Source organism: Ailuropoda melanoleuca, chromosome 2 (genome assembly GCF_002007445.2).
Source record: "Ailuropoda melanoleuca isolate Jingjing chromosome 2, ASM200744v2, whole genome shotgun sequence".
Classification (NCBI taxonomy): Eukaryota; Metazoa; Chordata; class Mammalia; order Carnivora; family Ursidae; genus Ailuropoda; species Ailuropoda melanoleuca.
The window spans coordinates 156,324,105-156,396,193 of NC_048219.1; the positions used below are offsets into that span (position 1 = coordinate 156,324,105).

The 72,089-nt window shown below is 40.5% G+C and overlaps 2 protein-coding genes and 2 pseudogenes across 14 annotated transcripts in view; 2 read left to right on the plus strand and 2 right to left on the minus strand.

Annotated features, from left to right (window-relative positions):
* HIBCH (3-hydroxyisobutyryl-CoA hydrolase) overlaps window positions 1–9,943 on the minus strand; it is a 114,255-nt gene extending 104,312 nt beyond the window's left edge. For 9 of the 11 annotated variants that reach the window (XR_004623528.1, XR_004623526.1, XR_004623527.1 and 6 more), the window contains exons 1-2: window positions 9,731–9,943; window positions 2,350–2,392 (exon numbers count right to left, since the gene is read on the minus strand). Coding sequence is in view for 4 of the 11 variants with exons in the window: in XM_034654858.1 (XP_034510749.1) it covers window positions 2,350–2,392; window positions 9,731–9,765 (78 nt within the window). In the remaining 7 variants the exon portion in view is untranslated. Of the gene's footprint in view, window positions 1–2,349; window positions 2,393–8,630; window positions 8,933–9,304; window positions 9,697–9,730 lie in introns of those variants that run through there. The other 2 variants (XM_034654854.1, XM_034654855.1) reach the window with 2 other exon arrangements.
* LOC105234929 lies at window positions 2,457–3,483 on the minus strand (annotated as a pseudogene).
* Window positions 9,944–27,008: 17,065 nt separating the features above from the next.
* On the plus strand, window positions 27,009–52,627 carry INPP1 (inositol polyphosphate-1-phosphatase). 3 transcript variants are annotated; one of them, XM_034654866.1, is made up of 6 exons: window positions 27,009–27,571; window positions 42,767–43,034; window positions 45,358–45,418; window positions 47,759–47,959; window positions 49,893–50,067; window positions 51,857–52,627. In XM_034654866.1, the coding sequence occupies exons 2-6, from the start codon at window positions 42,831–42,833 to the stop codon at window positions 52,422–52,424; spliced, it is 1,209 nt and encodes a 402-aa protein (XP_034510757.1). In that variant the 5' UTR covers window positions 27,009–27,571; window positions 42,767–42,830; the 3' UTR covers window positions 52,425–52,627. The 3 variants fall into 3 exon arrangements, with proteins under 3 accessions (XP_034510757.1, XP_034510756.1, XP_034510758.1); XM_034654865.1 differs by having other exon boundaries at window positions 27,009–27,567; XM_034654867.1 differs by having other exon boundaries at window positions 27,009–27,455.
* A 6,144-nt stretch (window positions 52,628–58,771) lies between these two features.
* On the plus strand, window positions 58,772–66,143 carry LOC100473261 (annotated as a pseudogene).
* The last annotated feature ends 5,946 nt before the right edge of the window (window positions 66,144–72,089 follow it).

Here is a 72,089-nt window from a genome sequence, read left to right on the forward strand (position 1 = left end):
TCTACAAGTTCTCCCTTCATCCCTCTCTTTTCCTTCCAATTTGCTGAAAACAGGCCATTTATCCTTTAAAATTTCCCAGGATTTTGCTGAGTGCACATGCATGTAACCTACTTATTTTTAACAGCTGTGCATTCTTACATATCAGTCAGTCCCCTACCAATAAACATTGAGTATATTTTCAATTTTTGCTATTACAGTGATGCAGGAATATTTTTAAGCATGGATCTCCAAGAACTTAAGCCAAGCGTTTTTGCAGGACATTTACAGAGGGTCAGACTTTGAGCAAAGAATATTCCAGAATATCCTGCTAATGCCACTGGAATGATGTAAATGAATAGATAAAAGGATTTTTTTTCCTACCTGAAGAAATTAATGGCCTTTTCAAAACCTAAAAAGAACTATTAGTGCATTAATCAAAATTATTCAAACAAAAGGGTAGAAGAAAAAAAAAAGATGAACTTTCCAGTATTAGCATGATTTGTATGTTAATTCTGCAGAAAAAATTAAATCCCTTTTCCAAAAATATCAAATTTTTAACTAAAACTTAGAAAAGGTTTCTATGAAGAAAAATTTATATTAGGAAAGATTAGAGAGACTAGAGTCAGAAATGAAATTCTCATACAACCCAAAGCTGGGGGGCAGGGAGAAGGGGGAGACAGAAGGGATACAGGGGAACAGAGAAGGGAAAGAAGAAATGCTTCTGGTCAGAGCTATTTTTAAAATAGGAGGAAAAGCAATTTAAGGTGAGACTTAGAACTTTCTTAAATCTTTATTGTTCATCCAGAAAAGACAACAGGTTCACATTAACTTTTATTTTCAAATATTTTCTTAGGCAATCAGCAAAAGCTGTTTCTTATTTTTAACTTGCTATTTGAAAGTTTTCTATGGACACTATGCTAAACACTTGACTAAACTCTTCACTTATTCGTCAAAACCCCCCTAATGAATTATATACCAGGAACTCCTTTTCACAGATAAGGAAACTGAGGCCCAGAGAAGTTAGATCACTTGCTTGGAATCACACAGCTTTGCGGAAGGACCAAGATTCAAATCTAGGTTTTTCTCATTCTAGAACTAATGCTCTGACCATTACAGCCCCTAAGCTGACTCTCCCAATTATCTTCTTCAAGTGATATGATCTCACCCACTTGAGCCCACTCTACAGAACTCTTTCCCCTCCTGTAAGGCCTGAGTGACCCATTATTTACATCTATTCAAAAAAGAAATGAAGGAAACTTGCTAAAGTGTATGAACACCATCAACACACAGCTGTGCTGAACTGAATGCATGAAGCCTGCCAAAATAAAATCTCTAAGACATGCACATCTTTAGAATACCTTCTCTGCTAGAATGTGGAACTATTCTGGCAAAATCCATAGTAGCAACATTTCACAAAGCATCAAAAGGATGATTACCACTGCTATGTAGAAAGATAAAATGACCCATGGTCAAATCAGTTTGGGGAAAAAACAAACCAATGTAAATAAGTTTCATCCCTGTAAGACATTTTTGGATTTAATATGCAAATATTAAATGTAAACTTTTAAAATACAATGAGCGGTTTTCTTACTTGTAAACTTTTTTTTTTTTTTCCCCATGGATTATTTACCTCTTGGGACTTGTATTTTGCAGGCTACATTTTGGAAAACACTTTAGAGCCTTCATAAACATTGTGAGAAATGAATCTTTCCTTTGAGGAAAATCCAGTACCTCGTACATAGCAGGTAACCCAAAAATGTTTAATAAGCTGAATGAACAATCCAACATTCTAGTGATGCATTCCTGCTGTAACACAAGCCTAAAGCAAGCTGCGCATTGTCGATACCCAAATCCCAATCTTAAGCATACACCTTTCATTATATGTAACATCCGCTACCATCAAACAAGGTTGCAGCCCAAAGACACATCCAAGAAAATATCCTACCTTAAGCAGAACATAATTTCTTTTGACATCTGACTTTCTTCTTTATTCAATCACATATCCTTCCGACTCCTACGATTTTCATCAATTTCCAGCTAATGTTGAATGTCATTAAATTTAAATTTTAAATTACTGTAACCCAATAGGACACCAAAGCACAATTCAAGCAAGATTCTTAGTGTAATCTACCAAAATTAAGTAGTGGACCCATTATTTAAACCCAAGCATTCTGACTTGAAGATCCATGCTCTTATTCATAACCTTATACCATCTCCTAGTTACGTGTCAAGTCTTGACACTATAAAATTGGGAACCGTGGCACATGAAGGGCAACAAACTCTGCCAGTATTCCTCTACTTCCCTAACAATGACATTTTACATTACACATCATAATCTAACAATGCCAACAAAACAAAATCCAAACTTACCAAATGTTGCAGTATGATATTAGTCCTTTTGAATGAATTAAACCTGAAACAAATGCAGAATACAATGAACACAGTAATGTGGGTAGTCATGTCTCAATGTATAAATATATCTCCTTTTGTTTTACCCTTTTCTAAAAGGTATTAGAAAAAAATGAATTTGGAACAAAAAAAAGGGTAGAGATTCTTTTCCCACTGTATTCTGTTCAAGGTATCTCCCCCAAAAAATAAATCGAAAACCAAGGAATAAAGGAGAAGGGACCTCAAAAAAACAGAGCAACTGAATACAAGAGGGTGGGGGAGGTGGTAAGACTGCAACTTGCTCCCAGGGCATGGAGAAAATTTAAAAAGGTTAGAATCCATTAAAGTTCCATTAGTCATTCGTCTTTCATCCTCCTCTCCTTCCTCCCACTCATCATCATCATCTCCTTCATCATCATGCCAAGAACCAAGTAGCACTATAGTGGATTTGGCCAAATAGCATCTTTGATGACCTCTCCTGAACTCATCTGCACCTCCAACAGAATCATCAGTAAACCAGAAAAAGAGCTCTCTGGGTCTCTCATGCTCTCTCTTCCTGCTGACTTTATTCTGCATTTAACTTGAACATTTTGTCAAATCCTTTCTAGATTTCCATTTGATTTCAGTGGACTTTGAAAATGGATCACCACTCTCATTTGGATGAAATTCTTTGGAAAGAACTTTATTTTCAAAGTAAGGTTTTCCATCCAAATAAAGATCTATTCTGTAACCTTATTTAATATCTTTGAATTCTGTCACTTCAACCTTTGCCGAACAATGCAGTGTAGACATTGGTGGATGAGTGATAAATGTTAACCCAAAAATGTAGGATCTGGGCAATCACTTCCAACCTCTTCTGAAAAAAGTGGTTAGCAGTGTCATATGTCTGTTCCACTTTCAAAATCTCATTGGCTTGTTCAAGTCTACTGCATTCTGTACTTCATTAATATATTCACCTGCTCCTTGCTGTTCTTTTTCTGAGGTCTCATGGGCTCCATTGTGGTTGAAGTTGAGTTCCTTTTTTACTGACCTTGGTGGGGTTGGGAATAGGGGAGGCAAAGGGTGCAGGCAGCAACTTGGTCCAGCTGCCTCTAGTAATATTTTATAAATGGTCATACAAAGCCAATAAAAATATTTACTTAAAATATTTAAATAATACTTAACATATGGAAAATAGTCATGATAGAAATTACAAAAAGAAAGCAAGCTATAAAATAAACATAACACACTTCCAAGTTTGTTTTAAAAGTGTTAGGCTAGGCATACAAAGCTTAAGACACAGCCTGGCAAAAGTTATCAATCAGTAATAACAGAAGTCAAAATGGTAGACAGTGGGGAAGCTGGGAGAGGGCAGGAGGAAATCTGGAGTGGTAGAAATTCTCTCTATCCAGATGATGGTTAGAGGACTGTATATAAACGCAAAAGTTAACTGAGCTACAGACTTCAGAACAGTACATTTCAGTACTTCATGTGAATCACAATTAAGTAAAAGCACCATGCGGGTGGAGAGTGACTAAAAGGGGCATGAGGAGGGCCTCTGACATGCTGGTACTATCATTTTTTCTTGATCCAGGCGCCAGTGAAATGGATATGTTCAGTTTGTGAAAATTCGTCATATTTTTATGCTTCGGGCCTTTTTTTTTAATATATTTATTTGACAGAGAGAGCACGAGCACAAGCAGGGAGAGCAGGAGAGGGAGAAGCAGGCTCCGCAGTGAGCAGGAAGCCCGATGTGGGGCTTGATGGGATCACAACCTGAGTGAGCCAAAGGCTGACGCTTAACCGATTGAGCCACCCAGGCACCCCTATGCCTCGGGCCTTTTTAAAAAGTTCTCCGGGGCGCCTGGGTGGCACAGCGGTTAAGCGCCTGCCTTCGGCTCAGGGCGTGATCCCGGCATTATGGGATCGAGCCCCGCATCAGGCTCCTCCGCTATGAGCCTGCTTCTTCCTCTCCCACTCCCCCTGCTTGTGTTCCCTCTCTCACTGGCTGTCTCTATCTCTGTCAAATAAATAAGTAAAATCTTTAAAAAATAAAATAAAATAAAAAATAAAAATAAAAAAAATAAAAATAAATAAAAAGTTCCCCAAAAGATATTGCTCTTGCCTTCATGCAACTCAAAGTATGAGAGATGCATATAAAAATGTTATTGGGGCGCCTGGGCGGCGCAGCGGTTAAGCGTCTGCCTTCAGCTCAGGGCGTGATCCCGGCGTTATGGGATCAAGCCCCACATCAGGCTCTTCCGCTATGAGCCTGCTTCTTCCTCTCCCACTCCCCCTGCTTGTGTTCCCTCTCTCGCTGGCTGTCTCTCTGTGGAATAAATAAATAAAATCTTTAAAAAAAAATGTTATTAAGATATACTGGGATGCAGGCTAAACAAGTGAAATTTGAGACGTATGAAGTAAGGTCAAAGGTGGAATCCACAGCAGCAGCAGCCTGATTAAGGACTGTGAACATGTACAGATACATATACTATCTGAGGGAGCTCATAAATCACCAACTTACTAATTTTTCCAGGATATTTCGAAATTTTGAGGGGCAACTGTTTAGCTGAGGCATTAAAAAAAAAGGTAATATGCCCGTTGTCACCACTGTAGCCACATTTTAGGTGACTGAATTTATAAAAATATTTGTAATACATCCTTCCAGAGTTCTTACTTTCCTCTTAGATTACATTTAAATTGAATATTACTATCCCCCAAAAAAGGGAAACCACTAATTTGTTTAAATCAGTCACACTTCACATTCCTAGACTAGCATATTTTGAATTTGTCTTACCACAAGTAAAATATTCTTATTCCAGCCCAGTAATTCCATAACTTGTCCGCACATTAGAATCACCTGGAAACTCTAGTAAACATTCCAAAGCCCAGTTCACATCCAAGACCAATTAAATCAAACTCTGGAGGTGGGACACAGGCATAAGTATTTTTGTTTGAAGCTCCCCCAAATGATTCCAAAGCACCAACAGGTTGTCATTAAAATCAATATTTTATAAAAATTAAACTGAAGTGACAGATACTAGCTTATTTAGGGGTATTTCTAAACGGGGAATTTCATATAGACTTTTAAAATCTGAACTATATTTATCCTGAAACACCATTTAAAAAATTTTTTTGAACTTAAAAACTTCCAAAAAGATAAAATTGAATTAAGAAAGAAAAAGTTAAGGGGCGCCTGGGTGGCAAAGCGGTTAAGCGTCTGCCTTCGGCTCAGGGCGTGATCCCGGCGTTATGGGATCGAGCCCCACATCAGGCTCCTCTGCTATGAGCCTGCTTCTTCCTCTCCCACTCTCCCTGCTTGTGTTCCCTCTCTCTCTGGCTGTCTCTATCTCTGTCAAGTAAATAAATAAAATATTAAAAAAAAAAAAAAAAAAAAAAAAAAAAAAAAAAAAAAAAAAAAAAAAAAAAGAAAGAAAAAGTTAAGCACTAAGTCCTTTAGATCCAGAATAACCCTGAATTCCTTAATGAGGCCAGTACCAAAATGCCACTTCAAGGTTAAAGATGGTGCTGCCAGACTGGCAAGTCTTATCCAACAGTTTAAGCACCACCTGTGGCACAGAGACACACAGACCTAGCTTCAAGTCCTAGTTTCATTCCTGAGATAGAGTCTTAGCTCATTCAAATAAAGGTAATGTAAACCTACAAATGGAAGTACACAGCACTGTGCACAGCATTTTAAAGATCCCAAAAGCTCTGGACCAACTGCTACAAAACAGAAAAACCTAAGTACAACTAAGTTCCTTACCAGACTCTATAAAATCATATTAATTTTATTTGTTCCAATTTCTACTCAACCGTTATTTAAAATCTGCTATTAACTTTAACATCTCAAAAATATATTTAGATATTCAGAGTCCCCAAATAATTCTGAATTGAAGGTCTTCTCTTTCCTTCCTGTTGGCTCCAGAACTGCCATCTGGTGGAGGGGAAGAGGACATGCACCTTCCAGCTACAGCCAATTTACTAAATTATTTTAACAGACTTCCTTCAGGTGATGGTCAACTTATCTGCTTGGGGCAGTTGTTCTCAAAGTGTGGTTCCTGGACCAGCACCATCAGCATCTCAGGGGCACATGTCAGAAATGCAAATTGTTGGCCCCATCCCAGACCTACTGAATTCGAAACTGTGGGGTGAGCCCAAAAATCTGTGTTTAACAAACCCTGCAGGCGATCCTGATACACACTGAAGTTAAAAAACAACTGTCCTAGAAGGATGAGAACATCATTTAGGAGATTTCTGCAATTATCCAATAAATCACACATGAGTTTACAAAATTAAACAACTTTACGTGGAACTGTTTAAGATGAGATAATGAAAACAGTGCTTGATGAAGATTACAGCAGAAGTAGGCAAGTTAGAAGGTGAATAGAACAGAAAATCAAGCCCTAGGCCAAGTAATTCAGGCATGAACTGATGAACAGCAGCTGTAGAAACAAAGGAATGATTAGGAGACATTATGTAGTTAAAACCTAATGGAAAAGAAAAGAACTTTGTCAATAACAATTCCAAGAATTCAAGCTAGGATAGCTAAGAGAATATAGGTACTGAAAAGGCTGGCAAGGAAACTAACTGGTTTGTAGAATGAAATATGAAGTCCATTTTCAGTTTCTTGAGGCTGTATTGACATAAGTGGAAACGTTCAACAGCAAGTAAAGAGACTGGAGTTTGAAAGAAAAGTTAGAACTGAAGCTATGTCACAAAGTCACATGCATAGATAATCACTTAGGCATAAGAACGCCTCAGCTGTCCTTGAGGAATGAAAAAGCTGCAGCGGAAAATTAGTGGCCTGAATGCTGACTGGGTCTACTAATGTACTTTGGTCAGCTATGTTTTAAAACTAGACATTTAAAATCAAGAGACTGCACCAAAAAATTCAGTTTCCCAGAAAAATTAGTAGTTATAGAAACCTTGGGTCTACATTCTACAATGGCAACATCTGCCTGGGGCTGAGAAGCCAGCTCCTTTAGAGCACTTTCTCTAGCTCACTAGTTCCCTACTAGTCCCCAGTGCTGTTGTCTAGCCAGCATTACTGAATGCTTCCTTCTTAGCCTCTGCACTGGGGTCTGTGACTCTTAACACAGACAAAATATAACAGAGAATCAAATATTGAGCCTTCGGAAACAACCATGTAGAAGAAAAAAAGGCAGCTCAAGAAGCAAGCACGGAAGCAATGTAGTTCAACAGAGTATAGAGCAGATGGAGAAAGGAGTACTACTAACAACTTACAAGATTGACCTCTTTGAAGAGCCTCCCCTGACCCTTCTCTTTCATTTCTAAATCTGACTCTGTCATACTTGTATTTTTCCTTTAAGACACTTATCAGAGTTTGTAACTAAGTATTAGTTTTGTTTAAATATTTGTTTCTTGTCTGCTTTCTTTTGGGACTTCGAGGGCCTTAAGAAACAATAGCAAGTAGTCCAGGTTGGCTACAGGGTAAAAAAAAGTGCCTAGAACTTCCAGAAGCTAGAATATAACACTGAGTATTGTAGAATTCATGAAGTAAATTAGGGCCAAATCTTTGAAATCGGGCTGGGAAATTTTTATTGAATTCCGTAAGTAGGAGGACACCTCTAAGAACTTCTTAGCAGAACGGCAGGCCCTGAATTGAACTGTAGCAAGATTAACCCAGCAATCACACACAGAAGCTATTCAAATTGGGAAGAAGTACACCAATCAAGTTTCTGAAAAATGAACTAAAAAATTTGAGAGGATTTAAATTTGAATCAGCAGGAAGAGATAAGGATTGGGAGTGTGGGAGAACTTAAATAACTTTTAAATAATAAAATAATAGCTTCAAGAAGAAAGTGCAGATGAGTACGGGTTACACTTACATGTAAATTAACACCTGAGGTGCAAATGAGACATTCAGGTGGTTGTGACTTGCACTAGCATTTAGAATACATCAAGACCGGACATACAAATTTGAGTTATCTTCAGAGAGGTAATTTGGGAACTCCCCCCAAAATGCCCAGGGTCTGTACTGGCACCACCACAAGATAAGAATTAGTGGAGAGGTAAGTGGGAAAGACAGTGCCAGAGAGCCAAGGGAGACCAGAGTTCAAGAGGGATTGCCCAACAACGTCAACGTTTATTTCCTCTCAAAAACACTCTGTGGCACCCTATTCCTTAATACAATTGTGGGTTAGGCTGTTATAGACTAGGTAACACTGGCCTCAGGTCTCTCCCTTGCTAAGGCGATACCCACTCCAAAGCCCTGGAAAAGGCATACCTGATCAAAGGCCCCAAACTGCTCCAGGACTCACCTGATCAGTCTGCACCTTGAGGTGAGGGGTGGAATAAAGCCAGCCTGAACTCTGGGGATGACAGACTCTTTTCCAAGTCAGTTAATTTTGTTAACAGTTCTTCCCAATCTGTTTCTCAAATAATTTGGTATTTGCTCACAACTTCAAAAAGCAGCAGCAATAATGACATGTGATTTTCTTAATATTTGCCATGTCTGTCCCTGAGCTGTTCAGAGACACACGGACAGCTAATTTCGAGGTATTAAAAAAAATGAAGAAGGAAAGCAACTCTTCCATTTTTCTTCACTGGCTGAGAACCAGGTCTGTGGATACAATGTTAAACAAGCAGACGCTTATCTCTAGAGACGTAACTATTCTTCTTAAACCAAAGAAACATTCCCATCCTTTTCCCCCAAGGCAAACTCAAAGGCTAAAGAACCCAGCAACTGAAGTTATGGAGTAAATAGGATGGTTCTTCCTTCAAGTAGTCACACCTGCTACCTGAATGCACATGGGCAGGCAATAGGCCTCAAGACTAACTCATCCCAGCTTCCTAAACTCAGGACTACCAGATTTCCTTAGCAGAACTCAAGCAGCAGTCAGTAGCACTTTCAAGAGTTAAACACAATGTTTGCACACACACTCCACCAAGCCACGTTATGTGCCCACAGCACTAGCCTGAAAGGTCCACACACCTGGATTAAGGCTGGAGCCATCCGGCAGAACTGAACAACAAAGTCACACCACGAGCGCCGGTGCAACAACTGCCAAAGCAGGAGCGGTTGCTAGCTGCACCAAGCATACCACAAAATTCCTCCACGCTGAAACCCTGCGCGTCCCCCAAGCTATACTCAGCTCTGAAGAAAGGAAATGGGGGTCAAGGTGAATAAGAGCCTGAATAAGAGCCAGCGAGGCAGAAAACGAAGGGGATGCTGCAAAGGCGCTAAACGCAGTAAGAGCGAAACACAGACAGGGGCCGGGCTCGGGTCTAAGAGCTGCGCCTCCAAGCGTCACCAGAAACTTCGAGGCCAGGCCGTCCCCACCGGCGCGAGAGCCTCTGTCACCTTGGCGAGCGTAGCCCAGGAGCCTGCGCTAGACAGCTCTCTCCCTCGCTCACTCACCTCGACATAAGCCTCCACACCTGCTGCAGCCCCATGGCAAAGACACCCGCCCACCTAAAGTAGTAGGAGGCGGTGCACCCGAGAATCTCGTGGCACCTCACGTCAGACCCACCCACCGCCGCCCCGCTCCTCCCCGCGCCGCCGGACACAGATGACAAGTCCTCCAGGCGGCCAGAGAGGCCCACGACGGGATTGTCAGCGGCGCGGCGCTGAGGGGCGGGGCGAGAACCGCTGCGGGAGGAAATGGGTTGAGGACTGGGGGTAGAGGGTGGGGTGGGGCTTGGTTAGGGGGCGGAGCGGAGGCGGAGGCGGAGGCTGAGGCTGAGGGCGGGGTGGGGCAGGACTGATGGAGTGACGGTGAGCAGAGCCCGGCTGACTGGGAGAAAAGAAATTGTTCCCTAGAGGGGTTCCTGGGTGGTTCAGTAGATTACGCATCAGACTCGGTTTTGGCTGGGATCAGGATCTCAGGATCGTCAGATCGAGCCCCATGTTGGGCTCCCCTCTCAGTGGGGAGTTTGCTTGAGATTCTCCCTCTGTCCCTGCCCCCTCTCAAATAAATAAATAAATCTGGAAAGAAAGAAAGAAAAGAAGAAAGAAATTGTTCCCTAGAGGCTTTCTTGGGGCTAGGCTTGACCAGCAAGGATTGCAATGAAACACTTTGCTTGAATTTAAAGATTTTTTAAATAAAAATTTAGTATTCTCTTCTTGGAGAATCAGATGAAATACACTTGATAATAGGACGCTGATGTAGTTTAATACTAGACTTACCACAGCAGTTCTTTAACATTAGGATTGGTATATTTCAAGTTTTTTGGAAAAATGATAGATCCCCCACTCTTCCTCAATGGCAGACAAAATTTGTCTCATTAGGAGGTGATAGATGCATCTTTACCAACAAAACTGAAAGTTACTGTTATCGGTGAAAACATAATTATATTCAGAAAGTAGCTTACTCTCAAATGAAATCAAGATTCACCTTATCCATTAGGATCCACTGTTAAGTTGATTCAGAAGAATGTTTCTCTGTATCCAGATACACCCAGATGTCCAGCAGCAAACATTTCATCACCACTAAAGTATTGACACATTTGTCAGAAAAAAGGAATTCAGTGAAGAATTCAGAGGGAGGGAAGTTAAAGGAATTAGTCTTAGCAAGTTAACATTTAAGAAGATACTATCAAGACTTTGATGAAAAATTACTTTTCTAACTTAGGTCAAATGTGATTACCAAATGCCCACTGAACAGAAGACAAACAGGCATCACAGAAGGAACTACTGACCCGTAATTCAGTTTTTAACCAGCTCTAGAACATCAGTATCTGATCAGCACCTGACATTGCCATCATGTCTCACAGCATGCCCAAAAAATGAACGGATCATTCAATCCAGTATGGTTTACTGGAAAGAGTGAGCTTTCCTGTTAAACAGCCCAAGATTTAAATCTTCCCTGTTCCCACAGCTTCATGCGCATGCAACCTCCATCTCATAAGGCCCCATGCTTAGAAGGGCCCTGTGTTTGGTTTAATGTTCTACTTTTAACAATTGTTTAACAAGGTGCCCCACATTTTCTTTTTGCTGTAGGCAGGTCTACAAATTATGTAGTCAGTCCTGTCCTGTCCCTAGCATGCTAATAGTTTAGTTACCTTGGGCAAACTACGTAACCCAAGATGTTTTTCAAAAGTATTTAAACCTTGTTGTTGTTGTTGTTGTTTTGTTTTTTTAAAGATTTTATTTATTTATTTGACAGAGATAGAGACAGCCAGCGAGAGAGGGAACACAAGCAGGGGGAGTGGGAGAGGAAGAAGCAGGCTCCCAGCGGAGGAGCCTGATGTGGGGCTCGACCCCAGGACCCCGGGATCACTCCCTGAGCCAAAGGCAGACGCTTAACGACTGAGCCACCCAGGAGCCCCTATATCATTTTGGACTAAGAGTTCTAGTTGCAGACAACCCACAGAATAGGGAAAAAAAATTGCAAATGATATATTTAATAAGGATTTTGTACCTAGAATATGTAAAGAACTATTCAAACTTAATAATAATTTAAAAAGCATTCCATTTCAAGGTGAGCAATGTATCTGAATAGACAGAACTGAACAATAAAGTCTTCCAAAGAAGATGTACAAGTGATCAATAATCATATGCAAAGATCCTCAACATGATTAGGCATCAAGGAAGTGCCAATCAAAACCATAATAAGATATGACTTCATACCAACTAAGATGGTTATAATCAAAAAGACAGAAAATAACAAGTATTGGTGAAGATGTAGAGAAATAGGAATCTTCATACACTGTTGGTGGGAATGTAAAATTTAACGGCCATCCCTCAATTGGTTAAATATAGAGTTACCATATGACCTAGTAATTCCATCCTATATATGTACCCAAAAGAAAAGAAAGTGCAATCCACACAAATGTTTATAGCTACTCATAATAACCAAAAACTGGAAACAACTCAAATGTATATCAACGGATGGATTTTTAAAAAGTGATATATCTGGGGTGCCTGGGTGGCTCAGTCGGTTAATGTCTGCCTTCAGCCCTGGAGTCCTGGGATCCAGCCCCACATCGGGCTCCCTGCTCAGTGGAGAGCCTGCTTCTCCCTCTGCCCCTCACCCTGCTCCTGCGCATGCTCTCTCACTCTCTCAAATAAATAAATACGATCTTTTTTTTAAAAAAGTGATATATCCATATAATGAAATATTATTTGGCAATGAAAAAAATGAAGTACTGATACATGCTACAACATAGATGAACCTTGAAAACGCTATACTAAGTGAAAGAAACCAAGCACAAAAGACCCCATGTGTACAACTTCATTCAAATGAGTGTCCAGAGTAAGCAAATGTATACAGACAGAAAGTAGGCTAGGGTTCAGAAGGGGTGGTAGAATAATTGGAGGGTGCCAGCTAAGAGGTACTGGGTTTCTTTCTGGAGTCATAAAAATATTTTTAAATGTATTGTGGTGATGGTTGCACTATACTAAAAGCCATTGAATTTTTTTTTTTAAGATTTTATTTATTTATTTGACCAAGAGAGAGACAGCCAGCAAGAAAGGGAACACAAGCAGGGAGAGTGGGGGAGGAAGAAGCAGGTTCCCAGCAGAGGAGCCCAATGTGGGGCTCGATCCCAGGACTCTGAGATCACGCCCTGAGCCAAAGGCAGACACTTAATGACTGAGCCACCCAGGCGCCCCATAAAAGCCATTGAATTGTATACTTTAAATGGGTGAACTGTATGGTATGTGAACTATATCTCAATTCTAAAATAAAAGAATTCTGGCTCCTCCACATCCTCATTACATTTTCGTGCTGTCCATCTTCAATTTTAGCCTGCTGATGTGTGTGTCACCTCATTGTGGTTTTAATTTGCATTTCCCTGGTGTCTAATGATATTGAGCACTTTTTTGTATGCTTACAATCTTCTTTGGCAAAGTGGCTATTCAATTCTTTTGCCCATTTTAAATTAGGTTATCTTTTTATTATTGTTTGATGTAGTCACTATCTAGTGCTGTTACAAGCTGCCCCAAGATTCAGCAGCTTAAAATAACAAACATTTATTATCTCTCTCAGATTCTGAGACTCAGGAATCAGAGAGAAGCTGAGAAATGGTTCTGGCTCAGAGTCTCTCCTGAGGTTGCAGTCATGGTGTTTGCTGGGACTGCAGTCATCTGAATGCTCAACCAGGGCAGGAGGACCCCCTTCCAACCTCGCTCATGGCCCCATTGGCAAGCTTCAGTTCCTCGCCACATGGTCCTCTCCACGGGGCTGCTCACAGTGGAGCAGCTCCATTTCTACAGAGTGCGTGATCCAAAGAGAGAACCACCAAAACAGAAGCATAGTATCTTTTATAACCTCATCTTGGAAGTGATGTACCATCACTACCGCCTCATTCTATTGGTCACATGTACCACACCTGGTACAGTGTGGGAGGGGACTGCACCAGGGTGTGCATATTAGGTGGCTAGAATCATTGGCAGCTGTTTGGACGCTGGCTACCACTCTTGATTTTTTTTCTTTTCCCATTCCCAACCAGTCATCAAGGCACGCCAATTATTTCTTTGAAGCATCTCTCAGATTTGTCCTATCCTCTTAACACTCCACTGCTACTATTCTAGTACCCGCATGAAACTCATTCCAGATCTAACGTCTCTCTTCTCCCACAATCATCACACCCTTCAATTCACTCTGCATTTCACTGATGACAAATCCTCCTAAGATACCATGTATCTTTGACTTATTTTTCAGCTGCTAAATCATCTCACAATTGTCTATAGCTATGTTGTCCAATACTAGACACCAGTGGCTATTGAACACTTGAAATGTGGTCCATGCAACTGAGGAACTAAATTTTTCCTTAATTTAAATTTAAAAACTGAAGCAGTGTAAAATGTTTTTAATATTGATTACATGTCAAAATGGTAGTATTTTAGATATATTGGGTTAGGGAAAATGTATTATTAAAATGAACTTCACTTTTTTTTTTAGTGTGGTATAGAAAATTTTAAATTACATATGTGGCATTATTATTGGAGAGCAGTGGTCTATAATATTGACTTCATTGACTGACCTTTGAGGCAAAAGAAACAGGGCTCCACGTTAACTACCCAAATTTATTTCTCATGTAACCTGCCCTCCTCCTTCATGTCACAATCTCTCCTGGATGTCCCTGAGGACATAGTGCTGATTTCTTGCCTCTGTGCTGTGGCTCATGTGATTCCTCAGGCCAAGAAAGCTGTTCTTCAATCCTCTTCTAAAATTTTTCCATCCTGGGACGCCTGGGTGGCTCAGTCGTTAAGCGTCTGCCTTCGGCTCAGGGTGTGATCCCAGCGTTCTGGGATCGAGCCCCACATCAGGCTCCTCCTCTGGAAGCCTGCTTCTTCCTCTCCCACTCCCCCTGCTTGTGTTCCCTCTCTCGCTGGCTGTCTCTATCTCTGTCAAATAAATAAATAAAATAAAATAAAATAATCTTTAAAAAAATAAAAAATAAATAAAATACAATTTTTCCATCCTGAAGACCTATCTGGAGTCTTATCTTCCTGCAATAGTCTCTTATTCTAACCTGTACTGGGCTCTTTTTTTTTTTTTTTTTTTCCTGAACTCAAGTTAGACTTCTGATCAGGACCACAGTTCATCATTCATTTCTTGCTCAATTATTTGTTGAATGCTAATTTTCTCTCTCGAATTATATATTTCTTGAAGATAGAAACTGTCTCTTATATGCTGTCTGAATTTTTCAAAAACCCAGTGTTGGGAACATGATAAACAGCCTTACAAATCTGATATATTGATTAACTAATTATGAAGTAGATTTTGCATACAAATAACTCTGTGTGTATTTTGATCAGTGTAAACCTGGCATTGGTATGGAAAAATAAGGTTGTAAAATTTATTTTTCAAAACAAAGATGCTCCTCGCAGATGAATTAAGTACCCACATCATGTGAAAGATTATCCAGAAGACAGCACCAGGACTGAATGGCAGGGAAGTGACCCCTCCTACGTTTTCCTGTTAGAAATCCATGATTGGTAATCAATGAGAGGCTCTGAAAAGCTTGCGAAAAGGTCACCATTGTTGAGTTGAGGTCCCTCAACACACCAAGCCCCACCCCTCACCCTGAGCTCCACCACCAGACAAAGATCTCTTCCAGTGCCGGAAATGAGCTGCTTACTCTGACTGTCCCAATAGCCTGCTTCTGAAGAGCCTCTTCAGCTCTGCCTTTTCTTCCCTCCAACCAGCCTGAGGCTGTGCTGCCTGGTCAGATCTACCCTGCTCTGTGGCCAATGAGCTAGGTAGGAAGTCTTAAGGCTCAGCCCTCCACCCCTTTCTATCAGACCTCTTGGAAGAGTACTGAAACCCACTCATTTCACCCTCTTTTCATTCCTGAATTTCCCAAAATTTTGCAAACTGGCCTTTTGTGGAAAAAGTGTTTTGAGTCAAAGCTGTTTTTGTTTTTTTGTCAAGTCCCACGGAAAAAGCCTGACCTAGAATGATCTTCCTGATCCCAACCCAAGGCTGTATAAGTGTAGTGGTCTCAGTGTACCCCGTTGGCCAGCACCCACCACGGATGCATAGAGAATAGTAGACCACCTGGACAGAGTCTCAGGTGTCCTCCCAAACAAAAGGAATTGAGTCATACAACTGGAGGCCAAGAAGCAAAGCATTGTTCAACTATTACTAACAAGCAGTGCAGAAAACAGATCTTTTTTTTTTTTTTTTAAGATTTTACTTATTCATTTGACAGAGATAGAGACAGCCAGCAAGAGAGGGAACACAAGCAGGGGGAGTGGGAGAGGAAGAAGCAGGCTTCCAGCGGAAGAGCCTGACGTGGGGGCTTGATCCCAGAACGCTGGGATCACGCCCTGAGCCGAAGGCAGACGCTTAACGACTGAGCCACCCAGGCGCCCCAGAAAACAGATCTTGATCCAATGATAATGTTAATTTCAACTTATTGATCCCAAAAGGGTATCGACATTCTCTCTTATATGTAACAAGGTGAACAGTATGAGATACCGTACAGCCTGTGACCCAAGAGCGCTTCTCTTAAGGTAGTTATGATTTTCTCACTTGTACGATAGGCAGGATGAGTGGCCTCATAGACCTCAGAGTTTTGGAGATGCCCAAGGTTGAGTAATGATATCTGGGTCCCTTCCGTTTCCTCTTGCTCAGTTCCCAGTGCAAATTAAATAAGCCCTTCTGCAAGGCTAATATACAGTAAATAAGCATCAGCATGGCCACATGATTGTTAAGACATTGAAATATTTCTAAACCAATCAATAAATACCTACAGTCCATGTCAGTGAATCTGGTCAGTATGGCTCCAAGAACCCCAGGTCGGTCCTACTGAGAAAACCAAACTGGCACCTGCCAGCCAGCAGACCACAGCTGTCCACACTAGACCACACTGCCATGTGTTCATAGTGAACCAAGTCCTCTTAGGGAAGATAATAGTGCTTGTGTACCAGCAGGCATGTGCCTGATGCCCATCAGGCTGCCCGTCCCTTGGTTGAGACCACCTGCTGCAGGCTGACCCCAGAGCTGCCCTCACAGCACTGCAGTGCACCATAGCTGTTCAATATTTTTAATCTTACCCTTGCCCTTTTGTACATTTGTGCTACTCACTGTGTGCCACCCAACGAACAGGACTGGACTATACGCGTTATAGTGCAGTTACTGCAAGGACCACATACACCAAAGCTGGATCAGAAAAATCTCAGATGTAGAGCCACATCTGGGTGCCCTTTCTTCTCTATCTCCCTTTTCTTGGCCACATGCAATCTCATGCAGACTTGCAAAATATCTGTTCTTCTCTTGGTGCTTTGTCTAGTCATTGAGGTCATATTATAATCCAGGTACTATGTTAGGTGTTGGGTCCTGCAGCCTTGGAGTTTACACAACGCTATGGAAGCACTGGTAAGGCCACCTGTTATAATCTAGAAATCAGAGAGGGCTTCTCAGAAGAAGAGACTGCTTTAAACATAGGAGAACTCTGCATGGATAGAGCAGAGCATGCGATTCCAGCGTTCTGATAGTGGCACTAGACAGGCAGGGTGGGATCAGATCATGAAGGCCCATGAAGCCACCTTTAAAGGGTATTTAAGCAGAAATATGACATAATCAGATTTTAGTTCTATCAGTATCACTTTGAAGTATAGCCAGTGGATCAGAGAAAACATGTCTGGCTCCCCGCACCCCTCCCTATATCTTTTCTGCACTTTCATACTTACTTGACTTGCAAGAAGTTTTGGTTTGCCCTGGCTTGTCTGATTCCAACTTTATTTCATGACATCATCTCACAATATGGCTTTTAATAGCTATTTATTTGCATATTCCTTTGGGGGGGATTCCTTGTCATATTTGCTAACTAGCCAATCTGTTTCTCATTTTCTGAACTCAGCGGAGCAATCTGATTAGCCTACCTTCACCTTTCTGAGCTATGAATGTGCCACCTTGGATCAAGGGGCCATGGGATTTAATCAACTATTTGAATACTGGGCATGTTCATGGCTTCCAAGATTATGTGGGTTTGGCAGGGAAGGATGGCTTATTTCTCAGATCATCAACCAGTCTCCACACCCAGAGTAGTGATGCAAAGAGCAGCCAATAAAGACAGGAGCATTAATAAAATAGAAAAATTTAAAAACAAAAATTGTTCCTGTAAGAAAAAAAAACATGCACAGAAACATTCTAGAAGAATATCTACCCCATATGTTAACAGCAGTTATCCTTAGGTGGTGAAAATACGGGTGACTCAGTACTTTTCTATAGTTCTTTATATTTTCTACTGTTTCTCCTTAGAACAGTTGTTTTATTTTTAAAAAGTGGTTTTAAGGAAATAACAAATATTACATAAAACCTACCATATTTTTCTTTACAAGTAATTCTCAAAATATTTTTTGGACAAGTTTTCTCTTTACTACATGCACCGGATTTCTAGGGAGTTGCCACCAGGTGGTGAATGTACCACATCAAAGAAGACTGAAAGGCTTCAAAAAAAAAAAAAAAAAAAGGCTGAAAGGCTTACATTTTTTCCATAAAATACTCTCTCTAAATAAAATTCTTAGAGAAGCTTTAATACGGCCGGTATGAAGGTAGTGAGTTATCACAACTGATTATTTATAGTCAAGTTACAAATCAAACTCCTTGTTCTACTCTTTCCCCCCTTCTCACTAATGCATTTGACTAAAAAAAAAAAAAAGAGAGAATTTTAAAAAGAAAAAAAAGCTTTAATACTTTTCTTGATTCTGATATATTGCTTGTCAAATTATCTCTCTAACTAAAAATACATGCATAACACATAAACAACATAAGATGTAATACTAACATTGTAAAGACTGCAAAAAACATAGGCCTTGGTATATAATAATAGTACAGTGTCTATTTGTATATTTCTAATAACTGGCATATTCCTAATATGCAATGTCAAATTATCTTCATTATTTAAAAATATGTATATTATATAGGTACAGTCTTGAGGACCTCAGTTTAGCAATATATATTTAAAATTACCTCCCCAAATGAGTAAATGAGTAAACTGTTCTGTCCTACCAAGTTTGGTAAGTTGGGTTACAAATTCTGTGATGTTAGCAAGTCCCACAAGGAACTGTGTAATCAGGAAGATCTTTTGTAACAGTTATAGCCTTTAAACTCTTATGGGTTTCCCTAAAACTGTTTGTATGTATGCATACATAGCAATAATAATTACAAAAATGTAAGTAGATTAAAATTTGTTTTAAAGCATAGACTTTCCTCTATGAACATTAGGTTCCCTAATACCTGGTATCTCTTTTGGGAAGGAGAAATAAAATCAATTGAATGTCAAAATAATATGTTTTTCTACTTATACAAGAAAGCTTTGAGTCCTTTTCAGGGTCATTTTTATATTGTTCTAGTGCTCAGCTGGTGAGACTTTCTATTTTCTTAATACTAAATTCACTTTCCCCAAGAGCTAATGAAAGAAAGTTGTAATTATCAGTATTCCATGCAGCTACAATGCTCAAAAACCCTCCTTCCATCCTCTTTCCTCCAAATTCTAAATCAAAGAACAAAAATAATTCATCCCATGATGTTAGTGGTAAAATCAATGGAAATTTGTGAAATTTCTGCCTATATTTAGGAGCAAAAGAGTTGCTTAGAGCAAACAGATGGTGGAAGGCAAGACAGCAATGTTTGGTATGTGTTTTTAAGATTCAGAGTGGATGAAGTAGGAAATAATTTGCAGCTGATCAAAGATTGATGGTAAATGGTAACATCAAAGATTTCTTTTTTTTCAAGTTTTAACGTGTGACTTCAAGGACAACAACTTAGAGACAGCTGCTGCCACCTCCCAGACTCTGGAGTGTGTTAAGGACAGAACCTCCACAAAGGCTGAAAGATAAGATTAGGGAAAGTGTTGGAGAGCAGGAGGCCAGAAACGGTATGAAGTGCGTGGTGGCTGGGAATTCACTTCCTTTACCTCATCTTGGTGTCAAGTAATGGTCTGCACCTTCACTTAACTCACTGGTCGTCACAGAAGCATCTGTTGAACTGCATTTACTATTATTTCCAAGATAAAATTTAACAGTATTTATCAGGCAATATATTTAACTTTTCTTGTCGAAAGAGAGGGAAAACCTGTATGAAGAAAGAAACTGTGAAATAAATTTTAAAAAGAGAGAGAGAGAGAGACAAGTGTATGTTCTTTCTAATTTTCCAAGGTTTTCTTTCCATTTATTACATTTCTTTTGTGGAAGCTCGGGATTAGTCACAATAAGCAGACATTTCAGTGTCAGTATGTTCTATAAAAACACTTGTGAAAATCATTTAGGGTCAGATTTAATATTTGTGAAGGCATTTTAAAAGCTAGGATTATTTTTAAGTTGTAAGGTGTTAGGGGTCATAGCACAGTCCCATGTGCCCAAATATAGGTCTCCAAATATTACTGAAATAATGAGGCACTTAAATATCAGAGAAAGAAGTTACTTAACAAATTAAAAACCCAGTATAATCAGCATATGAGAGATCCACTTCTTGTCTCCTCTTGTCTTTCCAGTCTCATGTTGACTTACGTTTTTACCAGAATGATTTGGTAATACGATGTACACAGGAGATAATGTGGGTGTGGGTTAGGAAAAGAACTTGACTCTGGGTGTTAAACATTTTAAAGAAGCCTCTTAAAGTTCTATCATGGAATGCTTAAGAAATTAAAAGATTTTTGATGTCCTATTCCCTATGAAATGAATGTGATAATCATCCTTGTCATGTAATGTCCAAAAGATAGATTATGAAATTGTTAGCAGTTCTAAAAATAAAGCTAGGCAAACTCACGCCAAAGCAAAGCACACAAGAGGAATAAGCAATCAGGATTTAATATTCTGAGATAACAAAGGATGCAATAAACCGATCTTACAAACTAAGGAGTATCACAGGGGGATTCAACAATAAGTTGATTTTAAGTTTTCTCTCGATAGCCAAAGAACACAAGAAAATATCCAGGAAAGTTTAAGAATTGGAGGAAATGACTCATTGATAATATGCAGGCTCCAGCTAGTAACCTTTGTACTAAATAGCAGAACACTGGACACCTAATCAGCAGGGGCTGGGCTGGGCGGTTTACTAAGGAATGTTCAAATGAAGCCCAGGGGAAGGCAAGCCCGGGTCCCTTCCCTGAACTTTTGGCTCTCAGATTCGAGCATTTACTTTACTTTACTTTACACTTTACTTTACTTTACTTTACACTTTACTTTACTTTACTTTACTTTTTACTTTACTTTTTACTTTACTTTTTACTTTACTTTTTACTTTACTTTTTACTTTACTTTAATCCAGTTTTGAGTTAGAGGGGAGCTGAGACCCTAAGGATCCATATACTTCAAGCCTTTGGCATTTACTATTTTTTACTTCTAGGAATTCAGTAAGCAACATGTCTGTGGAAAAGTAAGTGAGAAAGCATGTAATTCCTATTTTATGAACGTATATACACACTGTGTGTGTGTGTGTGTGTGCATGTGTATGTGTAGAATAAAGATAAATACTTAAGCCCAGAAAATTTTGTTAGGCAGAAGCCTATATGCTCATGCACCAGAAAACACCTATAAATATACTTGCATGACTTGTTCTAAAAATTTATCCTTTGCTTTTGATACCTTCAACCACTTATAGCCCTCAATACCATATCCAATTCCCTTTAGTTTATGTAGCTCAGTAAATTGCACTGTAACTGAAGGAAGACTCAAAAAGTTGTAACATTCTATCACAAATGTTAAGGATTTCCACCTCAAATCTAAAAAAAAATCATAGATACGCTTTGTTCTCACAAGAGTTGTTCAATCTTTTCTAAGACAAGTATAAATGATTCATACTAGTTAATGATTTAAAAGGAACACCAAAATAAGATTGTACAATATGGTGCTAGGAATCACTTGCAACTAAATCAATTCAAATCTATTCCTTGTGTGGCTAACCTCCATTTTTCTATTTGTTAACTACATGATATCCTATAGTCAAGTCATCTTTACATACGTCTATGCATGTACATCTTTACCTATGACAGAAGATACATAGATGGCAAATGCTGCATGACTCATTAAAACCCAGTGAACTACAGTCAAAACCAAGTGTCTAGCAGCTGACTTCAGGTTGTGAGTTGTGCCAGTGTCAGGCATGCAACGTCGATCTATGTGAGAGCAACTGGTGACTTTCCATGCTAGTTTGATATGCCTGAGTCCAGAAAGGCTGTGAGAGCTGCCTGTGGCCACTGCTACTGCTGACCCTTATTCGAGAGGCTTTGGCTAATGTGCCATTAAAAATCATATTTCAAAAAAATATAAAGCGTATTTAACGATATGGTGAAATGCTCATATATGATGATTAGACAACAGTTCACAAAACAACATGTTTAGTAATATTTGTAAAAATAAATACACATGCAGAGAGAAGATAAAACATTAGACTCTAAAACGCTGATCATTACAGTATTGGGGGTGCGTTTGTTTCCTTCTTTACATTTTTTCATATTTTTGAGTTTCCACAAACTTCTCTTCATAATGCATTAATTTTATAAGCAGGAAAAAGTCAACAATTTCATCTGAAAGCATTTATTTAGAACACTTAGAATATTTTGAAAAAGTGAATTTTGGCAGAGAGTTACTCTATTAATATTAAGAAGCTATGCCGTTGGCACAGTAATCCAGAAGACAATGAAAGAAAGAAAATAGAAGGCTCAGAAATATGGCCTAGTGCACAGACTAGCTTAATGTATACATTGGCCATCACACATTCGTGGGAAAAGGATGTTTGCTCAAGAACAATGTCAGGAAAATTGGCTAGATATTTGGGGGTGGGGCAAGGAATCAACTTCGAGCCTCTCAAAATAATTTCCAGATTACTAAGAACTTAATTCCTAAAAATCAAAAGTAAAAGGTATTAGGAGAAATACAAGTGATTATTGGTCTGATCTCTTAAAAAGGCTTTCCTAGGCATAAAAACAAAGATACAGAGACAACCCCATAAAAAAAATTTCGATTTTATAAATAATAAAAACCCTACAATACAATGAAAAGGCAAACTAAGAAAATTATTCATAACAAATATGACAAAGGGTTGCCATTCTTAACATACTGTCAATGGAATTGAACAAGATAAATACTAAGACTAATATGTTGCTAGTCTTGAGCTCCAGGAGGGCGGAGACATAACTATGTTGTTTACTGTTTATACCCTTTAGCATTGTGCCCAGATACGTTACAAGGAATTGATCTGTATTGACTGAACAGAGAAATGGCCAAAAATGCAAAGGTGACTAAAGAAGGGGAGAAGGCAGAAGAGGAGAAAAGGAAACACAAATGGCAAATAGACATGAAAAAAATTTTCTCAGCAATAATAAAAATGCAATTAAGACTATTACGAGAAATTAGGAAGGGTCTTTCGTGTGTATTTGACAAGAGATGCAGTAATGAGATAGGCAACATTGCTCACAGCGAGGAGTGTTATGAAGGGCAATTGATAAAGTCATAGTAGACTATGTAATTCTAAGAGTCTGACCTAAAGAAGTACAATAGACACTGGATATTTATGAAGGATATATCTCTAGAAACCTTGGACTCTTTAAATCTGTGTTCTGCAGGGAGGTCCCACAGTATGCCTCGAAGATGAGGAAGAAGTTTCCTTTAACTCTGCATCTGACTTTAATGTATGTATTACAGGTGGTATAAGAATATTTTCTTAAAGATTCCACGGAAAACATAAAAGTTTGAGCACCACTATATTGTACCATTTGATTTGTTCAATAAAATGCAATGGACTGTTACTTCTCAAAAACTACTGGAGAAGTGGGAAACAATAGACAGAGTGTTACATTCCCCAACACTGGCCTCACAGTTAGTAATTTAAATTCCTGTTTTAGGAAACTTGTAAATATTTCTATAATTACCTTGCAAATGGTCAAAATCTCAGATATAAAATCTGAGAATATCCAGGCCTGCCACTTAAGAAATAAAAGATTCGTGTTCTGTGATGTTCACCAGTGTGCTTTAATATTATCAGTCTGTCCTAACAAGAACCAACTTCCACTCAGATGTCTCAACAGAAGAGATTTTATTGAAACAACTATTTACAGAAGTTCTGGGTTAGGTTTAGGGTAGGGTGAAGGGATACAGCATGACATGGAGATGATAGGAGAGATGTGAAGGTACCCAGGCTCTTGCAACCTAAGAAGCTGTTACCACCGCTAGGACTGAAGGGATAAGGGGAGGAGTTCAAATCAGTGGAGCAGTGAAGGGGAGCTGCCTTGCCTTAGAGGTCCAAACCGGCAAAAGACGTGGGAATAAATATCCCAACTTTTCTCCTTTTCCACCCTCCAACCCATGGGTATCACCCATTGGTTAATCTTACCTGGAAGCCAGCTGGCAAGAGAGCTCAGAGAAAATAGCTAATGAAAGTTCTGTCTTCAGAGAGACAAGAATCTAGCAGAGAAGGATGGAAAACGGATCTGGCAGAGACCTAGTAGAAAATAACCAGCATATGTACAATAGTGAAATATTGGGATCCCTGATCCAAAAACAGCAATGCTTAACTAAATGATGGTATTAACCATTCTCTAATTAAGTCAATAATGGTACTCAAAAGACCATTATGCATTCAAGGAGCACAGAAGAGACAGCAAACAGCTCCATCTGAGAGAATAAATTCAGGGCAGGTTTTCTCAAATTGACAACCTATGGTGCTTTGCTGTTGCCTAAGTGAAGTTTCCTATATCTTTGCTTATTACAAAAGAACACGTATCCACTAGGGGAAGCACACACATAACAGAAAACCAAATATCTACAATCTCACCCCTACCCCAAGACCACTATCAACATCTTAGAGTGTTTACATCTTTCCAGATCCTTTTCCCCTGCATACATACACAGGATTATGTTGTATTTGGGATGATAACATAGATACGGTTTTCTTAATTGAATTTTTCCTGTAATAAGTCATGAATACTATTTCATGCAATAAATATCATTCTGCAACTTTTTAAAAGATTTTAAACTTTTAAAATACTTGTTTCCTCATATCTGGTTATAACTAATTTCTATCATCAGACATTTAGTGTTCTTTCTCTTTTGGCTATTACCAAACACACTGTGATGAACTTTCTTATAGTCTACTCTTCCCACACATCACTGCCCTCACGCCAATTTCAGGCCACAGCCTGTTTTTCTACAGCCCTCAAGCTAATAGCTCTCATATTTTTAAAGGGTTTTAAAAACAGAAGCATATACACAAAGAAGAAAAGCAACAGAGACATATGTAGCTTGCAAAGCCTAAAGTATTTACTATCTGGGCTTTACAGAAAACATTTGTCAATTCCTGTATTATGAATTCCCAGAAATGCAGTTTTTGAGTCAAGGGGTGTGAACATTTTTGAGGCTTTTACTGCATTTGGCCAAACTGCCCTCCAGAAACACTGAAGCAATTTATGTCCTTCTCAGTACTGAGTTTGGTCATTTGCCATGCATCCTGCCTCAAGGGTCCCTGGCCTAAATCACTAGCTTTTATTCTCAGTCAACTTGATGGTGCATTATCATTTTAAGTTTTCGCTTCCCTTAAAAATATGTTTGGCCATTTACATTTTTCTTTCATCACTTAACTAATTTACATTTTTGTCCATTTTTTTTTAACAGGATATTTATACTTTCTTTGTAAGACCTCTCTTTTTTAAAAAAAATGTTACTTTCTTATCTCACATATATTGCAAATTTCTGGTAGTTTTTACTTGTCTTTTAATTTAATGGGTCTTTTTGATGAAAGAAATTAAAAATTCTATAGTCAAGTCTGTCATTTTTTCTTTGTGATTTTGCCCTTTGTTCCAAGCTTACTTTCAGATTAAAAGCAATTCAGTTATATTTTCTCCTTGAACTTTTAAGACTTCTTTTTTAAAAAAAGATTTTATTTATTTATTTGAGAGAGAAAGAGAGAGCGTGCGCAAGAGCAGGGAGGGGGCAGAGAAAGAAGCAGACTCCCTGCTGAGCAGGGAGCCCCAGGCAGGGCTCCATCCCAGAACCCTGAGATCCTGACCTGAGCCGAAGGTAGTCGCTTAACCAACTAAGCCACCCAGGCCTCCCCAAACTTTTAAGGGTTCTAAAAAATGTAAATATTTTAATCCTTCTCAAATTTAGTGTCTGAGAAAGGTTTTTAAAGCATGAATAAGTAATATAATGTGAGTCCTGCAGTCATACTGCTGGGTTCAAATTTGGCCTCACCACATACTACATGTTTAAATAAATTATCTAACTTCTCAAAGAGCCAGTTTTATTCTTTTTTAAGTGGCGATAACAGTAATGCCTACCACGGATTCACATAAGAATGAACAGCTATAAAACACAAAAAGCACCTAGCATAGTGCCATTATCTATTATTATAGCAGCTAGAGAATCCTCCAGGCAAAAGAGCTTGTGTTCTCTCAAGCTAGAGACCACAGAAGCAGGATGGGAGCAGAAAGATGAATTCAGTCCAGGAGATGTAAAGTTCTAAGCACCATTTCCTGGAGTCTGACAAGACAAGTTGTCGGGTATTGCGCCCGTCTCCTGTCTTGGTGGTTACTCACTGTTGGAGGACCAAGTGTTGGGAACTCAACGGAGTCTTGGGCAGTTTGGGAAAACACAGATAAGAAAACCTGCAGCTGGAACTTTACAACAGAACTTCCCAATTTCTTGCCATGCAGTGAGTTACAGCACACAGATACTGATCTCCTTGGCCCTCCAGGTGGAAGGGCCCAGTTACTCCTACAGGAGCAGCCTCTTTGGTTTACCCTATTTGGGGCCTTGCAGGCTTGATCATTTCCTAGGCGTGCCACGAAGAGAAAGGATGTGCAGAAGGCCCAATGCATTCACAAAAAAACATTCCACTTGCTGGGCCAGCTGCCAGGCCCCTTCTACTCAAAATTTTATGTTGCTTTTTCAAAACTTCGACTCCTCCCCCAATTCAAAACCATTTTTAAGGTATACTGAATGCCACAGTTTAAAGGGTTGAAGAGAGAGAAGTTCCCTACTCATGATGCGCTTCCTGTCAAGGTGCACTAGGCCCACACCTTATAAGGCAAGCGCCCAGGAGACACTGCTGTGGTTTGAACGACAACCAGCACACTTGACATTTCTATTAGAATAATGGGACCCGATTGCCACGGGCAGGAAGTCTTATCTTCCCAGCTGCCAACACGTCTGCCAAACCCTTCATCTCCAAAGAAGTGGACGGGAAAATGGAGGAGCAAGATTTTACAAGCCAGTTTGTGGGCGGCTACCAGGAAAGAACAGAAACAGTGGATGAGGTGACCCGGGAGCCCTCTTCTTCCTAGCACCCCCACCCTGAATCATCACGCCGCGCTTGTGACGTCGCAGACGCCTGGCCCCGGCGGGCGTGGGATGCCCTCGCCCGCCCGGGGAGCCTCGAGGCGTCGCCGCGTTTCCACGCCGCGGTCCCTGGGGAGCCGAGGGGGCGGCGGCCCGGCGGATGCTGAGGTCTGCGAGCCGGGGCCCAGCCCTGCGGCGAGCGCGACGCGGCTTCGCCCTCCCCTGCGGCGACCTCTGCCGTGCTCCCCGGCCCCTCGCGGTCGCGCCGAGCCCGCGGCCGGACGCCTGCAGCCCCTCGGCTAGCCTCCGCGCCGGCCACCTCCGCCGCCGCCGCATTTTCCTCCTCCTCCTCCCCCGCCTCTTCCGTTTCTGGAGGGAAAGGCTGCAGCCTCTTCGCTCCGCATCCCCGGCTTAGGTAATACGTTTCCTTCTTACGTGCCCCTCGCGTCCCGCCACTGCTTCCCTACTCCTCGGATCTGGGTCCCCGGGCTGGGCGACCGGCACGCGCCCCATCGCGCCTGCGGAAGGTAGGTGAGTAGATGGGGGCCGGGAGGCTCCGGGCTTCTCCGCCCGGCCTGTGACGACCTCTGCCCGCGGCAGCCGGGCTGCCACCCGACCCGGCCCGCCCCGCAAAGGGGCCGCAGCCAGCCCCGCGGAGGAGCTCGCGAATCCCGCGGCTCCCGCGGCTCCCTCGGCCCGGCGGAAACGAGCGGAAAGAAATAGAGGGTGGGAAGGAAGGTTAGCGAACAACTGTTTTGTTTTGTTTTTTGTTTTGTTTTTTAAATCGATCATCATTAGCATTTCTAGGTCGAAGAACTTGACAGTTGTCGAGAGCAGTGGCCCAGGTTCAACAGGTAGATGGCGTAGCTGTCAAGCGCCCCTGGGTTTTGCTTTGGGGGATGCTTCTAAGTGTGTCCATAGCTGCTGGCTGCCGCTAGTGACCTACTAGATGAGTGTAAAATAAACATGATGGGACTATATTTAGAAAAGTCTTTACTTCCTTGCTTTTAATTCTCTGCATTTTGAAAGGCGGTTTTGTGAGATATGCATTCATAGTTGGTGTGGCCGCAATAGTAGGTGGGAAAAATTTAACGGGGGTTTGGCTGAGTCATGTACACTGTTGGACACAAAGAACATGAAAAAAAAATCCCTATTTAGTCCTTCCATGAAGACTACATATAAACAAGGTGTATATTTTGAAGATTTCCAGTTCTAAAGCTAATTTTAAGACGTTGAATAAGTAGGAGTTAGCTCACCGTGTGAATGGAATTCACTTCAAAGAACAGTGGGTTAAGGCTATGTGGACAGACCACTTAAGTGGATCCCACATGTTGAATAAAACATTTTTTGGCCCTTTTCCTGTGATTCCTAACTTTGACACCAAACAAGTTGATAAGGATCAGCCCTGCTCGGCCCTATAATAGTCTAATGATGAAAATGATCCACTGAACTACTATTGACTGATGAATTAGCTAAGTGACCTCATTTTTTAACTTTAAAAATAGGGAATATATAGAAAAAAATAAAGGCAATGGAAGAGTTCATTTTTCAACACATATCTGTCTGAATTATTTGGAAGCTACTTTATTTTTAAGCTTTCATGGCTTTTTAGACTAATCTTGCAGTTAGTTCTTGGTCATAAAAAGGATTACATAGAATGCATAAAGTTACACTTTTTGCATAGAATAAGCTACCATTTCTTTTCATGCTTTTGGACTAAACCACCACGTGCTTGGAGACTGTAGCCCGGACTTGCCATTTGATGTGAAATATCTCATTACAAATTTAAATTATAACTATGCTTGTTGTAGTCCTTAAAAAAAAAAGAAAGAAAGAAACTGTGTCTTATTGGACATACAACTACTGTGAAATGAAAGTTATAAAGTTATTCATTATATATGTATTTTTCTTTTATTTCTGTCTCTGATAATAATTAGGAAATGTCTTATTCTACTTCATCTTGTAGATAAGTTGTGTAAAAAATAATGATGCTATATAAAGTGATTAACAAAAATAAGTGTTTTCTTCATTTATTAAAGGTGAGGATGGTATATATGAGAACTTTTTCTGGATGTGTGTCCTTCATAAATGTCCTCGCTAACATATTTTGAATCTTGTAATGAAGCTAATAAAACTCTGTACGTGGATGTTTTTGTTTGGCTTAGAGTTTAGAAACAAAAGCAGAGTTGAAACATTTTTCTTCCCATCTCTTATGGTTAGCGTAGTGTTTCCCAAATTTGCCTAATTTAAAAATTATGTCTGGTGGTGGATACATGGGGAAGGGAGTAACAAAAGTGGTTTAAAAAGATTCCCAGGTTGCAGCTTGGGACTTCCTGAATCAAAATCTCTATGGTTAGGAGATGATACTTCAAATAGGTCAAAATGATACAATTAAAAAAAAAGGCAAGGTTGGGAAACACAGGTGGGAAATACTGCTGCTGAAATGAATAGCTGACATAACCTCTTCTCATTCCTGTACATAAAATGTTCTTAAATGGAAGCTATGGTTTTACTAATATGATGATATCACCCATTTAGGAAATCTGAAACTTTTATATCCTTTTGTAGTTAAGCCGCCTGGTTACTGAACCTAGCAAACATTTTTGCATGTTTAGTCTCTTTTATATGGTATGCAATGTTAGTTCAAGTCCTCTAATGTTATAGGAACCTTTTATTAATGGGCTTTTAATACAGATTCCTGTGACTAGTAAACTACAGCAAAAAAAGTGCTTGATTGTTTCTCTTTCATATAACAATTTTCTACCCCTTTTGTGCCCTTATCTAGAGAAGACAAGCAAGCAAATTTTAATAACTTATTTATAGCTTTTATTAAAATGACTTAACCCCATGCAAAAAAAAAAAAGCTTTACTTGGGCATAAAATATGGTCAATTATATATAAAAACAAATTAGCAAAATAAAGTATTAAACATCTATAAAAGAATTTGTTAAGATGAATGACCACAATGGAAAGGGTCAGAGTTTTCTTTCCTTTTCTTCTCTCCCCATTCCTTTTATTTCTCTTGTCTTCTTTTCTTTTCTTTTGAGGGGTGGAGAGGATTGTTTGCTGGCTTGTTTTTACTTTTAATCAACTAAATATTTAAAATCTCCCAACTTAATTATCCAAGTTTAAATTAATGTAAATATTTGCTAACTTTATCAATAGATACTTGTCCTTTTCTTTACAGAGCAATGATGTAGGTTTCCCACAATGCTAATGAGAGTTATAATTAATAGCAAAAGAGTTAAATTCAAATGACCAAAGGAAACTGGTCTTTTAATATTGCTTAAGGAGAACCTAATTTAGTTACAGTGATGTCATAATTTTTCATTATCAGTTGCTATTTAAATAGGATCTGATCTTCCAAATTCTAGAACACTTCTCAGTTTTTTTCTGGGAGTTTGTAAGAATCACATATAATCACATATAATCCCAGTTTGATCTGGGAATAACAGGTCTGTTTTAAAAATATGGCTGATGGTTGGGGCACCTGGGTGGCTCAGAGGTTGAGCATCTGCCTTGGGCTCAGGTCATGATCTCCAGGCCCTGGGATGGAGTCCCATGGCTGGCTCCCAGCTCAGTGGGGAGCCTGCTTCTCCCTCTCCCTCTCCCCCTGCATTTGCACGGTGCTCTCTCTCTCTCAAAGGAGTAAATAAAATATTTTTAAAAATATGGCTGATGGTATGCATCATTAATAGCAAAGAAAGGGGGTGATAGAAATGAAGAATCAGATCGAGAAGATAAATATTACCCAGCTTAGACAGTTATCCTTGGTGCAGGACTAGCACGAATGCAAGAGAATTTAGTAGATTTACATATTGGCTCTAACGAAACATTTATGTCTTTTTTCTATTTTGAACTTTTCAGGTAAAAGGACTATGTTCTTTTATTAGTTTGTGTTTCTTTAAAGGCAAATGTTACATTCAATATTGGGTATTGATTTATTCAGCACTAGTAAATATCTGTTAAAAATCAACTTTTGCCTCTACAAAGTGGAAGTAGAATGACAGGAGGTATCCTGCTAATCCCAGTCTGCAAAAAATGATACATAACGTGATTTACAACCTTTGCTTTCCTGCTATAATATTCAGAGAATGTATTTTGGTCATGTTATTTTATCACTACAGTAAAAAAATAATAGCCATCTTCCAAAAAATCTGTAAAGAACTCCTTTGAATCACATTTTTACCAGTTATAATCTGAAAATTTGCATAATGCATAATCCCTTATGGATGAAGTTGGGTGGAAGATAACCCTTTTAAACATGTTTATCTCCAATGGAATGAAAACCAATCAATTAACTAACACAACTCCCACTGTGTGTCACGAGGAGATGGGAAAAAATGTGTATCCTGCTCTTAAGGAATTTATAGTCTGTTAGAGAATAATGATGGCCAGGCTGGCTTGGATGAGGGGCTTTGGCCCTCATAATGTTCATTAGCCACTCCGCCCACACCCAAACTACTGCACATGAACACATAATCCAAGTATTAAAAACCAGTGTGATTCCTGTAAAAAATCAACTTCAAAACAATAGCCTAGTGCCCTTCTTTCAAACTAATTTTTCATGCCCCTCCCCCAACCTCATTTTTTCCATATAATCAACAAATATTTATTATGCCCTCATTAGGTAGATGATAAATATCAACAGCTCTTAAAAAGTGCATTTTTGGGGTGCCTGGGTGGCTCAGTCGGTTAAGCATTTGCCTTTAGCAACTGTCGTGATCCCAGGGTCCTGAGTTCGAGCCCAGTGTCAGGCTCCCTGCTCAGTGGGCAGTCTGCTTCTTCCTCTCCCTCTGCCCTTCCCCCCACCCCAGCTCATGCTGTCTCTGCTGTCTCTTGCACGCGCACACACACTCTCTCTCAAATAAATAAATTAAAAATAAAATAAAATGTGCCTTTTTCAAACTATAATTTTATTTGTTACTCTTTAAAAATTGTAGTAAAATATATATAACATAAAATTTACTATCTTAGCCATTTTCAAGTGTATAATTCACCGGCATTAAGTACTCCCTTTGCTATGCAACCATCACCACCATCCATCTCCAGAGCTTTTTCCTCATCTCAAACTGATGCTCTGGACCCATTAAACAATAACTCCCCACTCTCCTCTTCCTCCAGCCTCATTAACCACCATTCTACTTTCTGTCTCTACAAATTTGACTACTCTGGGTACCTCACATAAGTGGAATCATACAATATTTGTTTTTTGAGTCTGGCTTATTTCACTTAGCATAATGTTCCCAAGGTTCATCCACGTTATAGAATGTACCAGAATTTCATTCCTTTTTAAGGCTGGATAATAGTCCCCAACTTTTATTTGGAAAATAAGTATAAAAAACAGGTAAGTTTTGAACTAGAACAGACCATAGAAATCATCTCCTTCAAGCTCTGTGTCCCTCCTTTCCTTTCCTTTTTTATGTTTACAAAAATAAGGAACACAAATCCCTGTTGAGGGACTTGGAACACCTAGTTGATTCAAAGAAAAGCAGAGCCCAAGAAACAGCTCTCTTATGGCCTAAACAAAAGCTTCCTATCCTACTAGGAGTCCCAGGCAGACAATAAAAAGCAAGTGTTAAATGAGTTGGTGCCAAAAGTAAGTGTTGCAGGTGTTCAGAAAAAAGGATAAAATGATTGAAAAATGTTACCTTTGAAAGGAAACATTGAAACAGATCTGAAGAGTAGTAAGACTAGATTCTGATTAACAATTATCACAACTAAAAATTATATCCTACTGGAAAAGATTCTTTCTACAAGTCATACATCCTTTGTCTTTTCTTTCTGCCTTGAATTATACATTACATTTGTATTCTTAAAAATATGTATTCTTTCCTACAGTTAAGATAGTTACACTGAATCTGCTTCTATTTTTCATATTCTGTGGGATTTTGCCTATATTTGTGACACCATGGTTGTTCCAATCACCTCCTTGACCACATATATAAAAGTTTAAACATATAGCTGAAACGCAGCAAAAAGAAAGCTATCTAAATGAATGGAGTTTCTGTTTAGTGAAAATGTTCCTAACTCTGGAGAAGAGGCTAAAAAAGGGTCATTATCAAAGTTAAAGGTATTTCTGAATGGAATACTTTTTCATAGTTTTCAAATGAATTCTGGGAAATCTTTGAATGGATACTTTATGCAAGTGTCATGCTAATGTGGAATACTAATTAGGTAGGTCAACTTGCATTTTTTTTCTTGCCAGCATTTAATTTTTGTTACAAAGAAGGCAATGTAAGTTGACCCTTTAGCTGACCAGGCCCATCATTCTTGGTTGCAGTAGCTATAAAATTCCCTGTTCTGCTTCTGAGTAACCAATGAGACACAGAGCTGACTGGTGCACCTCACGTTTCCTGAAATTGTCAGATAAAAATCAGCAGAGCGATGTTCCCTGTCCTCAATCTAGATCTCCTGAATCAGTATATCCAGGGGGAAAGTCTAAATATCTGCATTCTCAACAAGTGTCCCAAGTAGTTCTTGATCTTACTGATTTGGAAAACACTGCTTTAGCACGAGATCCCATTTATAAGCTACCAGAACATTGGAGACAGGACAGTTTTGTGGTCTATGCTTTAAGCAGCATCAGTGAGCAAAAACATGGGTTACTGTGGTCTGCCAGCAGACTTGTTAGAGCTTCAGTGAAGCAGATTGATCAGCTTAGAAGTAGCATGTATGTCAATGCAATCTGAAGGTTAGGAAGGAGGGAGGGAGAAATGTGAAGGTTAAATAGATGGATTTACATACCCCATATTTAATGTCTTTTCTAACGAAACCAAATTAAACTTACTATTTTGGTCTTTTAATCAACTAAATTAATCTTGTCAAGATAGGTCACCTCTAGATGACAAAGCATAACCTCAGATTCTGATTTGGCACAAAATGTGGCTCAGTTGCTAGTCATCCAGATTCAGCTTTGGTTCATTTTTGTAAAGGAGTACAGAATACATGTAGACTTTCATATAAATAAATATGGGCCCACATACCTAACAGCACCTGGGTAATGCTGATAAAGTCCAAGTAAAATAAACAATATTGCAAGGATGAATTCTGTGTTTACAAAGCTAAGAGGAAGTTCATCGGCTGACATTTGTTGAACACCTCTCAAGTATATGCTAAGAGTTATAGGAAACCCACACGCACCTTTAAGTCTCCTGTCAGACAGAGCATAGATAAGCAAACCAAGGTACAACTGCTGGTGAGATGGGATAGAGATTTGGCCTGCCTCTCTGCTCCCATGGCCCAGGTGCCCCAGATGAAGGAAAGTCAGGAATGGTTCCTGGAGGAGCCAACTGTTGAATGGACTGTTCTCTTTCTCTCTCCACACACACATACTTTTAAAAATACTTCTTATTGGGGGCGCCTGGGTGGCGCAGTCGTTAAGCGTCTGCCTTCGGCTCAGGGCGTGATCCCTGCATTCTGGGATCGAGCCCCACATCAGGCTCCTCCGCTGGGAGCCTGCTTCTTCCTCTCCTACTCCCCCTGCCTGTGTTCCCTCTCTTGCTGGCTATCTCTGTCTCTGTCAAATAAATAAATAAAATCTTAAAAAAAATACTTCTTACTGAATTAGAAACACAGAAAAATATGCAGGTTCTAAGGGCACAGCTCGATGAATTTACACAAAGTCAACCTACTCATGCAGCCATCACTCAGATCCAGAATTAGCAATGCCTAAAAGCCCCCTTCATATCCTCCGTCAATAACTCCTCCTGCTTTTCCAAGGGGAACCACCATTGTGACCTCTAACACCATAAGTTAGTTTTGCCTATTTTCAAACTTCAAATAAATTCAGTTGCACAGTGTACGTATTTTGTGGCTGACTTCTTTCCCTCAGCTGTTTGTTTCTGTGAGGCGTGTCTACATTGCTGCCTATAGCAGTAACTCGTTCATTCTCACGGCTGATGTGAAGATGTTATCTTATGTGAACTGGCCACAGGTTAGTCCAGCTTCTTATTGGTGTTTGCATTATTTCTAGTGTTATGTCATTCCAAATTATGCTACTCATAAATATTCTTGTGCATGTCTTTTAAGACGTACATGCATGAACTTCTGTTGGGTATATGTCTACGAGGAAAATGGTTATGCTTCTATTCAACAACTTCCAAATAACTTCCAACATTGGCTTTACCAATTTCATCCATACCCCAGTGTAGGAGTCTCATTGCTCCACATCCTCACCAAAACTTGGGATTTTTAGTCTTTACATTTGAGCTATTCCATTGGATATGCAGTGGTATCCTGTTGTGATTTGAAGTTGCATTGTCCTGATAACTGATGAGGTAGAATATTTTTCCATATGTTTCTTGGCCACTTGAATATCCTCTTTTATGAAGTTATCTGTTCACGTTTCTTGCCCATGAACTGATTATGAGAAGGTAAGTTAAACGTCAGGCATAGAAGGCAGGTGGACGGGCATCATCAACCAGAGGGAGCAGCATTTCCAAGTTAAGAATCTGCCCAGAGCAAAGGAGTAAATGGACAGATAGTGGGAAACCAGTTACTAAACACTAAATTAGAACCTATGAAGTGCTGACAGCAATATCACACAGATTGAAGTAAAATAACACCGAAAGAGTACAGGTGGTCCCATACTGTACTACAAAATGGATTCTGAGAGATGTGTGACAGTCGCATACCTGAAGGTTGAGCACGGCTTATCCCCTGGAAAGGGAAGTTAGTTTCCAGCGAGCTAAAAGGTAGTATTTAAATACCTAGTAATGCTTATGGTACAGTTCCCCTCTGGCAGCGGTAACAGCTGGGCAGATGAAAGATCCACAGTGGTATCAGGAGAGGCTATTTTTAGCATGTTGCACGTTAGCCCTCGCTGGTGGCTCTAGCTGAGCCAGCGGAGACCTCTGACATCCTTTGTGTGGGCCCACTTCTGTTCCCTAGCCCATCTGCCAGGGCGGCCACCGCTCGTGACGCTACTACCTAAAGCAGCGCTGAGTAGGGAGCAGGAAATGGAGGGGGAGCAAAGTCTGTTTCCCCTACAACAGCAGTGTGTGCCGAGTGGAGCCTCGGCCAGCCCCTCGGCATGTGCCCACCTAGGGAGACTCCTTGACAGAGGCCGCCACAAACACCTTCTTGTAAACACCCGGGTATCTCCTGGAAGTCTGGCCTTCTCCCCCAATGGCAATGACTCTCAGTCAGGGCCACCACACACTCGCTTCAAACTGTCCAGCGTCAGAGGACGAGTGAAAAACTGAATTAAGGATATGAATGGTGGGGGTGGGGTGGAGTCACTGTCTACTGGGCAAAAATGTAGGCTGTGTACAAGTCGTGGATTATCTGCAGGAAGAAGCAAATGTCAACGGAAATGCTTTGACCTACTTGCTTATTCATGAGAGAGCAGTTCTGTTTTGTTGAGGGCCCTTATCCATGTGGTCACACTTCTGTCACTGTGAACAGCGAAAGGGCATGGCCAGCTTCTGGTACAGCCAGGCTCTTCACACAAGAATGGACACGCTTGGCCCTCGAATCCCCAGAAAATATCCTGACAAAACGTCCCCCTGACAGCATTATGATCCTGCCAAGCCACCCATAGATGGTCCACCATGATGCCAGAGTAGTCGTGCAGCCTCTAGGAGCCAAGTTTCCAGCCAGACGCCCAGAAACTGAAGTAATCAGATCTGGCCTGCAAAAAGGAACCTTGTTCTGGGCCATTCAGAGAATCACAAGTAGTTCCCAGCCTTTGGGATTTAATGGACTAGTAAATTTTCAGAAAAGATTTCGGTGACCCATATAAAGTTGGCAGCCTCTTATTTTCTCAAGTAAGAACACGTGACTGTGGTTTCTGTGAAGTTGTGTTTAAAAGCCATAGCTGTCATTTGTTATCCACTATATGCAAAGCTCTGGGCTGGGTACTTTTCCAGAAATATCTCATTTGATCTTCACAATGTTCTGGCAACTTGAGTATTATATTCATATTACAGATGAGGAGAGAGGCTCAGATCGGGTAAAGTAAATTACCTGATGCCACACAGCTAGTTAATGGCCAAGCAAGGCTTTGAGCCCAGGTTTGTCTCCAAAAGCCTGCGTCTTTCCCACTATACTATTTATCACATCTGAAAAATATGTGTATTATTCAAATGTGATTTTTTTTTTTTAGATTTTATTTATTGAGAGAGAGCACGAGCTGGGCAGAGAGGGAGAGGGAGAAACAGACTCTCCACTAAGCAAGAAGCCTAATGTGGGGCACGATCCCAGGACCCTGAGATCATGACCTGAGCTGAAGGCAGACATGTAACTGACTGAACCACCCAGGTGCCCCTCAAATGTGATTTTTAAAACACTGGTGTTTCAATGAAAGACAGAATGGTTAAGAATTAAAATTGAGTTTAATCTGTATAGAGAGATTTGGGCTTCCATGAAAAGTCTTAAGAGCATTTACTCCCCACTTCAATTTATTCAAAATTTCTCCAACTGGAGATGAAAAATCCCACAAAAGCTAAAGAGACTATTTCTGTCTGACATTGTGATATACTTACATAAACATACATTTGGTCTGATGGTGAGGAATGTAACTTTTTTAAACCTGTTCCAATCAGGGACGCATGGGTAGCTCAGTGGGTTAAGCATCGGCCTTCAGCTCAGGTCATGATCCCAGGGTTCTGGGATCGAGTCCCACATTGGGCTCCCTGCTCAGTGGGGAACCTGCTTCTCCCTCTACCTGCCACTCCCACTGCTTGCTCTCTCTCTCTCTCTCTGAAAAATAAATAAAATCTTTACAATAAAAATAAACCTGTTCTGATCAAATATGCCTTGAAATAGGTTGTCACAAAGGCTTATGAGAGGTTATTCAGTGTTCACTACATCATTAATGATTTGGCTATTAAAGCGAATGGCTTCTAGTAGGAAAGATTGACTCACAGAATTAAATTTATTCACCATATAAATGGGGAGGAGAACCCTACTCCTTTTTTACTGTTTGGCCAGAAAACAAAAAACAAAGGAATAGATTTTGCTAAGATTATCAAGGTCTTTCTTTCAGGAGAGTTGTTAGGGGATAAGGTGTAGTCCCCCAAATTCATATGTTGAAGCCCTAATCCCTAGTACCTCATAATGTGACTGTATTTGAGACAGGGCCTTCAAAGAGGTGATTAAGGTCAATGAGGTCATACAGGTGAGCCCTGATCCAATCTGACTGGCCTTTCTATAGAAAGAGGGAGAGAGGGGCGCCTGGGTGGCTCAGTCAGTTAAGTATCCACCTTCGGTTCAGGTCATGATCCCAGGGTCCTGGGATCGAGCCCCAAGTCGGGCTCTCTGCTGGGTGGGGCGCCTGCTTTTCTCTCTCCCACTCCCCCTGCTTGTGCTCACTCTCTCTCTCTGTCAAATAAATAAAAATCTTTAAAAATAATTTAAAAATAATTAATTTTTTTAAAAAAGAGGGAGAGACACCAGAGATTCTCATGCACAGAGGAAAGGCTATATGAGGACATAGCAAGGAGGTGGCCATCTGCACGTCACAGAGAGAGAGGCTTCCGGAGAAACCAAACCCGCTGACACTTTGCTCTTGGAACTTCAGAACTGTGAGAAATGAATTTCTGTTGTTTAAGCCCCCGGTCTGTGGTATTTTGTTACGGCAGCCCTCGCACACTAACACTGGAGGGGTTAGATATTTGGCCTGCGCTAAGCCCTTCCCACTGATGCCAAGGCAGCCAGCTAAGAGAGACATCAGTAGAATATGATGGATGGGATTTTATTATCTCGCAAAGATGATTTACATTGAGAGTTAGCGGGAAAAAATATTTTTTTAGAAAGGAAGTCAAGTGTCAGATAGTCATTTTAATAGTCAAACTAGTGACTGCTATCAGCTAGGTGTGTTTCTGTATTTTTGCTATATAATGTACCTTATAATAATATGCGTATGATTATTTACCCAATAATTACTCCTCCCCTGAGTTAACAGCTAAGAATTTATGGAAGAATTCTCTTGGCTAGAGTGCTGGCTAACAGTGAGGACATCTGCCAGTCTCCTGAATCTTGTCCCGGCCACTTCCTAGCTGTGTGATTTGGGGCAAATTACTTAAACATCACATCTTGGTTTCTTCACCTGTAAAATAGAGATGATAGTACTTTCCTCATCAGGTTGTGTGTAAACTACATGAATAATATATATAAAGGGCTTAGAAGGATCCCTGGCATACAGTAAGCACTGAACTCGTTAGCTACTATTTTCACTAGGGCCTCTCTCTGCACAGGGATAACGGATAGCAGAGCCATTGCGGCTACATGGTTCCACTGAGCTCTCTGCCAGCAGGTGCAGCCCCCGTGGACTCGCCAGCGTGGCGTTCAAGAAGAACGAGTGGGCCTGAAGAACAGTAGCTATTAAATCTCAGTGTTTATCATCATCTAGGAGGCTGACAAAAATACAGATTCCTGACAAAAATATCCCCAGAGACTCTGATTCACCAAGTTGGGGTAGAGTCCAGGAATCTGTCTCTTTAGTGGGCACCTTGGTTAATTCTGATACAGGTGGTTCTCAGATCCACTATGAAGAAATATTAATCGAGAAGAATTTCTTCTATATTCAAAGCTATTAAATTATGGTAAATATCATAACTTACTAATCACGACTCCATAATACATTTCATTTAAAGTATTTGAAATGTTTAAATAAAACTATCTGAGGTCAAAAATGAGCATGTAAACTTGCTTTTAAAAATCATCTGAAAGTGGGGCCCCTGGGTGGCTCAGTCGGTTAAGTATCTGACTCTTGATTTTTGGCTCAGGTCATGATCTCAGGGTTATGAGATCAAGCCCTACGTTGGGCTCTGCACTCAGCATGGAGTCAGCTTGAGATTCTCTCTCTCCCTCTCCACTCCCAGGCACACTCTCTCTCTTTCTCTTTTTAAAATAAATAAAATCTTTTAAAAAAATCATCTGAAAAATACTTTCTGCATGTGTTGGTAAGAGTTATGGATAAACCTGAAGAAATTTAGCATGGAATGCAGACCTCAGTTTCTCCACAGACTATTGGAGTTATGTTAGTTGAGTCATTCCTGGTGAGGATGAATTGCCCAGCACCCGCCTCAGGGTTATGGCCTTAATGAACTGAGGTGAGGACAGGTGGGGAGAGATCTATGAAATCAGCTTACGGAGAAGCAGGGAGAATGGTGGTTCGGTCCCTCTGGAGGCAATGGTTCATTTGGTGAGAAAGTAGCAGGTTAGTTGTACGAATTAATCAGAAAGTTTTGCATGTAGATAATGATAGCTGTGAGAGAGATTTTTAGGGAGCCAGGACCCTGAAGAAAGGCAAAGAGTGCTGGGCTCTCTAGGATGGCTGGAGAAAGTTTAGTCCCAAGTTGAAACTGGTCGTTCAACCTGGAGCTTGACAAAATATCATAGTGTTTCCCAGGGTCAGAATAAAGAGTGATTAAGGTTGGACTCTAGGGGGCTCCTGGGTGGCACAGCGGTTAAGCGTCTGCCTTCGGCTCAGGGCGTGATCCCGGCGTTATGGGATGGAGCCCCACATCAGGCTCCTCCGCTATGAGCCTGCTTCTTCCTCTCCCACTCCCCTTGCTTGTGTTCCCTCTCTCTCTGGCTGTCTCTCTGTCAAATAAATAAATAAAATCTTAAAAAGAAAAAAGGTTGGACTCTAGGATAACTTTGGAACTGAAAAACCTGATTAGTGTGTTATGATGAATTCCTAAAATCTGTACACCTGTTAACTGCAGGACTGAAGTTTGTAGGTGATGCTTCCTTCCTACTGGTCAAGTTGCTGTGCCCGAGTTGTGGGATGATGGTCATTATTGAGGAAATAGAGGTAAAGTTCACAAGGGAGAAACTCGAGATCCCTGGAGCAGCTATGCAGAAACTTAGCAGTGCTAAGCTGATGAGCTTTCTGTGTGAGTGAAGGGGGAGTGCTGCTTCCTGGAGTTTGTAGCCTCTGTGAGTAGCTCACCTGAGGGTTCCGAGAGCATCATGGGGAAAGTTTCTTGGTTATGCAACAGTGCAATGGTATAGTATTTCTTTAAAAAAAATTTTTTTTTGGTTTTAGTAAAGTTGAGGAAAATAGACAATACTGATATTGTTTATCTAGAAAGCTTTCAAGTTAGAGCCCTTAAAATCTTCATGCTGCTTTTCAGATAAGCTATTTGGATACTATTGGTTCACCAGATTATTTTCTCTTCACTTATAATCACTTAGAACATTTACTGAGAAACCAAAATTAAGTTATTGAATTTATACTTTTGGGGCGTGTGTATTCCAAGATCTGTATGTATCCATGTGTGTATACATTTTATGCATATTACTTTTATGTTTGTAACTTCTAATTTACAGCCTACAGGTGACATTATTTCTTTTTGTTACTGTAAATAATATTAATCCTTCTTTTGCAGAAATATCTTAACCCAACTCTGACTTTTTTTTTTTGACACGAATTAAGGCAAAATGGAATTACTGGTTAAAAGTAGTGACATGTCTAGGGATCTTGATACATCTTTCACAGACACCTTCTAGAGGCCCACTTGTTTGCATGACTTAGAGCAGAGTATCAGCACCTGCTTCGACGTACCTGCAGGAATGAATGCTAACTTACGACAGCCTTATCCACCTAATAGTAAAGGAGGATGTCTTGTTTTTATTCACTTTCCTTTTCTTGCTGTTGAGGTTGGATATATTTTTTTTATGGTGGTTGACCCATAATCTTAATAGCATTTTGGGGGCAAACTGAAGACAAAGCAGCTATGACCATTCACAATTAACTCCGTTGCCACTGGCATCGTTGTTATCAATCCTCAGCCTCCAAGAGCCCATTAAGGGCATTTTTTTTTTTTTTAAGACGGAGGGTGTTGATTATGAGACTAGAAAACGTGGGCTTGTGTGTAAGACTGACTCAGAGCCCTGCCGTTTAGGCTTGTGTAACCCTGAAGAAGTTACCCAATCTCTCTAGGCTTCGGTTTCCTTGACTGTAAAACAAGGCTGACAGCCCCCACGGTAATTCTAATGATGACATCGCACGTTAAGCCTTTTGAAGCTTTCAGACAAATGTAGCTACTACTGAAAAATGAGAAACGTCTCTCTCCTAATTACCCAATAGCTCAAGGTATGACAGCATACCTCTTAGAAGCCAGAACTTTAAAGTCCCAACAAGCTGCGCGTTTTACTTTATTCTTTAAACATTTGCAGCAAGGCAGATAGTGAGACTTTTTTTTTTTTTCATTAAAAAAAATAGTGGCTGGAAGATAGGTTGGCTGCCAGCCCAAGAGTGGCCTCAGAGTCTTCCAGGACCAACGGTACTTTCTGGTGTGGTGCTTAGTACTTTAAAAGCTGGCCCCAAACTGATAGGATAAATCCTCTTCCACTTTGCTCTTCTTCCCCGGTATGGTGAAAGAAAGCACCACTTCAAGTGCCACGAAGCCGGTGTGATCATTCTAAGGTTATTCCAAGACTTGGGCTTTCCTTTTAACATTGTGCTTGTATCTATCTGCCTGTCAGTCTAGGGATTTCTGAGGTAGATTCCCAAAGACTTTCTTTCACTGAGAATTCAATTCTTTGCATAATGGATTTTTGAGACTAAACATATCTTTTGAAGCATTTAAAAAATAAGTTTCAAATTTTAGGTGCTCTCTGGTCTTCCCCATGGACGATGTGACTGACACACATGGGCTGTTCAGCCCTGCTGACCAGATTGACCGCCAGATGGGTTGTTTCATAGTCCCAGATGCACCCTGACATCATTCCCTGAACCGCTTTCTCTTTCACATTCTTGTACTTTTCCAGCTGACGGCCCAGGGGGTGGGTGCCAATTCCACCAGCAGCTGCAACTGGAAAGCAAGGTTCAGAAATGTCAGATATCCTCCGGGAGCTGCTCCGTGTCTCTGAAAAAGCTGCCAACATTGCCCGGGCATGCAGGCAGCAGGAAGCCCTCTTCCAGCTGTTGATCGAAGAAAAGAAAGACGGCGAAAAGAACAAGAAGTTCGCAGTTGACTTCAAGACCCTGGCTGATGTACTGGTACAGGAAGTTATAAAACAGAATATGGAGAACAAGGTAAGAAAGGTCACAGCCAAGGCAATTGCAAAATATTTGCCTTGCGGTTTTTTTTTTCCAGTAGAAAAGCATGCCTTTTCCTTTTCCCTCCGCACCTCAGAATACTAGCATCTAGGATTCTAATAAACAACTTGGGCTTTCCCCCCTTGTTTTGACTGCAAAATTACTAAAATGTTCATTGCAGGAAAAATTAAAAATACAGGAAAGCAAATACAGAAAAAAAATCACAGTTCTGACAGCTGAGGAGAAACATTTGGTTATGGAGCTTTATTTATTAAGGAGTTTCTTTTAAATAAGTAATACACATTCTCCAGAAAAATAAGCAAAAATAAGAATCCTTAATCCTACCACTAGAGAGAACCACAGCTATGTTTTACTAAATATTGTAGGGACATTTTCCTTCTATGTGTATTTGTGTACATGGCACATTGAATTTGTCTCAGTAGAAATGAGAGCATACTGTTTTATTGACTTCTTTTTTTAACTTGACATATCATGTCCCACCTTTTGATGTAATCTTTTATCTAATGGTTTCCTCAGTTATGGGCTGGTACAGTCCTGAAGACTGAAAATCCCCATTTATTCTAATAGAAGATCATTGTTTCTAACTAACAATGATTGTAATTCTAGGTATCTTAAGCTGGCTGGGAAAAGAAACTATTCATAAGTAGTAATAACAAATAATAACACCAGCAGATACTTATGAGTCCTTACTGTGTCAAGCACTTCTAAAGGCTTTAAATGTATTCAATTTAACAGTTAAGATTTTATGAGGTAAGAACTATTATTTCAATGCAACGGATGAGAAAAGGGAAGCGCGGAGATGTTAAGTAACCTGCCGAAGGTTACACAGCAAGTGAATGGCAGGGCTGGCTTTTGAACACAGGCTGACTCCCTCCAGAGTTTACGCTCTTTGCAATACTATGTTGCCTTTATATGATAATCTAATAATTACACATTTTTTTTAAGATTTGGGAGGATAGAACTTTATGACAGAAAGCACTACAAAATATTGGAATAGTTCCTGTTGAAATTCTTAAAATATTGGGAATCTATGGAATCATTTAAGTGAATTCTTGACCATGGACAGAAAGGGTATAAATGGCCCCTTGAAATCTCTACACACTATATTTTTTCATGCTCTGTAATATCTGGCTCTAATAAATGAAGTATATTTATTTTTGTTACTTATCAAGGTATTTGGGTATAAGGGATCATTGAGCAATTGAATTAGAAACGTATCTATTAATAGGTTAATATTTGCCCCAAAGCAGTTCAGCACTTGTTCATTCTTGAAGTATATGACAGGACTTATGAACAAAGAAATGATATGCCCTTGTGGCTAGATAAGATGTCTTTGTTTCATGACCCGTACATCCTGTAACCTCAGAAGCCGGTCTTTAGGCAGGCTAGGGAGACGGAGCTGCAGCCCTTGATGAATGGGCTCATTGCAGCCCCTGTTGACTTGCACTGTTCTTCCAAAAAGGGAAAAATAACAAGTGGTAATGGGCACTATTTAAAATTATTGGCCATCTGCAAATTTTTGAGTTCAAATATTGGAAGCATTTCCTTGCTCTTGTTCCCTGCGAACATCACCCATATCATGATTCAGCGTATAGTTTGAGAAAAATTCTCTTTACTACAGAGGGGATCAGAAGCAAAATGTATCCGAAAGCTTCCTCGTCCCGCAGAGATGAGAGAAGATTCTTACTTAGCTCCATTTTTTTCATTCTATATTGCTGCATTATCAGTCAATAAAATATTTCCCTTCTGTTTTTGCTATATTGCCTTCCTTGCCTGAAGTCCAATGATACCTCCAATAGGTGCAGAAAACCCCTGAAAATGAAAGCAAACTAATGTTATCCTCTCAACTTAATTAGTAATCGTCTCAGGTACTTGGGCAATGCTACTAACTCACAGAAGCTACGAGGGTGCTGTTGAAGAGCAACAGTTAATATATCTCCTTTGCAAATATTCTAGTTCTGTGGCCATTAGCTGGAAGGATGAAGTTCCTAAAGTATAGCAAACTCAACAGAACATTAGGAAAGCAGACTTCTACCATGATTTGGACTTCCTGGAGGGGCAGGGGAGCAGGAGAATGTTAGAAAACTAAGTACTGAACCAAACTGACTTCACTTTTTATACTTGGACTCATTTCTGGAATTGTAAATTTCTGAATTTCAGATCTAGTTGTGCTATTTAATTTGAAGCACAAAATTAAAATATGATCAGAATCGACCATGTATGTGGGATTGGGGGGGGTTGTTTTTGTTTTGTCTTTATTTTGTTTTTTGGTTTCTTTGTCATACTCTGAATCATTCAGTTTCCAGGCTTGGGGAAAAAGATTTTGGGAGAAGAATCGAATGAATTTACTAATGATTTGGGTGAGTATAATAATTTGAATGTATTTTTATAACTTAATTATCTTATGGCATTCTAATTTTCAACAACATCATGAAATAAATGTTTGGAAGCCTTTCCTGTAAATAACATATTTGAACATTAAGCTTCATTCAGTGCCTCAGAATATCATGCCATTTACATTACAGAGATGTAGTATCTTCGAATTATTTAGCAAGCCCACATGTATTCTTTTAGCTTTAAATAAATCCATAGCACTTAATATATGGCAATCTTTGAGGAAGGTGCGTGGCCCTTCGAGAATCAGGCAGCAGTTGAGATGCTCTCAGTCCATACGCAGTCGTATGGACAATTTTATGTCCAAGTTTTAAGCCCATTCATGGGCCTCCTGGGGAGTCCACAGACCTTGCCTGAGAATCCAGAGAGGCCCCCTCTCTTGAGCAAAGAAAATTTGTTCATCTCATCAGTTTTCTGGTCTCAGAACCTCTGTAAAAGGAGTGGGATTAAAGAAAAGGGTCCTTTTAGTACCAAATTTTAAGTCTTTAATTAGTTTCCTGTGGGCCAGATTATCCACTGATGTACCTCCACATTTCCCACATGGTGGAGAGAAAATATCAAAGTCTCTGATCCTTTACAGCAAAACAAATTATTTTAAGTTTGTCTGGGTGTTCTGTTTGTTTAATGGTAGAAGATTAAAATAGTGAACTTTATCATTGATCATGTGACCAGTAGTTAAACATCCAGAGGCACAGTTGCAAAGAAAAAAAAACAATCTAATTTCTGTATTAACGCTGGAAGATTGTCTCCTTCATGGGCTATGTATTATGACGCAATTAGTTCTATGATGCTCAGAGAAATCTCATTTAAACTTAAGGATAAAAAACACCTGTGAATAACTGATAAGAAATCCTATGCTTGAAATCCTGTGTTTGGCTACCTCAAACACAGTTATTTCAATATTTCACTTATCTAGAATTATAGGGGCAAAAAGACATTCCACCTGCATATTCCTGAGAGCCGAAGGGGAGAATGAGGTTAGCACGCTGGGGGGCAGAGAAGTGCAGCGTGGGATGGAGGAGGTAAGCTCAGGCAGGAGCAGAACGAAGTTTGCAGGAGTCTGCATCTTCCTCTAAGCGTGATGGGGATTCGCTGGAGAATGTGAAGCACGGGGTGGTGTGCGATGAGTAGCTCCTTGCGTTGATCCCGCGCCTTTTCCCGAGCCCGGTGTCGGGGCTTGGTTAAGTGGCTGTGATGAGCCTCATTATTCCCCTAGCTTCAACAGTTCAATTAAATTTGAATTTAACTTCACTAAATGCAACGGAATGTTTCTTGCTGATTCAAAGTCATCACTGTAATAGAGTCACACTGTGCTTCCCAAACTTTAATGATCACATGAATCACCTGGGGAGCTCTAGAGCTCAGCTGCGGGAGGGGGCCTGGAGTTCTGACTGTCAGCAGGCTCCCAGGTGATGACACAGACGCTGCTCGCCCTTGAAATGGCCTGGGTACTGGGAGCGCTTGTCTGTGTCCCTCAGAAGCCCCCAAAGTGCCAGGTCTTCTTCTTTTGAAAAGTTTATATTCACCACTGCTCTCACTTTTTGTTGCTCTCAGTTTGCCTATTTTTGCCAGCCTCTTTCCTCACTTTTGTTGGGAGCTGGAATCCAGGTTAACCAAGGGTCTAAGAAGCATGCTTGAATTGATGGTGGAGCGCCTGCATTTGGTAACCTGGTGTCATTGGGAGAAGTAGCTTTGCTTACGTCCCCATTTCCAGTGGGGTTCCCAGAGGAGAGCTATTTCTGTGGATGTCATTTCAGGTCACACAGTTTGCCACATGTGAAGATTAGTTATACTTCATCTTATCGCCCTTTACTGAGCAGAAACACTTTTTAGTTAAAAGCAGTATCACAGAGGGAGGTAGAAACACTTCTGTGTGCTGATAAAACCTCTCTTCTTTTCAATAACATGGGCAAACATTAACAGGTTGACGTATGTATATTAAGAGGCAAAAAACATAAATATCATCAAGGACTCGGTTCAGGGATTCCTAACTGGTTCACAAGCCCCCTCAGACTCGATACAGAATTGTGTGCATGTGCCCACGTGGACATTTTTCTGGGAAGACATTTCTTTGATACTTGGAATCCATCCCTCACTTATATTAGGTATATGCGTGACTCCTGGGCACTGTGACCTTGTGAAGCCACCTGGGTGATTCTGGCAGTCAGCCAGGTTAGGAGCCACGAGTATGAATGTTCCGCCCTCACCTAATCTAAGTGCACAGCTTCTGCTCCCCCCACACCTCTGTTGTTTTCCTCCCAGGAAACTCTTGGGATGTAATGGCTTTTAATCTGTCTTTATCCTAGGGGAGAAGATCACCCTGAGACTGTGTCCAACAGAGGAAGAAACAGTAGAGCTTCTGAGCAAAGTCCTTAGTGGTAACAAGCTGGCGTCTGGAGCCTTAGCCAAGGTAGTTCATCAGGACGTCACCTTTACTGACCCGACTCTGGATTCAGTAGAGATCAACATTCCACAGGACATTTTGGGAATTTGGGTGGATCCCATAGGTAAGTAGTAGAGAGTGTTTGCTTTTATTTGTTCTTGTTAGTAATCCCTTTGTGGGGGAAGGTTTGGAAAAAAAAATTGAGCTTGTAGTTAAACTCTCCTAGAAGTCTTTCACGTTTGAAAGTTGTAAAATGAATAATGGTGAGTGGAGGTCTATGTGTGATGATGTGTTGTTACAGATACGTGCATATTTATAACATTTCCAGAACAGTTATGTATTTATGTGCGTGTCTGAGTGTACACACACATGCATATATGTAAAGCTGAATTAACTCCTCTTTGAAAGACTTCAGGGGTAAAGATAACAGAGTAACGAAGCGATAGTGGCTCTAACTAACTGAACGCACCTGCCATTTGAAGAACACTCAGCTCTAGCAGATAGGAGCACGGTCCAGATTTTCAAGTTTTTAAAGAGAAACCAAAATCCAGGTTTTTAAGTGATACCTTCCAATTTTTAACTGCTAATTCAATTAAACAAGCAAATAGTCAAAACCACTGTGTAGATGAAGCAAAACACAGCTGAACGGGACTCAGTTTGTGAGCCTTTTGTAAATCTTACCTAATATTTTTTTGATCCTGATTGTGGTAGAACCCTAATCTAAGCTCCGTGTTAAAAGTGTAGGTCTGTTTCAATGATGCTGTGAATACTGTGCCCTGGCTGTTGATTTGCAGCATCCCTCCTTTCTTTCATTTCCACTTGCTGGCATATTCCACCCAACTCGATGGGGACCATTCCCAGGCAGATGCCCCCATCCTCCCATCTTGCAAGCATACTAGTATAACATTACCTAATGCCTTCAATCATCAGGGAATTCTAGAACATTCATTCAATGGATTACATATGCAGACTAAGACTCTTTCCCACAATCTTTTATCACTTCATGGTCAATTAGCATTAGTTGAGGTTTCTGAGGGACAGGGATCTCCTAGGTCTTGGTTCTATCCTGAGTTGATTCTGTTAGCCAGCTATGTGGCTCTTTCTGCCCCCCACACCCTTAACTGGGTGTTAACTCACCAGATGTTGGCAGTCAGCTGCTGGCGTGCATGTCTCTTAAAGAGAAACCTGGTTCCTCAGCTTTTTTTCATAGGAGCACCATCAGTTTCTTCCTTTTGTGCCACCGTCATGGTCTCTTTCCTTCTTCTACTTTGAGGTACCAAAAAAAAAAAAAGGAAAAAAAAAAAAGGAAATTCCACCCCCAAGAGCTTTCTGGAAGGAGATTTTCCCATCCATCCATATGATACTTGCCCTTTGATTAGAATCCCACCAGTTATCCTGAGTCATTAGCTTTTAAATGCTTTTGACATGTGATTTATGAGTGCTTATCCTATGCAAGGTGCCATGCTAGATGCCACAGGAGGTAGAGACGCGTCCTCTCCCCCTCAAAAGTTCCCTTAGAGTTGGGGAAAATGTAACACAAGTGTTAAAAATGAAGTACGAGGGGTCAAATAACAATTCAATACAAGTGACACCCAAAGGTAAAACTTGATTGATTACTCTCTTAGTCTGTTCAGGCTGCTATAAAGAAATACCGTGGACTAGGTAGCTTAGAAACAACAAAAACTTTTTCTCAAAGTTCTGAAGGCTGGGAAGTCCAAGATCAAGGCGCTGACATGGTAAGATGAGGGCCCTCTTTCTGTTTTGTAGCTAGCAGCTTCTCGCCGTGTCCCTGCATAGCACAAGGGACTAAGGATGTCTCTAGAGCCTCTTTTATGAGGCACTAATCACATTAATGAGGGCTCCACCCTCAAAGTCCTCACTTACTAATACCATCCCCTTTGGGGGGTTAGAATTTGGGGAGTACACATTCACACCATAGCAGTTACCAAATTAGTAGAGGACAGAAATGATACAGGGCAGAGTTTATAGATGTATCTGTCATTATCTTTTAAATAATCATTTTCTGAATCCAAACAAATTTGCTTCATCTTTTTCAGATTCCACTTATCAGTATATAAAAGGTTCTGCTGACATTAAATCCAACCAAGGAATCTTCCCCAGTGGACTTCAGTGTGTCACCATTTTAATTGGTGTCTATGACCTACACACAGGGGTGCCCCTGATGGGAGTCATCAACCAACCTTTTGTATCACAAGACCTAAACACCCTCAGGTAAAAGATGAACATCTCTGGTAGGCTGTGGTTTGGGGAGTTCGCCACCTCAGTTTTGCTTATTGTCTAGATGACCACTTGACATGACATTACCATGACCTGATACACTGAGGTATTCCTACTAAAGCCTCCAGGTTTGACTTAAAACTCTTTCTCTTTTCAGTCTCAGGTTAAATATAATTTTAGTAGGGGCTGGGTGCATGCTGACAGAAACTTTTAAAGAAAGTCTATCTTGGAGAAATCATAGTTTTGCATTTGGAATATAACAATCCTGTTCCCTGTTTTCCACAATCCATTCAAAACCAGATTGATAGAACAGTGGTAACACTGTCTTCCACTACATTTGAAACAAGGTCGATGCTATCATTATACAGCCAAGTCAAACATTTATGCAATTTTAGAAGAAATTCAAAACAAATACAAAAATTATCCAATGAAAAGATGAGTAGGTACGGCCAGGATTAGACATTGACTATGGGGTACTCTCCCTATAAATACTGCCTCTCCCCTTCTCCCCCTTGCACAGACTCTGGCAGGGAGCATGGTGGTGGCCAGGCTGGCCGTTGCCTCTGCTCCATGGCCTGTACTTGGGTTGATTCCAGCACATGGTAGAGTCCAAGTGGAAGCAAGCAGCTTTTCTCCCGTGGTTTCAGTTTTGAAACAGGCCCTATCTTTCCATGTGTATATGACTACACATTTTTATTGAATTTTGAGTTGCTTTTACGCAACTAAGATTTGTTCTTTAATAGACATAAAGTACGCCTCTGCAATTTTGACATTTTGTTTCTCTACCCTGCCTTCTTTCAAACTGAAAATGTGTCTCTGTTATCTTTAAAGGGTTATTAAGGAATTAAAAAGAACTAGGACTGGATGCAGACATAATCGTGGCCTAGAAATGATTGGCAAAGTAATTAGTGCTGCCAGTTGTGGGGTGAGGCTTCCTGGACTTACATGAGATCCCAGCACTGACTAACACACTCAGTTATATTCTGCAGTTCAGTTCCCCCCTCTGTAAATAGCGTAATGACCCAACGTGATAGAATAAGTTAACCACGGCGAAGTAAGTGCTATTGGTGGAGTTGTGACCACAGATAATGAGTCCATCTTTCTTGGTGTGAAAGCCAAAGTGGAGCTAGTGAATAAGAGAATGAAAAGGGGTCACCAAATGAAGAAAAACTGGTAAGGATGGTAAAAGATTTGCAGGTTGAAAAGAGAGTTGGTTTATCTGTTCATTTTTTCCCTATTTAACTTTAAACATGAAAAGTGGCAAATGAAATTCTGCTGTGTTCCTGGAGGCCAGAAATCCCAGAGATACTTTCCCATTGTCCTAGATCACATCTAAAACCCACAGCAGGGGCGCCTGGGTGGCTCCATTGACTAAGCATTGGTTGATGAAGCAACTGCCTTCAGCTAAGGTCTTGATCTCCAGCCCCTGGGATAGAACCCCCTCCCCTTCGAGCCCTCCCCCCTCAGTGGGGAGTCTGCTTCTCCCTCCGTCTCTGCCCCTCCCCCCTGCTCTCTCTTGCTCTCACACTCTCTCTCTCTCAAACACATAAATAAAATTAAAAACAAAACAAAACCACAGCATTCCTAATCCACAGCAACATGGCAGCTGCAAGCCTGAGTTACTTTTACGAATGAGTGAGCTGCTTGCTCTCTCTTTCTAGGCTGCAGGGTATCGAGACTCACTGCCTTATCTATTTTCACATCCTTAAGCTGGAAAACAACATGAGTAATAAAAACAAATGTGATAGCCTACCTCGCCAAACTGAAAAGCTCTCTTCCGCAGGTGGAAAGGACAGTGCTACTGGGGCCTTTCTTACTTGGGGACCAACATCCATTCACTTCAGCTTCCCGACTCTAAAAGAAAGAGCAGTGACACACGGAGCCGGGTGCCTGAAGACCGCAGCGCCGAGGCCGAATGCTCCCACCGGTTTTCAGCCGTCATTAGTACAAGTGAGAAGGACGCTATCAAAGCCGCTTTGTCACATGTGTGTGGCGAGCGCATATTCCCAGCAGCTGGGGCTGGTTACAAGAGCCTTTGTGTCGTCCAAGGCCTTGCTGACATCTACATCTTTTCAGAGGACACCACGTTCAAGTGGGACTCTTGCGCTGCTCACGCCATACTCAGGGCCATGGGAGGGGGAATGGTAGATTTAAGACAATGCCTGCAAAGAAATTCCGAAACGGGGCTTGACTTGCCACAGCTGGTGTACCACGTGGAAAACGAAGGTGCCACGGGTGTGGACCGGTGGGCCAACAAGGGAGGACTGATTGCATACAGATCAAGGAAGCAGCTGGAGACATTCCTGAGCCTGCTCATCCCAAGCCTCGCCCCTGTGGGTCCACGCACATAGACCCACCCTGACCCCGACCTCGGGGCCTTAAAACCCAACTGTGAAACAGTTTCCCACATCTCTTATCTTCTGGGGAGAGCTTTGTCCTACCGAGGGTCAGCATTCTCCTTCCTCTCCTGAGGAGCATTTTTCCATTATGTGTTTGTAAGAATGTTAATTTCAATAAATGAATGGTATTTGTGCAGCAGTTAAATGTGTGAAATTCTTCATAGTGGTATTGCGCTCTTACTGTTGCTTGAAACACTTCAATGAAATATCGAAGAGGAAAAATTCCTGCTCAGTTAGTAACACTCCTCTGAGCATCTAAGTCTTAAGTAAAATGTCACTGAAATATTAGGGAAAGCACAAAAAAACGCTGTGCTTGGGTTTTGTTTCCCGTCCTGAAGGGAAAATCTGCAGCTTTAGCCTTTGGCAGAACACTTAGAACTATGAATTTGATGCATAATTTAGCCAAGTTCATGTACTTTCAACAGTATTCTTATGTTTTGTTAAAGAATTAAAGCCTGGAGCACTGCGTGTCCCCTCCTACTCTCTCTCTCTCTCACAGTCTGTCTTTCACATGGGCACTCTCCCTCTCTCACACACACTCTCTCTCTAATATTCCCTCATTCTCTAATATCCTCACAGACAACTCTGTTTCTATCAGTACGGCAAAAACGGATAAGGAGGCTTCTGCAATTCTTGCAATTTTTACACTTCAAAAACCAGGGGTAGAGCTAAATATAGACAGTCCTTGTGTCTACTAGAATCCCATATCGAATGGCCTCTGAGGGGAACGTGGGCCTCTTTTCCTATTCGCTTTCGCAGCCTTGGTAAAGACCCAGTCCCCCAGCTGGAGGGATCCGACTCTCCGCTCTGATTTCTTTCTGCCTTGCGCCCTCTGGGGGCCAAAGGATATTTCTACAGCATCTTCTGTTTTTCTATAATTACAAACAAATGAAAATGACAAACTTTTTTAATAGTATTGTGTGGCATACAGCAGATGCAATAATTAATTGATAATCCAGTTATAGCACTTAAAGCCATCACTGTGCTTTGTGATGGATTGTTGGCTCTTGAGCTCTATACGCTTACCACTTAGAGTGTTATCTTAAAGGTTGATTTTAAATAAGAGTGAGTTCATTCTTCACGAACCACATTAAAAATGAAAGCCCAGAAACTAGTCGTGCTCCCTGATATGCACCAGAATGGAGAAACGGAATAGAGTTCAAGAAAAGGCATTTATTGTCCACGTGAATTTTTAGAGCATGTAGATTCTCAGTACGATGCAGTGAGGACAGTCCTCTTCAATGTGATCTGAACAAGCAGTTTATCAGTTTATAAGAGAAGAAGAGCTAGGTAAGACAGGAAATCATGTCTACTCTGTTAACATCCACTATGCACGCTCCCTGCCAATCTGCAGGAAAGCCAAGGCCCTTCCTTGAGCATGTGTCTGAGGACAGGTCTGCAGTTTTTCTCACATAAACTACACCCTGGGAGTATGATCTCTAGTATCGATTTCTTTAGAAGAAAAAACTTTAAAATACTTGCAAAGTGATCTGAGGACATAGTCTGGATTTAAAATTTTTCCCTCTCTGTTTACAATTGTCTCATACTCTATTGTTTTAAGACTCACCTTTACCACTGGCTGGCTCGGTCTGTGGGGGGGATGCAACTCTTGATCTTGGAATTGTGAGTTTGAGCCCCATGTCAGGTGTAGAGATTACTTAAAAAAATAATGTCTTAAAAAAAGAGAGAGAGAGACCTTTATCAACCCTTTCCAAAACCTTTGTTTTCAAAATCATGTGCCATCATTTTATATGTAATTACTCCATTAAAAGTACAATCAGGATGTATAGTTTTGGAAAGTAGTCAACAACTCTTGGCAAACATACAACTCACTTGACGGGAATGGGGGTTGGGGGTAGTGATGGATGGTGGGGCAGGAATGAGAGAGCTTGCAGTAGCTGGAGTTTGAGGAAAACTGGCCACCTCTCTCTCCAGTAAAAGCTAAGCCTTTTCAGTCGGATGTGGGAACCAGTAGATTGAGATACAATGCTGTGTAAATGTGTCTACCTTAAGCCAAGTATTTCCATAGGCCCAGAGTTCCATGCCAGGCTGGCTTACCAGCCTCACCCTTTCAAACGAGCCCAGCTATGCCCTTGGTGTATTAGGACAGCTTGCTGCAGGGACAAACTCATCATTCAGTTAAATTGATTTATCAAGTCTTAGAGCATAGAAGTAGGCAAAAGAATGAAAAGCCAGAGAGAGTAAATTATTTTTATCCTTAGGATACAGGAAAGAGTGCCGTTCATTACAGGGAGAAATTGGTAGCTTTGATATTATTTTCCCCCCAGGAGAGATATTTCTATCAATTTATCACACTAATATAAGCAAGGTCATACATGTGAAAAGTTATTTTTTAAAAATAAATTCTAAGGATTATAATTTCATTATCCAGATTACTTTGAGAATCCAATCTATAGGTAATCTAGGCTTGTACTTCCCAAATGATATCCACTAGCCTCAGGGGGCTATTGAGCCCTTGAAATGCATCTACTCTGAATTGAGATGTGCTACAAATGGAAATACATACCAGATTTTATGAAAAAGGTAAAATATTCATAATTTGTTATAGACATCTCTATAACACAATTTTTGCAATGGGACAATGGTTTTAAATTTTAGAACAAAATACCTTAACTTGCAATTTGATGAATATTGTAACAAAGCAATAGTTCAGTAAGGCATTAAGTTCACTCTTAAAAGCAATTAGTAAATATTTAATAATAGTTTTATTTTCTAGATCCTATCTGTAAATACCTCATTTACATTTTGTTTTATTTCTCACATTTCCTATGTTGTAACTACTGATTTATTCCTTCTTTCTTGCAATCATATGCTACTGTATCTTCAATCACTGATTTAAATTCTATTAAAAGTAATATGACTATGGGAAAATTCTTGTTCACCATTTTGTTTCAATAGGCCAGAGTGAACCACAAATGAAACTTGACATATACCTTGCTACCAAACAAAGAATAACAATTGGTACAAGGGAAAGAACCTGGGTTTTAGGATAAACAGACCTGGGTTCACTGCCACTTACAATGTGATCTTAAGTTGGATACAAAGCCATGTAATCTCTTTGAATCCCAGTTCCTTCATCCAGTAAAATCAATGCCATCTCTCAGGAATATTTTAAGAAGCAGATGAAATAATGTACATACATCTCTAACACTGTCGATAGATGCTCAATAAAACATAGCTATGGATACTTTTATTATTCATATATAATGCAGTCAATCTAAAAATTATCAGGATACAAAAACAAAAGTTAAAAGTGAAACAATAAGTTAAAGGAGAGGCCTCACTTCACTTAGCAGTTTGGTTTGTTAATGGATACGGACTAATCTGGGAAGTTTAATTATTTTGTTGTAGTATAATAACATAACATTATATTAGCAGTTAACACATATTGATCACTATTCTCCAAGTGCTGTGTTAGACATTTACTTACATTCTTTTATTTATGATAATGAGCAAATTTGTGTATCCCTAGATGCCATGGCATAACACTGTCTTTTCCTCCTAACTAGATATTTTGCTTACATTAAAGCACTAATTTAGGGCACCTGGGTGGCTCAGTCAGTTGAGCGTCTGCCTTCAGCTCGGGTCAGATCCAGGAGTCCTAGAATCGAGTCCCGCATTGGGCTTCTGATGCCAGCCCGGAGTCTGCTTCTCTCTCTTCCTCTGACTCTCCCCCCTCTTATGCTTTCTCTCTCTCAAATAAAGTCTTAAAAAAAAAAAAAGAACTAAGTTAATTAGTAATTTTTCAAGATCTTCTTTTTAAAACATTTTCTACAGATTCCTTTCACCTGTTACTCTATACCAGCCACTTGCTTGATCCTATCATCACCCCTAACTCAGCCCAACTGTTCTTAGGGACTGGCTCCCATGTTGAGTAGGGTCCTAAAGATCACTGCCTTTTAATGCGCTTTATATGTTGCCAATCTTCTGCCTTGGCTTCTGACTCCTTAGTTATAGGCTCCCTGCATGAAATTTTGAAGTGCCAAGAGATGTGTATTGTATAAAGGGCTTTCTGCTATGTTATAATGATGGGAAGATAAAAAGCAGACCTTTGCACCTATGTGTAAAGTCTGTAAGATAGCCCTTCTGTCCGGAAGAAGTCCAGCCAGGCTAAGCCTGCCGTAATCCTTTCTACCGGTAAGCAGTAGCTTTAACTATGAGCAAAATGCCAAAAGAACCACAGCTTAAATAAGATAAAAGAGGGTTGGTAAACTGAAAGCTGGCTCTACCCTAACGTCCCAGGGACTCAGGCTCCTTCCATCCCCAAACTGTGGCCCTTCTTCTCATGGTCTAGGGCAACAGGATCTGCATTTTAGGCAGCAAGATAGAGGAAAAGACAGAAAGGAAAGAGCAGGTGATTTTTTAGCTCATTGACCAGAACTAGTCATGTGACTATACTTATTTACAGAAAGCTGGAAAATGTACCCCACCATGTAACCAGCAGCCATGCACCCAGCTCAAACCAGGCATTTTATCACCCTGGAAGAGAGGAAACAGGCATCGGAGAACAACCAGCAATCTCTATCACTCAGTCCAACTGAACTGTCCGGGCTTTGGCCTTGGTCTGACCTCTGATCACACAACCCTTGTTCTTATCACTAATGTCTCATGACCTTTACAGCTAGATTACTCCAACCCTTAGCCACACTCACTTATCTACTTATGCTGTACTTATCTACTGCATCCCCCAAAGAATTAAAAGTGCCATAAATATATACATTTATCAAAATGATAAAGGGAACTTCCTGCCAGTAAAAGCACAGATGAAAATACAAGATGAACATAAGCAGTTATTTCTCTCCCCAGATCTGTAGAAGTAGCTGGGATTCCTGACCCTGCCAATTTCCCTACTGCCCCCTCTTATCAAACTACACCCTCTGCCTCTGTCTGTTGAATGCTCAGCATGCAGACAAGCTCGTGTCAAGTCTATACCCTGCTTAGCCATTGCACTTAGAAGTCTGCTCAGCCCCGTCCACAGAAGCTGATCTAACTCCTTGTCCTGCATCCACAGCCCGGAGGGTTTGCTGCAACCAGCCTGAAACGGCTACCACCCAGAAACAGCACTGCCCATCGCATGGGAGAGAAAGTCAAACACAGATACCCAGGTACATACACACGCAGATACACACGTAGATACACACACAGATACACAGATACACACACACACACACGGATACACATAGATGCACACACAGATACACACATAGATACACAGATACACACACAGATACACACATAGATACACACACAGATACACACATAGATACACAGCAAAAGGTTGCGTTTGCCTTCTTGTCCCCCAGTTTTGTTTTCATTTTTTTCTCTAAATGAGAAGAGCGAGTAAAAATAAGTCAGTTGTAACCTTTTACACCTGTAGTTAACAACTCTAATTGTATCTGGCTTGGTACAGACTGGTTGAAACAGACGTTCATAAAGCAAGCCTAAGTAACTGCAAATGTCCCCTTAGAATGGCAAGGAGCACAATGAAAGCCTCCTATGTGCACAAGTAAATGTGTGAAACTGATCCAGGGGAAGTAGCTGTTTTGAGCATTGACATTTCTTAAAAGGTTTTATTTGTTTACTATTTCTATCTGATAATCAGACTAGCCAGAATTCTGGCTCTGTAACAAAATTACTATAATCTTAATACGATTTTTCTTTTTCAGGCTGTATTTTCAATGCTCCTGATCCTGAAGGAGTCATGATTGTGCAGGATTAAGAGCTTATTTCTTCACCTGTTAGGAAGAAAGGAAGGAAGGAAGGGGGGAAGGAGGAAGGGAGGGAAAGAAAGAAGGGAGGAGGAGAGGGGAGATGGAGGAGGGAAAGGGAGAGGAGAGGACTTGTGCAGCTGTAAAAGGCTCCTCACTCAGAAAGGCACTGTACTTGGCTGTGCCATTGCCATCTCAAAATTTTTAAAGTTTTTCTCTTTAAGGAGGTGAGCAGGGAGATAGGCAAAATAGGTGATGGTGATTAAGGAGGGAACTTGTGATGAGCACTGTGTGTTGTACGGAAGTCATGAGTCACTAAATTCTACACCAGAAACCAGTATTACACTGCATGTTAACTAACGGAAATTTAAATAAAAATTTGGAGGAAAAAATAAAATAAAATCCTTTCCTTACAAAAAAATTTATCTTTGAACTTGTAAGTCAAAAAGACACGAACGCATGAACAGGGGCACGACATACAGTATGTGTCTCCCCACACCTACCCCACTACCCCCAACCCATTCACTCAACGTTCACGGTGCCTGGTGAGCATGGAATCCCCATAGGCCCATGATGTTCAATGAGACTCAAAGTGAGTACAAAGTAAGTATATTACATTTACAATCAAGTGGGGGCACTGACAGCCCCCAAGAACCAGAACTTGCTTCCAATACAGAATAAAGGCAATGGCATTCTGAAAAACATGAGTGAACAATTAAGTGAAGCTATCACAACCTTTCTTATCTGTGTTATTTCTCTGTATTAGCAAATCACATCAGCTGAAAACCATGGCATGGAAGGAAAGGGAAAGACAGGGTCACCTATAATTCCTTCCCTTTCTTGTCCTACCTGCCAATAAGCTGAAGGTAGAGAGGGTTGGCAGAAGGTGTGAATATCAAGAAAAGAAATAAAAACAGTCGAGTTAGTTTTGTGGACTGTTTCCACTGTTCTGGTGAGAATAAAATATTCATGTAGGAGCGATGAGAAATGGATCATGTAATTTTGGCAATTCCACATATGAGTTAAATGCTCTTATACCTGCATTTAAAACTGGCATTACACAATATAAAGATGAATAAAATCCATGGTAATAAACTAAATTTTTAAATTTTCTTTACATAGAATGACATTAAACAGCAAATAAACAATATTATGACAGGTTGAGAGAGACCATGGAAGAAAGGAAATGTTTTATTTTAGTACCTTGAAGTACTTAAATACTTTAGTACTTTTCCCCCTGCTTTATGAACAAAGGCCCCACATTTTCATTTTGCACTGGGTGCCACAAATGATGTAGCTGGCCCTGTATATGTCTCATTTTCACTTCTAACCTCACTGTCTTTTGCTCTGTCTGAATTTTTGTCATATGTGCTGGTCAGGCCCAAAGCGAGCCCCCTGGTGAGTGAGGTCTCCCCCCGCTGAGAAGGGTCTTTTCCGTTATCCGAAAACTGAGGCGATAAGGGAACCAAACTGTGTTTTGTATACATTTCTCACCCAGCAAGGAAGCTGGCCCTTTATGCTGTGACATTTCAAGCACATTTGCTGCAAACTTACTATTCACACCCTCCACCAGATGTCTCCAGGAGATCTGTGCATGCTCTTATGTAATATTAAAGGTGAATAAATTCTAACAAGGTTCATGTCTTGGCTAACCTCTTCCAATATGCTGCTTTTAAACTACATCATTATGTTTTAAGTAAGCAGCTTTCTTTAAACAACTCATTCCTTTTACTATATTTAGGGTATTCTTTTCATTACATGCTTCTTAAAGAGGTAGAACGTAGGGGTGCCTGGGTGGTGCAGTCATTAAGTGTCTGCCTTCGGCTCAGGGCATGATCCCAGCGTTCTGGGATCGAGCCCCAGATCAGGCTTCTCTGCTAGGAGACTGCTTCTTCCTCTCCCACTCTCCCTGCTTGTGTTCCCTCTCTCGCTGGCTGTCTCTCTCTGTCAAATAAATAAATAATCTTAAAAAAAAAAAAGAGGTAGAATATAGGAGGAAGTAAAAACAAGGAGGAAAATCTATCACCCAGACACGACTGCTGACATTTTAGTCTGTTTCCCTAGCATTGTTTTCTTTCTTGTGCAGAAAAGAGTGAAAACCAAGCCAACTCTTAACCAGAATAAAGAGACATATAGATAAAAACACATTAATAGTAGGGGACCTCAACACCCCACTATCAGAAATAGAACACCCTGGCAAAAACTAAGCAAAGAATCAAAGGCTTTGAATGCCATATTCGACAAGTTGGACCTCATAGATATATATAGAACACTACACCCCAGAACCAAAGAATACTCATTCTATTCTAATGCCCATGGAACATTCTCAAAAGTAGATCATGTTCTGGTACACAAAACAGATCTCAACCAATACCAAAAGATTGAAATTATCCCCTGCATATTCTCAGACCACAACGCTCTGAAATTGGAACTCAACCACAAGGAAAAACCTGGAAGAAACTCAAACACTTGGAGGCTAAGAACCATCCTGCTCAAGAATGACTCGATAAACCAGGAAATCAAAAAACAAATTAAACAATTTATGGAGACCAACGAGAATGAATACACAACGGTCCAAAACCTATGGGATACTGCAAAGGCAGTCCTAAGGGGGAAATACATAGCCATCCAAGCCTCACTCAAAAGAATAGAAAAATCTAAAATGCAGTTTCTATATTCTCACCTCAAGAAACTGGAACAGCAACAGAGGGACAGGCCTAACCCACTGACAAGGAAGNAAAATCAAAAATCAATTTGAACAGTTTATGGAGACCAATGAGAATGAAAACACAATGGTCCAAAACCTATGGGATACTGCAAAGGCAGTCCTAAGGGGGAAATACATAGCCATCCAAGCCTCACTCAAAAGAATAGAAAAATCTAAAATGCAGTTTCTATATTCTCACCTCAAGAAACTGGAACAGCAACAGAGGGACAGGCCTAACCCACTGACAAGGAAGGAGTTGACCAAGATTAGAGCAGAAATCAATGAATTAGAGACCAGAACCACAGTAGAGCAGATCAACAGGACTAGAAGCTGGTTCTTTGAGAGAATCCATAAAATTGATAGACCACTGGCAAAACTTGTCCAAAAACAAAGAGAAAGGACTGAGATTATTAAAATTATGACTGAAAAGGGAGAGGTCACGACCAGCACCATTGAAATTGCAAGGATTATTAGAAACTTTTATCAACAGCTATATGCCAAAAAACTAAACAATCTGGAAGAGATGGAGGCCTTCCTGGAAACCTATAAACTACCAAGACTGAAACAGGAAGAAATAGATTTCTTAAATAGGCCAATTAACTATGAAGAAATTGAGTCAGTGATAAACAACCTTCCAAATAATAAAACTCCAGGCCCAGACGGTTTTCCTGGGGAATTCTACCAAACATTCAAAGAAGAAATAATACCTATTCTCCTAAAGCTATTTCAAAAAATAGAAACAGAAGGAAAGCTACCAAACTCATTCTATGAGGCTAATATTACCTTGATCCCCAAACCAGGCAAAGACCCCCTCAAAAAGGAGAATTACAGACCGATTTCTCTAATGAATATGGATGCCAAAATCCTCAACAAGATCCTTGCTAATAGAATCCAACAGTACATTAAAAGGATTATCCATCATGACCAAGTGGGATTCATACCTGGGATGCAAGCATGGTTCAACACTCGCAAATCAATCAATGTGATACATCATATCAACAAGAAAAGACTCAAGAACCATATGATCCTCTCAATTGATGCAGAAAAAGCATTTGACAAAATACAGCATCCTTTCCTGATTAAAACCCTTCAGAGTGTAGGAATAGAGGGTACATTTCTCAATCTCATAAAAGCCATCTATGAAAAGCCTACTGCAAGCATTATTCTCAATGGGGAAAAGCTGGAAGCCTTTCCCTTAAGATCAGGAACACGACAAGGATGCCCACTCTCGCCACTATTATTCAACATAGTACTAGAAGTCCTTGCAACAGCAATCAGAAGACAAAAAGGGATCAAAGGTATCCAAATCGGCAAAGAAGAAGTCAAACTGTCTCTCTTTGCAGATGACATGATACTCTATATGGAAAACCCAAAGGAATCCACTCCCAAACTATTAGAAGTTATAGAACAATTCAGTAAGGTGGCAGGATACAAAATCAATGCCCAGAAATCAGTTGCATTTCTATACACGAATAACGAGACTGAAGAAAGAGAAATTAGGGAATCCATCCCATTTACAATAACACCAAAAACCATACGTTACCTTGGAATTAACTTAACCAGAGACGTAAAGGACCTATATCCTAGAAACTATAGATCACTTTTGAAAGATATTGAGGAAGACATAAAAAGATGGAAAAATATTCCATGCTCATGGATTGGAAGAATTAACATAGTTAAAATGTCCATACTACCCAGAGCAATCTACACTTTCAATGCTATCCCGATCAAAATACCGAGGACATTTTTCAAAGAACTGGAACAAATAGTCCTTAAATTTGTATGGAACCAGAAAAGGCCCCGAATCTCCAAGGAACTGTTGAAAAGGAAAAACAAAGCTGGGGGCATCACAATGCCGGATTTCGAGCTGTACTACAAAGCTGTGATCACAAAGACAGCATGGTACTGGCACAAAAACAGACACATCGACCAATGGAACAGAATAGAGAACCCAGAAATGGACCCTCGGCTCTTTGGGCAACTAATCTTTGATAAAGCAGGAAAAAACATCCGGTGGAAAAAAGACAGTCTCTTCAATAAATGGTGCTGGGAAAATTGGACAGCTACATGCAAAAGAATGAAACTTGACCACTCTCTCACACCATACACAAAAATAAACTCCAAATGGATGAAAGACCTCAATGTGAGACAGGAATCCATCAAAATTCTAGAGGAGAACATAGGCAACAACTTCTATGACATCGGCCAGAGCAACCTTTTTCACGACACATCTCCAAAGGCAAGAGAAATAAAAGATAAAATGAACTTATGGGACTTTATCAGGATAAAGAGCTTCTGCACAGCCAAGGAAACAGTCAAAAAAACTAAGAGACAGCCCACGGAATGGGAGAATATATTTGCAAAGGACACCACAGATAAAGGACTGGTATCCAAGATCTACAAAGAACTTCTCAAACTCAATACACGAGAAACAAATAAACAAATCATAAAATGGGCAGAAGATATGAACAGACACTTTTCCAATGAAGACATACAAATGGCTAACAGACACATGAAAAAATGTTCAAAATCATTAGCCATCAGGGAAATTCAAATCAAAACCACACTGAGATACCACCTTACGCCAGTTAGAATGGCAAAGATAGACAAGGCAAGAAACAACAATTGTTGGAGAGGATGTGGAGAAAGGGGATCCCTCCTACATTGTTGGTGGGAATGCAAGTTGGTACAGCCACTCTGGAAAACAGTGTGGAGGTCCCTTAAAAAGTTAAAAATTGAACTACCCTATGACCCAGCCATTGCACTACTGGGTGTTTACCCCAAAGATACAGACGTAGTAAAGAGAAGGGCCATATGCACCCCAATGTTCATAGCTGCATTGTCCACAATAGCCAAATCATGGAAGGAGCCGAGATGCCCTTCAACAGATGACTGGATTAAGAAGCTGTGGTCCAGGGGCGCCTGGGTGTCACAGCGGTTAAGCGTCTGCCTTCGGCTCAGGGCGTGATCCCGGCGTTATGGGGTCGAGCTCCACGTCAGGCTCTTCTGCTGTGAGCCTGCTTCTTCCTCTCCCACTCTCCCTGCTTGTGTTCCCTCTCTCGCTGGCTGTCTCTATCTCTGTCGAATAAANTAAGAAGCTGTGGTCCATATATACAATGGAATATTACTCAGCTATCAGAAAGAACGAATTCTCAACATTTGCTGCAACATGGAGGGCACTGGAGGAGATAATGTTAAGTGAAGTAAGTCAAGCAGAGAAAGACAACTATCATATGATTTCTCTCATCTATGGAACATAAGAACTAGGATGATTGGTAGGGGAAGAAAGGGATAAAGAAAGGGGGGGGTAATCAGAAGGGGGAGTGAAGCATGAGAGACTATGGACTATGAGAAACAAACTGAGGGCCTCAGAGGGGAGGGGGGTGGGGGAATGGGATAGACCGGTGATGGGTAGTAAGGAGGGCACATATTGCATGGTGCACTGGGTGTTATACGCAACTAATGAATCATTGAGCTTTACGTCGGAAGCCGGGGATGTACTGTATGGTGACTAACATAATATAATAAAAAATCATTAAAAAAAAAAAAAGAATGTCGCACTCATGAAGCTGGAAAAAAAAAAGAAAAGAAAAGAGTGAAAACATGAGCCACAGAGTGGGAGAAGATCTCTGTAATATATATCTGGTAAGGGACCTGTACCCCGAAGAGATAAAGGACTCCTACAGATCAACCAGAAAAATAAAACCCAATTTAAAAATGGCCACAAGGTTTTTTGCAGTGGGTTTGCTGCCAGAACACAGGTGAACACGGAACACAGAAAAACACTGTGAAACCTGAACCACAATAGGAAAGGAAAAGACTCCTATCAACGTTGTCATCTTTGGATGTGTAGACTCGGGCAGGTCCTACCACTACTGGTTATCTGATCCCCAAGTGTGGTGGGATCGACAAAAGAACTATCGAAAACTTCGAGAAGGAAATTGAGAGGGAGAAAGGCTCCTTCAAGGGTGCCTGGGTCTTGGATATACTGAAAGCTGAACGCGAATGTGCTATCACCATTGATATCTCCCTGTGAACATTCGAGACCAGCAAGTACTATGTGACCATCATTGATACCCCAGGACCCAAAGACTTTCTCAAAAACACGACTGCAGGCACACATCAGGCTGAGTTTGAAGCAGGTGGCTCCGAGAACTGGCAGACCCGTGAGCACGCCCCTCTGGCGCACACACTGGGTGCAAAACAACCAATTTGGGATTGGCAAATGGCTTCCACCGAGCCACCCTACAGCCAGCAGAGATATGGGAAATCGTTAAGGAGGTCAGCACCTACATTAAGCAAATTGGCTACAACCCCAACACAGTAGCATGTGTGCCAATTTCTGGCTGGAATGGTGACAACATCCTGGAGCCACGTGCTAACATGCCTCAGTTCAAGGGAGGGAAAGTCACCGGTAAAGATGGGAACGCCAGTGGAACCACACTGCTTGAATGCTTGAATGGACTCTGGATTGCATTCTGTCACCAACTCATCCAGCTGACAAGCCCTTGCATCTGCCTCCCCAGGATGTCTACAAAGTTGGTGGTACTGGTACTTTCCCTGTGGGCCGAGTGGAGACTGGTGTTCTTACACCCGGCAGGGTGGTCACCTTTGCTCCAGTCAGTGTTACAACTGAAGCAAAGTCTGTTGAAGGGTGGCTCTTCTTGGGGACACTCTGGGCTTTGGTGTCAAAAAGATGTTCATCGTGGCATTGTGGCTGGTGACAGCAAAAATGACCCACCCATGGAAGCAGCTGTCTTCACGCCTCAGGTGGTGACCCTGAACCATCCAGGCCACATCAGTGCTAGGTATGCACTTGTGCGGATTGTCACGCAGCTCACATCGCTTGCAAGGTTGCTGAGCTGAAGGAGATTGATCGTTGTTCTGGAAAAAAGCTGCAAGATGGTCCCAGGTTCTTGAAATTGGTGTGCGGCCATCATGGATACGGCCCGTGGCAAGCCTACGTGTGTTGAGAGCCTCTCTGACTTCCGTCATCTGGGCCGTTCTGCTGTTCATGACATGGGAGGGACGCTTGCTGTGGGCGTCATCAAAGCAGTGGACAAGAAGGCAGCTGGCACTGGCAAGGTCACCAAGTCTGCCCAGAAAGCTCAGAAGCCCCAGCACCTGCCAGCCCAGGCTTCATCACGGGTGGAAGAATGGTCTCAGAACTGTTTGTGTCACTGGCCACTGAAGTTTAATAGTAACAGACTGGTTAATGATGACAACGCACCGTAAACACTCCAGAGGGAAAGGATACTGTTTTCTGTGGGCCATTTGTTTTGTGTATGTGTGTGCGACAGTTTTTAAGTTATTAGTTTTTAAGATCAGTACTTTTTAACGGAAACAACTTGGCCAGAAATCTGTCACGGAATTTGGAGACCCATTAAAACAAATTTTAACGAGAAAAAAATAAAAATGGCCACAAGACCCTTCACAAAGGAGAGTGCTTAAACGGCCACTAAGCATACGAAAGGGCTCTTGACATCCCTAGGCACCAAGAAAAGGCATTAAAACCACATCAAGGAGCCACTACACCCACCAGAATAACATGTATTCCTGAGAATTTAGACAACTAAAAGTCTCTTCTCTTGCTGGTGGGAGCAGAAATTTGCACAACTACTTTAGAAAACTAAAACATAGTTGAACAGCCACTTTATTTTTTTTTAATGATTTTTTATTATATTATGTTAGTCACCATACAGTACATCCCCGGCTTCCGACGTAAAGCTCAATGATTCATTAGTTGCGTATAACACCCAGTGCACCATGCAATACGTGCCCTCCTTACTACCCATCACCGGTCTATCCCATTCCCCCACCCCCCTCCCCTCTGAGGCCCTCAGTTTGTTTCTCATAGTCCATAGTCTCTCATGTTTCATTCCCCCTTCTGATTACCCCCCTTTTCTTTATCCCTTTCTTCCCCTACCGATCCTCCTAGTTCTTATGTTCCATAGATGAGAGAAATCATATGATAATTGTCTTTCTCTGCTTGACTTATTTCACTTAGCATTATCTCCTCCAGTGCCGTCCATGTTGCAGCAAATGTTGAGAATTCGTTCTTTCTGATAGCTGAGTAATATTCCATTGTATATATGGACCACAGCTTCTTAATCCAGTCATCTGTTGAAGGGCATCTCGGCTCCTTCCATGATTTGGCTATTGTGGACAATGCAGCTATGAACATTGGGGTGCATATGGCCCTTCTCTTTACTACGTCTGTATCTTTGGGGTAAACACCCAGTAGTGCAATGGCTGGGTCATAGGGTAGTTCAATTTTTAACTTTTTAAGGGACCTCCACACTGTTTTCCAGAGTGGCTGTACCAACTTGCATTCCCACCAACAATGTAGGAGGGATCCCCTTTCTCCACATCCTCTCCAACAATTGTTGTTTCTTGCCTTGTCTATCTTTGCCATTCTAACTGGCGTAAGGTGGTATCTCAGTGTGGTTTTGATTTGAATTTCCCTGATGGCTAATGATTTTGAACATTTTTTCATGTGTCTGTTAGCCATTTGTATGTCTTCATTGGAAAAGTGTCTGTTCATATCTTCTGCCCATTTTATGATTTGTTTATTTGTTTCTCGTGTATTGAGTTTGAGAAGTTCTTTGTAGATCTTGGATACCAGTCCTTTATCTGTGGTGTCCTTTGCAAATATATTCTCCCATTCCGTGGGCTGTCTCTTAGTTTTTTTGACTGTTTCCTTGGCTGTGCAGAAGCTCTTTATCCTGATAAAGTCCCATAAGTTCATTTTATCTTTTATTTCTCTTGCCTTTGGAGATGTGTCGTGAAAAAGGTTGCTCTGGCCGATGTCATAGAAGTTGTTGCCTATGTTCTCCTCTAGAATTTTGATGAATTTCTGTCTTACATCGAGGCCTTTCATCCATTTGGAATTTATTTTTGTGTATGGTGTGAGAGAGTGGCCAAGTTTCATTCTTTTGCATGTAGCTGTCCAATTTTCCCAGCACCATTTATTGAAGAGACTGTCTTTTTTCCACTGGATGTTTTTTCCTGCTTTATCAAAGATTAGTTGCCCAAAGAGCCGAGGGTCCATTTCTGGGTTCTCTATTAGAACAGCCACTTCAGAAAAATATTTAATAAAGCTGAACATATGTTTATTCTATGACCTTTTTCTAGGTATATGCCCAACAGAAATGCATGTAAATATACATCGAGAAACACTTTCAAGAATATCCATAGCAACAGTATTTATAATAGCCAAATCCTAAAAATCAAGGAAATGCTCAAACAACAGTAGAAAGGGTAAATATATCCTGGTATACTAAAATAGAGTGAAACACCATGGACCAATCTCATGTACATTATGCCGAATGAAAGAAGTAACACAGAAAAATCGTGTTGTATATGATTCCATTCATCATTCATATGATGTTCAAAGCCAAGCAGAACTAATGGAAAGCACCATCAAGATCCCTCTTCAGGAGTGGTCTCCTTCGGAAATGCCTCAGCTCACCCAAGATCACATCCCGAACTCTGGGGCTGGGTGTGAAGGCCTTTGTTGACATCTGGGAGGACTCTTCAGAGCTCCTGTACAGTTAGTTGAAGACTTTGTTGACATTGCAATTCAATTCAACTCCTGCCTCTGCTCAACAGTGCTTCTTTCCTTCCCCTTCTCTTCCCTCCCACAATGATTGGTCCCAGCTGCACAGCAATCTGCGTCCACTGCCACAGGAACTTAATCTAAGTGACAGTAGTAGTTACCTTTGGGGTGGCAATGACTGGAGGAGGGCAAGAGAGACCTTTTTGGGGTGTCAGTAACGTTCCATACCTTGGTGGCAGATACATAGGAGTGTTTACTTTGTAAAAATTCATTGATATATTTTGTATATTTTACTATATGTATGTTATACTTCAATTAAAAAAAGCCAATGAATATACTTGAAGAATGTGTGTATGTGAACATTTTTCTAATTATTCCATCAAGATAAATTCCTAGAAGTGAAATTGCTAGATCAGAAATGGGCATTCTAAATTTGGGTGCCTATTGACAAAGGGTCCTCCAGAAAAGGTTTACCAACTGATACCTTGTCAGCAGAGGATGAGAATGTTCATCCCCACATCCTTGCCAACACTAGAGAGCATCCGTTGTCTAATCTGTGAAAAAAGTAGATCATGTTGTTTTAATATTCTGTTGCCCTTTTTTAGAATTAATTACATGCTGATGATTAGTCGGCCAATTTGAAGTAGTTAGTGAAGCCACTGTATTCCTTGAATTACACCATTTTATTATGCAAAATAGATAAAAGCTTAAATATTTATATTAAAAAAACAATATGCAGACATTATAGACAGGCAAGTTTGAATTCAACACAAGAAGCTTTTTGAAGGATTCAAGATGTCCGCCCATGGAATGAACTTCATTCTAACTACCATTTATCCTATAGGCATTGGACAGGTGCTACTAAAATCTAGATGACCCTTTTTCTAGGAGTCGAGGCATGAGATCTAGTTTTCATGACGAATCAGATTTCCTATATTGGAGTTTTTTAATTATAAAATTCTAATATACCATGCTTTTTAAAAATTATTTTCTTTATGTAGTTTTTCACTTAAAGATCTCATTCATTTCTGCAACTTCAACTATATATTTGATTTCCAAATTTATAAAAGGAAAAATGGAAAAGAGGAGAGCATAGATTGGAATATGGGAAAAGCCCTAATCTCTCTTTCAAACCCCAGACCTCTATTTCTAATTGCCTGCCTGCCATTTCCACTTCCATGTCCTGCCAGTCCATGCAACTCAACAGCTCCCAAAGTAATCACCTTTCCCATTCTGCCCTCCCCTCCTCGATTAGACTCCTATTAGACTCCTCTCACACCCTAATTTTCTGATTTGAGGTCTCCTCTTCCGTATCCTGCCCTGAGGGAAAACTCTGGGGTCCTGTTCTCTTCCTTGAGCTCTTTCTCCCCACTCTCTCCCCATTTCCTGGCCTCCAACATCCCTTCATCCTTCAAACTCCCCAGTCACCACTTTTGGCCAGACCTCTCCCTGCCTCTGACTTCCCCTTACACAAGTACTGCAACAGGGCTTTGAGGAACCTGTATAGTTTAAAAAAAGCTAGACTGGAGTCAGAGTGAAATCTGCTGCCATGGGTGATACGTGACTATGGATGGGGACAACTCCCTGTGTTGCGGTCTCTTCGTTAGCAGGACAGTCACAAGAGGCCCTTTTGATGCCAGGACTGTACAACTGATCCTAAGCCAGGCTTTCATTTCCCTCAGAACCCTCCGGTGACTTTTTATTACTCCTAGGCTTTAGCTCAGCATACAAGGCCTTCCTCCTGTTTCCCACTCCCTGCCCCCCCAATCCCCTCAAGGAAATGAAGAAAGAAAAACAGATGAGACTGTCAAAATCTTTTCTTAGATTTTGAGACGCTCATCACCTAGCTGCTTTTCACGGGGCTTCTCATCCTTTTACCCTCAGCATGTTCAACCTAGGAACTGCAAAAAAAAAAAAAAAAAAGGCTTCAAGGGAAATCGCATGCAAAGCACCAGGGTCACTGCTCTATATTCTTCTTTTCTCTGGGATGTTAAGCCCTTAGATCTTGGCTGCCCAATCTCTAAATTCCAATTTGTCTCCCTAGTCCAGTGAGACAGCTGCGAGCTAGAGCTCTCTCTGTCTTTAGGTCTCATGATGTGAATTTGAGAATACCTTGGGGTAAGCAAAGACTTCTTAAGCAAAACACTAATCATAGTGGGAAAACTGGAGATAAGCTCAATGATCATTAATAAAAGAATGGCTAAAATAACTTGTAGTCTATATATAATGGTATGTTATGCAACCAACGAACAGAAAGAGTTAGGTGTTATGAAAATACACTCCGGGTACAGGGTGATGGTATATTGTGTACTGCGTTGCTAAGTGAAAAAAAACAATGTATAAAAGAGTGATTTGGTTTGTAAATTTAAAAAAAAATTTTTTTAAACCTGTAAGTATATATACCAAACTATTCATGGTAATTATGCCAATAGATAGGATTACAAAAGAATCTTCATTTTCTGTATCATGGTTGTTTTATAAAAGAATTACTTTTATAACTAGGGGAAAGAGTGAAATAAAGTTGAACAACATTTCTTTAAGAACAAAGTAACGTTTTGGGTCACCTGGGTGGCTCAGTTGGTTAGATGCCCGACTCTTGATTTCAGATGGGGTCATGATTGCAGGGTTGTGGGATCAAGCCCTGCGTCAGGCTCCGTGCTCCGCACAGAGTCTGTTTGTCCCTCTTCCTCTACTTCTCCTTACTCTCTGTCTCTCTCTTTCTGAAATAAATAAATAAAATCTTCTTAAAAAAGTAACATTTGGGCTGCAGGTTATATACGCCCTCTGCAATGTAAACTTGATGAGAATAGGGACTTCTAGGTACATGTGGCTGTGTTCCCAGTACCTAGAACAGTGTGACTAAGTGGGCGCTTAGTAGTAAATATTGGTCAAATGAACGAATATGTCCAAGACTTTGACATGAATGTTAAGACTGTAAAGCTAGTTTCCTATATTTAGTAATCTCCAAGGAATAATACACATGATATTATGAAAAATACATTTTAAGGGGGATCACTTGAATATAGACATGTACTTTTCCTCAAATAACATACATTCCTAAAATATGCTTTAAGTATATTTTTTTCTCTGTGAAGACTGCAAGCTCCTTAATCTCATGGTCTGTTGTTTTTGTGTGTGCTCTGTATTACTCCATTTCAATAAGGACTTACCAGAACTTTGAGCACCTAGTAAATATTAACTGAAAAATTGCTCAATAATTGATATTTTATTACTTATTATCAGTGATAAAAATGATTTATCACTGATATTGAAGGATGTAAATTTTATTCCTATTTTATTTTAGCAATATTAAATGCAGTAGAAAGTCAAATTATAATCTAGTTAAATGAAGACAGATGGAATAATGGTTCCTTTTACATTCTCTATGTGTCATGTCGTAATATTTTCAATATAGGACACATAGAAGACCAATGATATTACAATCAAATTTTCAACAACAGCAATGCAAAACTTATGTTTACCCCACAGGATTTTTGTTTTAAAGGGAAACACTGTTTACGGCAAAATTTTTTAAAAGCAGAGATTAAAATACTTGACAGGTACAGATTACAGAGAATCACAAAAACGTTTACAAAAAGAGACCTTAAAGATGACCAATTCCA

Bases quoted from the DNA above. Each gene is read 5' to 3' on its own strand.
- INPP1 (XM_034654866.1), top strand. From the start codon at position 42,831: ATGTCAGATATCCTCCGGGAGCTGCTCCGTGTCTCTGAAAAAGCTGCC. The intron at 45,419-47,758 runs GTGAGTATAATA...TCTTTATCCTAG, and splicing joins TGAATTTACTAATGATTTGG to GGGAGAAGATCACCCTGAGA. The intron at 50,068-51,856 runs GTAAAAGATGAA...TCTCTTCCGCAG, and splicing joins CAAGACCTAAACACCCTCAG to GTGGAAAGGACAGTGCTACT.